This window comes from Rhyacophila brunnea, unplaced genomic scaffold (assembly GCF_057557595.1).
Source record: "Rhyacophila brunnea isolate RB1 unplaced genomic scaffold, BYU_Rbru_1.0 scaffold_8, whole genome shotgun sequence".
Taxonomy (NCBI): Eukaryota; Metazoa; Arthropoda; class Insecta; order Trichoptera; family Rhyacophilidae; genus Rhyacophila; species Rhyacophila brunnea.
In genome coordinates this window covers 604,490-657,259 of record NW_028233350.1, presented here as the reverse complement: position 1 = coordinate 657,259, position 52,770 = coordinate 604,490, and the positions used below count along the sequence as shown (strand labels likewise).

At 31.2% G+C, this 52,770-nt stretch overlaps 1 protein-coding gene across 1 annotated transcript; it reads right to left on the bottom strand.

The window, feature by feature from the left end:
• Positions 1-1,515: 1,515 nt before the first annotated feature.
• On the bottom strand, positions 1,516-38,467 carry LOC147063803 (uncharacterized). The gene is made up of 7 exons (XM_085959070.1): positions 38,307-38,467; positions 25,118-25,241; positions 18,772-18,951; positions 11,787-11,935; positions 9,644-9,813; positions 5,370-5,560; positions 1,516-1,761 (listed from the first exon to the last, which is right to left on the bottom strand). Exons 1-7 carry the CDS (start codon positions 38,465-38,467, stop codon positions 1,516-1,518), a joined length of 1,221 nt encoding a protein of 406 aa, XP_085815196.1.
• Between the last annotated feature and the right edge of the window lie 14,303 nt (positions 38,468-52,770).

The window sequence follows — 52,770 nt, the reverse complement described above, 5'->3', positions numbered from 1 at the left end:
TTCCAAAAACCGACTAGTTCACACAATTTCAATTTCACAAAACGTCAATTTGTTTTGTGATGGCGTCGGAGGAATATATTCTTAAATCGTGTAAAGATGACTAAAAAACGTACTTGAAAAAGATAACGCGTCAATGAATATAATATTATTATTAAGAATGTAATAATAAACATCACATTAAAAGGACGCATGTTGAATTTTTATGACAAATTATATTTCGTTCGGCTCGCGTCATTTGCACAATCCGCGCATAGCCTAGTCACCATCTTTTTAGACGATGCCTCAGCTGAAGTATAGCCTTAATGAATTACAAAAATCGATAAATTAAACTATACCTACAAATAATGTCTATATTATATCAAATTATGATTTTTTTGCAATTAGCGGTTAATTATACGGTCGGATTATTAATTCATTTTTAATTAACTAATTGGAAAATACAATATGAACTAACATTAAAAGCAATCATTAATTTACTCTTGAAATGTAAAAACTTTGTTTATCACAGAATGTAAAATTTTCCTCAGTTCCCTGGATACTTCAAGTAGGTATACCTAAGCCGTGACACGAAACTGTAATTTTCAATAGTAGTGCTAGTTATTGCTCTTCGAGCGCAATATGGTAAACTATTTGTAGATTGATGATTGTTTCATATTGAAATACATGGTCATACGCTAATTTTATTGATATGAACGAAATATAAAATCGAAAATCTTCATTTACTACGAGCTTTCGAAAATAATCAATAACTAGAACTACTACCGTAACTTGAAATTTAGTGCCCTGGCCTGTCTTAGTATACTTAAAATTCCGATTGCTATACCTCTTTTGATTTCTGTACTTATTCGATCTCTCAGATACATAAAAATATTTATATGAATTGTAGTCATTACATAATGGTTTGATTACGGTTTTTGCTACATAACTATATACATACTGATTGATTGCGATTGGATTATACTTCTAATATACTGTATAATTCAATAACAATTTCAAATAACACTTAAGGCTAACATCAGTTCAGACATGGTCTAAAAAGATCGTGGCTAGGCGATGTGCGGATTGTACAAATGACGCGTGCCGAACGAAATATAATTTGTCATAAAAATCCAACATGCGTCCATTTAATGTTACGTTTGTTGTTATATTACTAATAATAATAGTATATTCATTGACATGTTTTATTTTTAAGTACATACGTAAAGTTTTTAGTCATCTTTACATGATTTAAGAATATTTTCATCCGACGCCATGACAAAACAAATCGACGTGCGGACACCTCGACTATCCGTCTCCGATTGGCGAATAGTGAGGCATTTTCTCGCACCTACTGTTGAAAATTATTTGATGTTTCACTGAGGTATGCTCTTAAAATACAATGAAATACTGTAATAATGTGTTTACCTCAGTTTTACTTCCAACATTAAAATAATGATAATATTATATAATACAGAATGTCATACAGGTAGATAAATAACATACAACATTTAGCACATAATATGTAATGTAGTTAACTTATTTATGTTTTCTGTAGAGCTTAAAAGCTTTCCTCCATAATCTGGCAGCTTTCAAAGCGTCCTCTGAAATATCTTCCCTGTTTATCAATGTATCTTGCTGTAAAGAGTCAATCAATCCTGTGACTCCGAATTCCAATTCCACAAAAGGTGTCGACTCAGCCGGCTTCTCGGGGAGAGGCTCATTCATGATCCGCTTTGCGTTCTCGAAGCACGGACGATGGCACATGTTTGATTCATCGTGACCCTATAAAACCGTCATGAATACATAATTGGGTTATCGATAATAAATAAATCATTTTTATACTTCTTGTTAAGGATTGGAGACATTTTCTTTCTAAAATATTTAAGTTATTTATGTTCACAGTTGTTTCAGGCCACAGACTCGGAGATTCAGAATGATTGAAATATAACTATAACTAAATAATAACAATATAAAAAGAAATTTTTATATACCACGTTTTTAAATTTTCTGTGGAATCATATAAACTTGACAATTCTATGTAGGTATTAATAATTTAGGGAAAATAAGGCAATTGTCAACAAAACAGTTTTTTGCTATTTTGCAACAGACAAACAAATATAGAATACTGAAATGTCATTTTGATTTCCATAGTAACGTACGTATATATTAATAATTTAGTTGCTTGGACCACCCCCTTAGCAACCAATAATAGTGGATTGGATTACGGATTTCTTCCGAAATAACTTTTCATACAAAACAGAATTAACTGAAAATGAATTCAATTCTTCTTAAAGATGGCTAAAAGTATTAAAAGAATGCATTGGCATCGTGTTCTGATATATTCTAAAAGTTTCAAATGTCTAGCTAGTCGGGAAGTTAGTTAAAAATCGATTGCAAGATTTGTACTGGATAAACAACCACCGGACAAACAATAATGCGAGCTAATAAAAACGTTGTAAAAATAGTCACGTTCCGTATATTATATTGGTAGAAGAAAAGTCTATTAAACCTATCAGACTAGACCACTGCATACGACAGCAACGTAGTGAAATTTCATGTTTATGTTATTTGTATAATATTAGTACGATTACAGAAAAGAAAAGTGATGAGGGAATTGAATAGTTACTCAATTTTTAACTTGTGTAAATTAACCGATAATACCCGATATACCCGATACGGAATGGGTGCTTAAAACCTACCTTTTTTCATTTAATTACGATGACTTTCTAAAAAGAAAAACAAGACAAACGAGAAAAGTAGATATAGCTAGGTTCATCAAGCAGTGTATAGTAGTAATTAATATATTTATGATGGTAATGGTGATCATAAAAATGAAATGTAAAATATATATGCGGTTATTGTGTAGTTATGTCGAGATAAAAATAGGCTGACTGATAAACATATGCATGCTTTAATACAAATGTTCACCTCAAGTTTTAAAGTGATATAAATGAACCATTTCTTTTATTCAATGAACAATTCACAAGATTTTGACAATGGAACATTCATTTAACATTTACAAACACCTCAGGTTTGTTGTAGAAAAAATCATATTTGAAAAAAAACATGAAGCTCGACGGGATTTGAACCCGTATAACCGCTGGTATCGCGCCAACTGTTGCATTAACGAATTATGCTACGAGTGTCTTGTCTAATTGCGACAATTTAAACTAGTAGTCATTCATGAAATGCTTATCAAATTGCGTTATTATTGACTATCAGTTTTTATGTATTAAATCAAGGAATATTAATTACCTTAATTATTAACGGACGCCGACTTTAAAAGTAATATTATATTGCATAAGAAAAACATAATAATTAATTGTCGGAAGTATGCAATTCCACGTGCAAATATTCTTGCGGTAACTTCAGAGTAATAACTGGTTTTCATGGCTCTATATTACTGTAAGATAACTTGACTTTTAACCGGAGAAAGTTTTGAGTTGCAACACCAGTTCGCATAAGTCGTAATAATATTAAATCCTGTTTTGGTAACATCCACTTTTTATTCCTTTAATAAAAAACTTTATGCTTACTGCTTTGCATTTTGCGAGATGAAAAAATTACCGCCAAATAAGAATATTACCATTTAATGCAGTAATAATCATTTGAAATATAATAAAAATGTAGTTGAGTTACCATAATTAATTTTGTCTACTGATGATAGCCGTTGGGATGCCATCACCATGCTAATAATAAAATTTAAATGTTTGTGATTTTTAAATACTTTTCCTTTGATCAATGTTTCGATTATTTCCATGATACCTAAGCCCAAAATATAGTTATTATTTTATTTTTGTCTTTCTGTCTGTCTATTTCTACCGTTACCTATATCTAAAAAACTATTGGACCCGTTTGTACTTATTTATTCGAGTTTCAACACACAACATTCGAAAGTTAAGATAAAATTATCTAAGATACGCAAAAAATCATCACAAATTGGTAAAGTGGTCAGATAGCAACGGTGGAGTGGTCAGGTATTAACCATTATGTGTCTCATTGATTTAAGAAAATATTTCACGCCGTCGAAATCCTGGGCGATTGCCAGTTGATGATTTTAACATATAAATCACTGTTCTAAATGAACATACAATGCAATGTATAATCATAATAGTATAGTTTTGCTTAGTCTTCTGTGACGTAATATTTAAAATATATATTATTTTTAATTAAAGTGATATTTAAGAATAGTAAGTTTGAATATTATAAAAGTTATTTTGAGGTGGAAAGTTAACATATAGATTACTTTAATAAAGAATTTGCATAAAAATGATTTCACAGTAGTTACAAATTCAAATAGTGAGGTTATGTAGACATTGTCCAATTACTAGTATAATGAATACATACATAAATTAAATAAAATAAAATTTAATAATATATAGTATTATAACTGAATATATTATATTGTGTTTTCTTTGAATTAATGCGGCCCTAAACAGCTAGTCATGAGGACACAAAATCGATGACGATTATAAAATATATCAACGCTTTGCTTTAAGCCATAACAGCGCAAATATATTTAATGCATTTTGAAACATTGGATAAACACAGTTATATGCAATTTTTCTTTTCGTTTTAATATAGGAACTTGAGACTACCGATTTCCGAAGATTTTCGGACAAATCATCAATATTTTTGTATATTTTTGACTTCATTTTTAGTCGACATAGCTACATACTTTTAAATGGATTTCATAGTTGCGATCGGACGTTGAACTCAAAAAATCGATCATGTCTATTTACTGAACTTTTATAATACATATCTTCCCCGAGGAAAATATCTCTATCTTCACATCATCGCTTTTTGGTAGCATAGCATAATAATATGTTCATTGTTGAACAAATATTTTCAACGATTATTCACACAAGGATTATAATTTGAATCACAATTTCTTAATTTTAAAGAGAAAAGAGAACAAAACAGTTTATTGTATTATTACGTACATTATTTTATTACTTAAATAATCTAATATACTTATATGGGCTATATGTCATGGCTCAACCATTTATGAAGCACATAAAATGCATATCTGACACGCCGTTTGCTGGCCCTTGTTTTTACTAATTAAACACTATTTATCATATTGAATACTTGGTAAATAAGACGAAGTATTCATTACATCCGGCATTCACCAAATGCAATATATATTCATATTAACAATATTTTGACAAATTGAACGTTAATACGTAGTAATATTACCTTCAAAATCTCTGAAAGTCAATTGGTTTACAGAATAAATTAACATATTGTGTTTATAAAATGCATTCATTAGCATTAGAATATATCCAATAAGAGTATGAAGTTATTCATTAAGTTCATACCAATAGTTCAAAGCATCCAGATGCCATAATATCGATACAGCTATCAGAGCAGTGCGTTTTTTGCTGTACAGCGTCAGATGAAGGTGGTCCTATGAGCCAAGCGTCGGGACGCCTCGGCCGCGGCGTCCTCACGGTTCGCACCCTCTCGAGAGCGCGAGCGCTTGCCAAAGCTCTGCCAATGTTTCCGCAGACGACAGCGCCGGAAGTGAGCCGACTGGCGCCCGCGACACATGGCATTGATGCGTCGGAAATTGGCTCCACTGCAACTAAATTAGAAATATTACTATACGTACCTACGTATAGTAATATTTCTAGTGTTTTTGGAAATATAATATAGGTGGTGTTTTCCACGATTGCAAAAAATAACACAAAATTATTTGGAGTTAATGTTATCAATAAACATTTACGGAATGCACTAAACTGCATTAAAATAGTAAAACTATTGACAGAGATTCAAAAAAGACTATTACTAATCATTAGGTAGCTCAAATTAATTATTCACATACAACCGTTAAATGATTGGCACTGAAATAAATAATTATCTAAAGAGATTAAGCATTTATTTTAAGATAAATTATTATACTTATAAAATTTAACTAGCTGCCCGGAATAATTCAATATAGAAGTAAATGTGGTATGTTGTGAGATCTTATAGGTATTTGCTAATAAAAATGAAATTAAAATACCTAGTGTAAATTTCAAGTGTGGTTTTAATATTCCATAAAAGTGTAATAACATATAAAATAATTTGTAAATAAGTTAATAAAGTTTAACTTGTCCACTTTACATGCCTTTTTATCAGATGGAATTTAGATCTATAAATACTGGCCAAAAAAACTGAATATATAATCTAAAGGCAAAATTTCTGAGGGCAACAAACTTCTGAACTAGTCCATCACATCACATGCCTGCTGGTAAGTCCAATCATTTCGATATAATTGCATACTATGAGAAGTGTGTTTTTAATTTAGAATAATTAAGTACATATAAAGATATAAACATATCGGGAAATACCATTACGAATATAATATGCGAGTATTACATTATTTGGTTTTTATAGCTATTTCAGATCATCATCAGTCTGAATCTATCCACTGCTGGATGAAGGCCTCTTCAAGCTGCTTCTACTTCTCTTGATCCTATGCGTCGCGTTGCCACATACTTCCGCAGAACTTTATCATTTCATCGATCCATCGGCCTCTAGGTATACCTTGCGGACGTTTTGTACCTCTTGGATACCACTGGATGACTAAATTTGTCCAACGATTGTCTTTTCTTCGAGCTATGTGTCCAGCCCATCTTTATTTGAGGCTTTAAATGAACTCTATCACATCGCAAACTCTTGTTTGCTTCCTTATCCGCTCATTCCTCTTTTTGTCCTTTCGCGTTATGCCCAGCATGCACCTCTCCATACCACGTAGTGCTACTCTAAGTTTATGGATCTTTCTTTTACTTAGGGTCCATGTTTCCCACGCATATGTGATTACGGGAAGCACATACTGGTTGAACACTTTGCGCTTTAGGCACAGTGGGAGGTCACTTTTAAAGACATTATTCAGGCGGCCAAAAGCACTCCAGCCTAGCTTTACTCTGTGAACAATTTTATCAAATATACATCCATCTATAGACACTTATTGTCCCAGATAGATGTAGTTTTTCATCTATTCGAGCTGAGTGCCATTGATGAGGATCTCTTTTTGGCCCGCAAAGCAGTTGAACATAACTTTCGTCTTTGTTACATTTATTTTTAAGCCTACTTTATTGATACTACACTGTTAAAAAATATTATTTGATACTATGCAATGATAAACTTATTGCCACTTTAAAATAAAGTGCTTCTTTATATAATAAAAAATAACATTTAAACAAAAATTTCATGAATAGATAGTACATAAATACTACTATAATAATAAGTATTATCTGAACTGAGAGAACCCTTGTAGGCATATCTTTTTAATCCTACGATGTCGTTTGTACCCATAATAAGGTATTTATTGTCCTATTTTTATGAATCTTGAGTACGATAAATATACCTATAAAAATACCCAAAAATTAAATAAATCGTATTTTGATTAGTATAGCATTATTATTATCCTCTTACGCTTGACTGGTATAGCAGTGGAGGGGCGATTAGTCGGTACCGGCTTAGCCGATTGAGCGAATGATTGCAATCCGAGAGCTGTCGAAGGCCTCTGCGATACTACATCACGTTGCCAGCGGGATTGCGACGTGAAAGCAATATCGCTGCACGTTGTCTCCGAACAAATCCGATTGTTTTCCTAATAACACAAATCAATTTATATACACTATCTTGCTTCAATAATGTACGAAATAGAAAAAAAGGTGATATCGATTTTCAGTTTATTTATAAGACAGTCCCCTACGACCTACAGTATAAAACAGCCAGCATTTTAAAAATATATTTATTATCATGAAGAAAACCAGTCCTTACAAATTAAAAACTATAGCGAGATGACTTAATCATTAATATGTGCAGAAAATAGGCGGGGATAATTTATTTATTGTCTATGGTTATTGGTTACTATAATTTATTGTCTGTCTAAATCGTATATATTGTATCACCTTGTCAGCCTTATTTTGTGTCAATAGTATTCATGTAATATGAATTTATGCCAATAAATTCATATTACATACACTAGAACACATACCGTTGTATTGAAAGGTTCAACGAGACAATTTGATTTTATAATATGCTCGATGACAGTTCGATGATAGTAACCATAATACAGCAGCGAAATCACATTAGCCCTACATATTTACTGCACACAAGAAAAAAAAGTTGCATATTAATTCTTTAAGTATATAGTCTGCTTCATCTTAAAAAATAAATCATCTGCATATTATGAGCATAATCTTCATGATTAAATTGTTCCACTTTAGTAGATTGATATGTAAAACTTTCTGATTGTTATTAACAATTTAATAATCTCAATGTAATTGTGGGGTAACAAATTATATTTCTTTTATTTTAAATATAAACTTACCCTATTATTGCATTAAGTATGATGTTTTGTGATAAAATTTCTAATTTTAAAATCTCTAAAATGCTAAAATTAAAATCCCACTATCTCTGCTTTTTCAATTACAGATTTTATTCAAATTCAAAAAATCGATTTCAAACGCTCATTCTAAATTACATTTCATATCGAAAATAAAAAATATTGTAGCTAATAAAAAAATTATTATGTGTAACATTTGTAAAAAATCAATTTAATTATGTAAAATTAAACTGTTTAAAACACATGTATCATGACATACTTCAGTTAATTTCCATGTGTCATTGTAGAGTATATTCTGATCATCTTCGAAAATATTCGGAGTACAATAATCAAAGACTTCAACGGAATCAGTATAGTCGTTTTTGCAATCTCCAAGAAATGGTGACGGGGACGAAGCTTCCGTCATGCTGCTCACTTCGATGGAACAGGAAGCGCTCTCTGACTCCGAATGCGGATCCTCTTTACCAGACTTGCAATTCACTGACTCATCGCTCGGCTCTCCTTCTAATATATGCTCGAGGGATTCTAAAGACAGGAGAATTTTCACTTCACTTAACGATAAATCAAGTAGGTACTTAGGGAAAGAAAATCTGGAATACACTTTAAACATGGCTTAAATTAGCCAGTAATTTGTAGATATTAAATACGTGTCTAATATATTATTTAAAACCAAAAAAATTACAGTTAAATAAATTATTTTCTACTATCTAATCAATTTATCATAATATATAAATTGTTTATTTATTCTGATTTTATGTACTTTAATAATATTATGTCACATTAATATGTCATGTCATAATATAATACCTATTCCTATAATGAACCAAAATTGGACGTAACAACGCATCAAGTGACAAATAAAAATATTTAATAATATTGGCTGTAAACGGAGAGACAATTTAAAAATGAGTTATAATTAATTGTAGAGGTTCCGTTGGAATTTTTATGGAAAATTTGTGAATTATTATTAATGATAATAAATGCACTACATACATATTTTCATTTATTTAAAAACTTTCTGCCTACTATCAGCCTAATGAAGAATTAAGTTGTGGTTACACCGTTATACGAAATACGTGTTGTATTAAATGATTTTTGCACGTGGTGAATACTAAATGAAAGATAATTTTATAAACAAAAAAGGAAGATAAATATATAATATCTTTACATGAGACATACGGATTTATCTGTAATATAAGATGGAAATTTTGAAAGTTGACTTGTGACTTCGGTATTATCTTACTATATTTATAAAAGAATGTTCAGTTTCCCTAAGGTATCTTAAGTCTGACCATTTTCTAAAAATAAAGATTTTATAAATACCATTTCCATCAACCGTATTTCCGTCGAGCCTTTTAAGGTTGGGAAGCAGCCCCGTCAGGGTCTCGCGGTATCTCAGCTGGCGCCCAACCGGAGCTCCCCTGAGGCTCAGCCTCACCAAGTGAGGGCAAAGCGATAGCAGGCCCACGTTGTGCAGGGAGTTTATGGGGTTTCTGATAAAAAAGAAAACGGATGAATTTATGGCCAAGTAAAACAGTGCGGCCCGAAAGCAACCCCGTGGGAGCCACTCGGCGAAGCGAATTTGTTACTGGTATTTGCTTATTTGATAGCGTTGACTGAAATGTAAACGTTTGAATGGATTTGTTAATAGCACATTGTAGACTATTCGTTTTCGATTTAAAACAAATATAACTAACATTATTTTATTTCCGATGATTATCTGGATATATTCAGGATTTCACAGTCTGGAGGACAATAAGTCGCGATTGACCGGAATAGTCAAAATCAGGGATATATTATGAGGAAGTGGTGATACTCCGATGGTCCTGAAATTGCAAATATAGTGCTGATGAAAACATGGAATATATGAAAATCTGTCTACATGTACCACCAATGCCTAGAAGTAGAGCTACTATTTTCTCAACTTTTTTCGTATATCGAATTCAAGATTTTGTTGATTCTCGATTATTTGAGATTAATTTATTGATTTTTTTTACTGTTTTTGGGATTTAATTAGCAGGAAATTATTAGCGAATACATTTTAATAAATTTTGTTTTAAAAAAGTGTCAAAAATACTTAATTTAACGGCCTATTTTCCCCTATAGCTAAAAAAGAACTGCAAATTGAACGAATTCCGATCAGAATCAAAACTCAAAGATCTTCGGGCAAAACAAAAACAGGAATTCTGCATGCCGAACTGTGACTGTATTTTAAATATTTCGTTATTTAGGATTCATTTTTAAGTATGTTTTATGTAAAATTTAAAACTATTTGTGGTATGAAAAAACGTTAGATTTAACGCTATGCGCCTAATGCATGTTTTAAAAACTAATTGCATGCTTTCTCAAAAAAGTTAGATCTGGCAATAAAAATTTAATGTTAGCAAGGATACTTCCGATTTATATTTTTTTATATGTTCATTGCAATCATTTCTCTAATTCTCGAGATTTTCATTGATAATTTCTTGGGTAGTAAAAAACTAGAAGATTTAAAAAAAAAGAGTAACGAGAACCAACTGTTTTCATTATTTCTCGAGAATTCTCGATGACAACATATAGTTGAAAGCCAATGAGTCGTGGTCATAATGGTGGCCATTGGTTAAAGTGTGGTAGTGGAGTATATATTATGTATAGTTAAGAATTGCATCGACCAATATAATACACGGAATTATTGCCTACTGTGTACTTGTGAACTATATAGGTATGAAATAAATTTCTTGTAATTCCACAACAAAAATAGTAAAGGAAACTATTTATAAAATAAATTCTCAATAAAACTTGAAAGATGTAAAAAATAGGTTTAAATGGTGTTTATAATAATAAATGATTAGTAAGCTTACCTACCTCACTATGTCATACTACATTTAATTTAAGGCTATCGTAGTGCGAACTTAAAATCAGTAAAAGCAGATGTTTTCTAATAAAAAGCCTACAAAAACAAAATATTGAATTGTATTCGCATTAATCATCTAACTTGTATGAGCTATAGCTATAGCTGATTTTCGATAGAAACACATTAGGTATATTAATTTAAAAATACGTACAGAATATACATATGTATAGTGCATAAGGACATAAAATATCAAGTGAAAAATACGAAACTGAAATTAATAATTAGAATATTAAAAACATGTACTTATAATTTTTACAACTATACAAATAATATTCTTGTACAGATTTTTACGTGGGTATATTAATTATGTAGTAACTAGATTTAGTATGATTGATATTTTTATTCAAAATAATATGCAAAATCTTCTACACTACATAGTATATTATTATTTTTGTTATTCTCATTTCTTTTTATGTTGATATTATATATTTTTATGTATAATATTGCTTATAATGACCAATAGTTGATGTGCATTTTCCTAAGTATGTAAAAAACACACACGTTCAATAATATTAACACGATTTAATTAGTTAGTATCCTTCGGTTGGTGGTATGGATATTTTCATTGATTACCTGTCAAGATTGATGATTCGAATATTTTCCAGGGCTGCGCAAGGGCCGACATTCGCGATGTGGTTGTCAGCGGCGTACAATTCTCGCAGGGTTGTCAAACCGAAGGTCCCGTCCAGATTCGCGAGGCCGCACCTCGCCACCCGAAGCACCTGAGGGGGGGGGGGCAGATTTGCATTCACGTCACGCACGAGTGGTCATAGAACTCGCGGAGATCAGACTTAACAATCGGCAAGACAGAGCCTTTGGGGATTGTGATGCTGCGTCATGACGACGGATGAATACTCCCCAGAAACCTGACGTGACATCGTTGGGACGATCTTTTGAAGTGTCATTTCCAGAAACTCATATCGATGGCTCGGCGCACAAAATGTTTAAGTGAACTTTGGCTATATTGACTCTGTAGGTATATTTTTACATTTACATTATTCAAATCAACTTAAGACAAGACAAATATTCGATATAACTATTCACAAAATATATTATAATACTTGCACAAGCACTATCCATATGATTGTATATGCAATTTTCAACTACCTATTGAAATGAATAAAGGAAACATAAACTTTCGACTGCAATTATATCAAAGAATATGTACTATATAAATAATTTTAAGCTCTGTTAATTTAAATAATCATAATAAACTCTTCATAATATGTGATTATAATTATTTTGAATCAATCGACCTGGTTCTATAAGTAGGTACATTGGTAAATAAAGTTGTTACGACCAATGTATTTGTGAAATATTCAGTCTCAGTTCATGAAATGATTTACCTTCCTTTGACTATATATTGTCAATATTATTTTACCGACAATTAACGTGTAAATATTTATTTTATTTTTCAACTGTTAATGACCGCAATACATATTATATTATAATCACAATTTTAGCTAGAAAGCTTAGTTTAATGATTACTAAAACATTTACAATCACTTTTAACGGAGCTTAAAACGCTTGATTCTGATCTGATCAGTGGAAACTTAGTCAAATTTTCACGATCGTTTTCATTAAATATAAATGTGGAATTGGATTTTACTGGAATAAGTAATAACTATAAGTAATTCTCGTATACAATCTCTTCCTATATTGATGTCAGTGGCGAGTGTTTTTCAAGCACAAGAGGCAGATCCGAAATCTTAAACAGATGTCCATCTTTTATAATGTGATGACGTGAAAAAACTGTCAAACAGGGTAACTATTACAACGAAGCCTCCAAACGCATCATAAAAACATCAACAAATAATACATGAAAACGATCCGTACATCTGTCAATCTAAATACATGGATTATAATAAAATAAACTTTCTACGAAGTGATGAAATATTTTATAAATTATCATGTAGGTACCTACTTAAGTACTAAATCTCTTAAAAAGATAAATTAAGTTATGTGGAATTTATATATGTTTTTATTAATAGTAGTTAATTCGTATTATGCTTACAATAATAATAATATTATGACTTAAAATAATTAGTACCTTAAATCGGAAATAGGACAATTAGATAACCCGTGACAAAAACACCCCAGACATTAATCACCGAATACAAATAAAAACTCTAAATAAAAGTTTCTTTATCACAAAAAACAATGGATACAAATAATATATTTGAAAGACATAAATTTGACAAAATAATTTTTTTAAGAAAAAATATTTGGCATAACATATTATAATAACACCTAATATGGCTCGCACCGTGAGTGTAAAACCAAGGCATCTGAAAAATTTTCAATTTCGAGATTAAGTGGAAAACAACTGCAAAAGTCGTGAACTTGATAATGTAAAAGTGAAGTAAGTAACTGAAAGAACATGCAATATAATGTAGATATAAACCAAATATTATGGTTTTTTTTAGAAACTCTATTTCTCCTAACAAGACTTCAAACCCTAAGATATCCAAAATATGTCTTTTGCAGATGCCTTGGTTTTACACTCACGGTGCGGTATACACATTTTCGTGACAGAGAGAGGGATAAAACTTAATTAGGTACTTTCAAAATACCACCTCTGGTCGATACACTTCATTTTGAATGATTGCCGAGTTAAAATATATAATTTCATTGATAAATCATATTATCAAATATTTTCACCAAAAATTTTATATACTTCAGCTCCACAATCGAACAATGCCAAAAGCTTGATAATTATTGCTGACAGCAGCATAATACGAATTTATAGAATACAATTCATAATGGATAAGTACAGATGTCTTTTGTGCTCAAGTGTTTGACGTCACAAACAGCCGTGATAAAAGGGGAAAGTGGAGAGAACCGGAAACGAAGGATGCTTCATAAAATCCGTGCCTATGATAATATGTACCTCCGTCCTCCGGCTATCAAAATACCCTCTGGTAATAATAATTATTGTTGTTCTAACGGATTGGATGAGTGCCTGCTTACCACCGGAGCTTATCCAAACAGCAAATCTACTCAAATAAACTCAGGTAAGACTTAAGAAGGGTAGCGATCGTCACGTGCTTGTATATTTGCTACTATTATTTTATTAGGGTTTAGTTTTATAAAATGTTAAGGCTTGCAAAGAGCTTGTACTATGGCGAGAGAAGAGAATCTCAACCTTTTATATATCCCGTAGCCATAGAATATGTTTGATTAAGGCGAAGAGTAACTTTTTTTTTTTAACAAAATCTACAATTTAATAGAAAAATTACAATCTTGTAAAAGTATAAGTATTGCTTTTTATTAAGTAAATTTTTTAAAATAAAAATAAAAATATTTTTTTAAATGTCTTTAGATACGCATTGAATGTTTAAAATAAAAACCATCAATAAATAATGTACTTATTAAATTAAAGTTTTCTAATTTATTCACATATTAGCTTTGTACCCCCACAAAAGTTATATCACTGTATGAGTTTTAGTAATATAATAATTATTGTCGATTATGTGAGATGGAAGTAGGAAAAAACTATGTTATGTGAAAAAAGGACAGCTGATAAAATTACCATTTTTTTCTACATGCTTTTATGGATACCTCGCAGTCAAGTAGAGGAAGTAATAAAATACACCAATAGAGATCTTTAGTAGCTAGTTTGAAGTTTCGGTAAAATAATATGTATGAAATTTTTGTGGTTGATCATATAAATAATTATAATTAGGTATATTCAGGTGAAATTGTAAGTAGAATAATTAACAAGGTGCAATATGGGAAATGTAATAATGTCAGAGTTTGATAAATGTAATATTATATACTCAGATTACAGAATAAATAATTATATCATTGTATGCCGTGCCGCAAAAATGTTTGGGAAGCAATATTCTAGAGAAGGCTTTGTTCAATTTCTTTGGATTATAGAGCAGCGCTTTCTCCATTGGCCGTAAAGAAAAGTCTACAGAATAAATAAAAAAAAACTACTTAATTTTTGGATGTGTAAGAGAGCCAAACATTATTTAGAACTTTTTTAGGCTTTTAAAAAAGTATGTCAAACGGAATAACGCAAATGAATTTGAGACAGCCGCAAGATTTAAAAAATAGCCAGAGGAGGATTGGCGTGGAGGAATACCGAAAGAAATCCCGAAAGGGCAACAAAGCCAAAGTTCAAAAAGAAATTATATATATTACTAGCTGAAGTACCCGGCTTTGCACGGGGTCGCTTCGTGGTTATATTTATCTTAGATATTTGAAAAATAATAAGAGGTAATTATTTCTTTAATATTAAAATATCTGTGTAATACAATATGGCAATATGAAAATAATTATAATAGGAGTAAAGGTCAAACATAAGAACACTAAATTAATATCGAATCCAAAATATGAAAACGTTATTAATGTTATAAATATGTAGTAAAAAAAAATCAAAATTGGATGGAACAAACAAACAACAAACTTTGTATGTTATATAATAATAATTTAGAAACCGCACACAACTGACAAAAGTTTCATCGCAATCGGATGAATGATATAGGAACGCATACGAATAGTATAAGAAGATGATTTTATAATTCAGAAACCTTCGTGGGCATGCGCATGACAACTCACCAAAGTTTCATTGCAATCGGATTAATGGTATAGGAACGCATACGAATAGAAGAAGAAGAAGATGGTTGTACTAATTCAAAAACCTTTGCGGGCTTGCGCACAACAACTGGTCAAAATTTCATCACAATCGGATGAATGGCATAAGAACGCATACAAATAGAAGAAGAAAAAGATGATTGTAGTAATTCAGAAACCTTTGCGGGCAAGGGCACAACAACTCACCAAAGTTTCATTGCAATCGGATGAATGGTATAGGAACGCATACGAATAGAAGAAGAAGAAGATGGTTGTACTAATTCAGAACTCTTCGCGGGCGTGCTCACAACAACTGGTCAAAATTTCATCGCAATCGGATGAATGGTATAAGAACGCATACAAATAGAAGAAGATAGAATAGAAGAAAAAGAAAATAGTTGTAACAATTCAGAGACCTTTGCGGCGTGAGCACAACAGTCGATCAAAATTTCATTGCAATCGGATGAATGGTATAGGAACGCATACGAATAGAAGATAGAATAGAAGAAGAAGATGGTTGTACCAATTCAGAAACCTTCGTGGGTGTTGGCACAATTACTGACGAAACATTTGTTGCAATCGGATGAATGGAATAGAAACGCATACAAATAGAAGAATATAGAATAGAAGAAGAAGAAGAAGAAGATAGTTGTACTAATTCAAAAACCATTGCGGGTGTTACCACAACAACTGACGAAGGTTTCATCGCAATCGGATAAATGGTATAGGGACCATACGAATAAAAGAACATAGAATGAAGAAGAAGAAGAATAAGATGGTTGTACTAATTCAAAAACCTTTGCGGGTGTAGGCACAATTACTAACGAAAATTTTATTGCAATCGGATGAATAGAATAGGAACGCATACGAATAGAAGAATATAGAATAGAAGAAGAAGAAGAAGAAGATGGTTGTACTAATTAAAAAACCATTGCGGGTGTTACCACAATAACTGATGAAGGTTTCATTGCAATCGGATGAATGGTATAGGGACCATACGAATAAAAGAAGATAGAATGAAGAAGAAGAAGAAGATAGTTGCACTAATTCAGAAACCTTTGCGGGTGTTGGCACAATTACTGACGAAAATTTTATTGCAATCGGATGAATGGAATAGGAACGCATACGAATAGAAGAATATAGAATAGAAGAAGAAGAAGAAGAAGAAGAAGAAGAAGAAGAAGAAGATGGTTGTACTAATTCAAAAACCATTGCGGGTGTTACCACAACAACTGATGAAGGTTTCATCGCAATCGGATAAATGGTATAGGGACCATACGAATAAAAGATAGAATGAAGAAGAAGAAGAAGATGATGATTTTTCTAATTCAGAAACCTTTATGGGTGTGCATACAACCACTTACCAAAATTTCATTGCAATCGGATGAATCGTATAGGAACCATACGAATAAAAGAAAATATAATGAAGAAGAAGAAGAAGATGATGATTTTTCTAATTCAGAAACCTTCATGGGTATGCATACAACCACTTACCAAAATTTCATTGCAATCGGATGAATGGTATAGGAACGCATACGGGACAGACAGACAGACATTCATTTTTATATATTAGTATAGCCTATACTCTTCCCGCAAGTGCAAGCAATAAGTTTACAAAGTTTTATCGCAATCGGATGAACGGTATGGCTGCGCATTAAATACGAACAAACAAACACACAAATATTAATTTTTATATATTAGATATTCATAGAAATTTATAAAGAACGAATATAAATTCCAAAAAATATATTTACGACGTATCCACCTAAATTTAAAACTGATCATAATATAAAATCTAATAAGCCTTGGTGCTTTCTTGTATTGTGTACACATATTACATTTTTATCACCTTCCGATACATTCAATATAATATCACCAAAATACATATATTATGTATTACCATTTTAACCGATGAAATTTAAAAAAAATGATTTTCGTTATTATTGTATATAAAAATATATACTTATACTATCCTGTTCATCTACGAAAATAGAGAATGTATTTTCACCCATAACAAGACAGTTCATATACCTAATGCTTTCTTTTAATTATATGTATATCGTTATTTAAATTTGGTAATACTAAATGATGAACCTTTACAAATTAACTTTAAAAGTAAACTATGGCGTTGTTTAATATTTTTTATTACTATAGTATGTGCATAGGTACATAATTATAATACAGGTGATTATTTAATTTGGCACCGAAAATTTTCCTGCTCATTCTCAACCCACTACTCCGTTTCTGTAAATCGTCTACACTCGCAGTCAGACGGTTTATTTATTAGAGTTAAGAAAATAATGTTTATTATATCTCTACTTACATTATTATTTAATGCTTTCTTATTATTACATGGTATTAAGCAGTATTAAAAAACAGTATAAAAAAGAGATTCTTGTGTCTCCACCGCGTATATTCTTCCTTCTTTCCTTGACGTTTCGGGCTCGTAGTTCGTCAGTTGTTCGTTCTACCAACCAAGGTATAGAATTTACCTATTACTTTTTATGCTATCCCTGAGGGATTTGCCTACGATAGATCTAAGTGCTCTTATTTCTGGGCGTCGCAACGAGTAGCGAAGGGTGGAGGTAGACTGTTAAGATTAGCCATAAATAGTGTACATTACACTCTGTTAGTCATACGTATTTGTTTTTATTGAACTAAGAATTGATACAATTTAGAGATGGTGTTTTTTAAATTCAATTAAACCTTGCGAAAACCAAGCCACAATAGATAAAAAGCATAAAATACACGTATATCTATAAAATATCTGAAATTATGCATTTAAATCATACATAATTGTAGTCTTATTTCAACAAAAACAAATACGTATGACTGACAAAGTTTAGTATGCACCATTCATGGCGGATCTTAACAGCCTACCTCCACCCTTCGCCACGCTCAACATATATTTAATTTTAGCTATCTGGCCTCGATACTACATCTCATAATTGTGTTAAAAATTGAATTTAATAGTTACTGTGAGACACCGCAAATCTGTCCCGATCTCCCTCAGTGAAGTTAACCCACTTCCGTCCAGCGTGAGTGTGCGCAGTCGAGGTGTGCAAGAACCGAGTCTACTCAGAGAGACGTCTGCCGCGACCACTCGAAGACGGACCTCACGCAGTCGACTCACGCACTGCGCACCGCTTGCTGACCTCTGGAAAATAAATCAATTATCTATAAAATAAATGATCTGTGGTTCAGACCTCAACCCCACCTCGGTATACACGGATATTTATAGTATAGTACATAACAATATACGATATGCCGGACACTGTGCTGATTGCTGATAGCTTAAAGAGTTTACATCAACTAGTAGAAAGGGTTAACGAGGTCAGTAATTCTTATGGTTTAAAAATGAACCTCAAGAAAACAAAACTATTACTAATATCAAAAATAGCGACACCAGATACTAACACAAATTGTGTCATTAACAGCGAACCAATCGAGCGTGTGACATATTTATTATAAATATTTGGGTCAATGTGAAATGGGACCAGTCTCAGGAAATAAAAACTAGAATTGGAGTGCCTTTCTCAAAATGAGACGCCTCCTTAGCAATCGAGATCAACCTAGGTCTGAGACTGCGTATTGTACGTTGTTATGTTCTCTCAATTATTCTTTTCTATGGTATGGAAGTATGGATGCTAAACCAAGAGATGTCACGGAGACTTGAAGCTTTCGAGATGTGGCTGTAGACGCATCCTGAAAATTCCTTGGACTTACCGGGTGACAAATGCTGAAGTTCTCAATCGAATGGGGAAGGACCGAGAAGTTCTGCATAGTATCAAAACCAGGAAACTACAGTACCTCGGCCACATCATGGTAGGACAAAAGTACAGTATTCCCCAACTTTTCATTCAAGGAAAGATAAATGGTAAGCGTAGCTGAGGACGGCGCCGCATTTTGTGGCTTAAGAACCTCCGTGATTGGTACGAGTGCAGCTCCACTGAACTGTTCCGGGTAGCAGACGACAAATCTAAGATCGCCTTGATGGTGGCCGACCTCCATTAGGGGATGGCACAATAAGAAGAAGACCATTTCAAGCGTGGTCTAAAAATGATACGATTCATAAATTAACATTCAATTCATTATTATCGCTATCAATAAACTGTAGGTTCAGAGTCAAACAAAAGCGTTTGCTTCTACTCTCCAACAAGAAGATTTAGACAAAAGCCGGAAAGCGCTGTTGTCGACTAAATGGGAGGAGCTTGTTACTTTATAATGGAATTGCGGTTAAAAATGGGAGGAGCTTGTTAGTTCACAGTTAGTTAGAACACCTAGCCAAGAAGATGTTGTTCGAGTATAGTGATGATACGTGTAACGAATAGAAAATTAATCAATCGACAATACTAACAGTATTACTAAAGATAGCAATCAACTATAATGAACTATCTTTTAGTAAGTATTACGTACTTTGATTTAAAATACAAAAGCCGATCGCCAATGGTAGCTAAATTTAGAAACCGCTTCAGTCAGTATTAAAAGCCATTAGTTAAAATTTGTATGACTCCTTTAGCATAGTTGTCTATGTGCGTGAGCACGATACCCGAGAGATGAAGATTCGATTCCTGCGTGGTGTCATACTTTTTTCAAAAAAAGATTTTATTCTATTGCTTATAATATATTATTTTCCCAGAAGTGTTTTCAAAATACGTATGTTCAATAAGTATTGTTATTATATATTAAAATGCATTATAAGTATTACATAATATCTATAATATATTAAAATATTAAATTGTGAAAAATTATATTGGTATCACTTTTTTTTGTTATTTTTCCAAAGATAATCGACGATATTGATAATATTGTTAATTCATTCACTCGTAATGGCGACACGATGTACAATAACAGCAGTATTAGAGAGATACTGGCAGAGCTTCCATACATGCCAGCGCGCTTTCATCAGCTCGGTTAATGGCAGAGTCTCCCAAGGAAGGCATACAAGACTAGGTCTCAACTATCACATTGAGGAGAGGGATTTAATATAATATGCATGTTATACGTATATCGGGTATGTTAATAATAGTAAAATGAGCATTGTGAAACTATGGTAAAAGCATTATTTATGTTATAACAAATATTTAAATTAATATTTCTATATCGTCAAAATTCAACTCAGCTGTTTTTTGAAACTGAATAATATAAAAAATTATTATTTCACACGATTTTGAGTATTATTTTATCGAAATAATATCCCATAAAATTTAAATTTTGTCACAATATATTATTATTACCATTGTCTAAATTACGTGATATTCGTTACTTGAATCCCAATTCATTAAAAAATGTCATAAATGTTCGATTTTAGAAAATTGTTATCTCGGAATAGTTTATTATATGAAAAAAAGGGTTAATATTTGTTTTGTTATGACGTCATATTTCTGCAAGCCCCCTTACCCCCTCGTTATATAATATCGTCAGTTTATAATCTGACCCCTTCTACAATTACAATTTCATAAATGTTGATGATCCTGTATCTATATGATTTGTAATACGTTCAGCAGATAATTCAATGAGAACCGTTAAAGGACGCCATATAAGGCTTTGAAAAAGTCGATCTTTTTATAGCCTTTCATAATTTCATTTTAGCCCCTATGTTTTACAAGTAGATATCAATAGTCAACTACTACTAACAACAGTAATCATATTATGTTGAGATGTCATTTTGTTGCTTAGATTTTGAGATGTTATGCATGATGAAGTAATTCACTAAAGAATTACAAGATAAAAAGAACTTTTTATATACAACGTTTTTAAATTTTCTGTTGAATCATAATATAAACTTGACTTGACTTGACTAGCTTAAACGATCAAAAATTTTGAACTTGATAGAAATAATACTGAAATGTCATATTGATTTCCATAGTAAGGCACGTATATATTAATAATTTAGTTGCTAGGACCCCAGACCTCTAGCAACCAATAATGGTGTCGAAATAACTTTTCATACAAAACAGAATTAACTGAAGATGAATTAAATTCTACTTAAAGATGGCTAAAAGTATTAAAAAATGCATTGGCACCGTGTTCTGATATATTCTAAAAGTTTAAAATGTCTAGCTAGTCGGGAAATTGGTTAAAAATCGATTGCATGATTTGTACCGGACAAAGAGCCACCGGACAAATAAGAATACGAGCTAAGAAAAACTTTGTAAAATAAATCAATACTATGGACCGAGAGTAATCGGTGGAATTTGAATTTAAATTCTAAATGATTTAAGTTTTCAAGTTATTTAGATGGAATAGTACAAAACTTAAATCAATTAAAATTTAAGTTCACTAATAATTGTCATGAAGAAATTTATAAATGCAATCCTGTTATTTCCACTGTAAATAAATAATTATTCTTACTAAGTTACACAATACAATATCTCAACAATGTCATAATTAAATTTATCTATTAATTAAAGTGATAATAGTATTATTATGTTTATATTAGGTACGTATAATATTATAAATATTACATGTATTATTAAGATACCAACATTCATCATTTCATTATGTTGATCTCCGCTTTGGCACACAGAACAGTTAAGTGGAGCTGCATTTGTAAACGTGGATAGTTGTAAAATCAAGAAGCATGCTTCTTGGTCCCCGGGAGGCCTTAAATTACAAGGGTGCTAAGAATTTCATGGCCGGCTGAGGATTGCGACCAGGAATGTGCGATCAAAATAAATGAGGAAAAAAATATTGTATATTACATATTAAACGCATCATATCACTATTATACATAAGTTTATATGCGTGTTGTTTTTGATAAGTTGATGACTATCATTATAAACGCAAATGTTAAACTGATAGCATTGACAGGATGCGCTGCATTTGTCAAGTCATTCTGTCACCCCAATCATCGAGTTGTCAGGTGAAAATAAAAATTGTTCTATTCTGCCCTTAACACAACGAAATAATTCAAAACCATGTTTCTCAATGGAGACAGATGGTCAACATGAGTCTACAAGTTTACTTGTCTATGTTTATGCTTTATTAAATCATTCGGAAGATCGATTGAAACAATAATTTGTACTGAATTTGTGAGGTTATTAAGTGAGACTGATGATAAACTGATTTCTGGCCTAAGAAGAGAGAGGATCTTGAATGTTATAAAAACATGTATTCTACTTTTAACAAACACTAGTCATTCTATTAATCAATTGTAATTATTATTCAGACAGGTAATAATATAGTAATTTTTGTAAAAGTGCTAAGAATTTCCTGTCCGGCTGAGGATTGCGACCAGGAATGTGCGATCAAAATAAATGAGGGAACAAATATTGTATATTACATATTTATTTATTTCACTATTATTTTGTAATAATAAACAATTTCAGAAAATTTCATATAATCAAAGGCAATCATCTTAAAAATCTATTATTCATAATATACATACTTATAATAGTTTGCCTATATTTCTCATTTATAATGATTTGATGGAAACTAATGTTATTGAAAATTAATATTTCAAGACTGTATATTATACGGCGTTAGCTAATATGACGGCCTGAATAGAGTCAGTCAGTTTACTTACTAAGTGATCGCAATAATAATTTTCTTCCAGAATATACCATAATAATACGGTAGGTACTATAATATTCAAATGTAATATAAGCACCCACTAAACATCATACATACAATAGAATAAAGCTTACTATTACCTACATATAAGAACAATTTGAAATGATTCATTCATATCCTTTTAATTAATTCTATATAAACACGAATTGAATTGTTGAAAATTTGTATTAATTATTATGATGATCAACAATACAATTTTCCAGAGAACTTATTTCATTTTGTCAAACATGACATCTTAAATAAGTCATTAAATTAGTATTTTACTTATTTTAATCGTGTTTACAAACAATTGTAAGTGAAAATACTCTGAAAAACCTTAGAAACATATTATTATTGTAATGTTACGAAATGAGACTCGAACCCGCACCCATTGGATTCCGGCCTAATCGTGACGAAATTACCAGTTGTGCGACCAAAGTGTCATCAATTTCATTAATTTTGCCGATCATCTTTTGTGATTTTTAATCAAAGTATGTATTAACAATATAGGTAATAATTCTTGATGCTTCAAGGAGCAAGATGCATCCTTGAATTTGTCAATAATTTTTAATTCAATTTTTTTATACAATAATTATTAATAATGTGGTATTCGCAAAAACACCACAAAATTTACGATCAGTTATCGGTGACCTTCTCTTGTGATTTTCTAAATATCATTTTCTTAAATCTTGTGAATAAAAAAAGTTTAAATTTAACGCACTTGAGTAAAAAAAATAAGTGAAAACCATAACACATTGGGTTTTTCCAGGTTAAAACACTTTTGAAATTTGCACTCTTCTTCTACACTGAGATAAAACCGATTTTATCCGTTTAAAGTTATATTGTCAAATAGTTAAGAAGGTGCCATATATTTTTTTTAAATTTTAATTAAGTATATATTTTCACCAACAATCTTCCTATACAATAAAATGAATCAATCGTCGGTATTGTGACCATACCGAAACTGCATTCGATATAAATAAAGGAGATTTCAAGTTGTACACATTTAAAAAAATTAATATTTTTTTTTTATTCAAATACATTACAACTACTTATTATAATAATATATTAACCCGTTTTTATTTACGAAACTATATTATTTTAATGATAATAACAATCATAAAATAAGAATAGAAAAATACCGTTGAATGAACGCACATTTCATAACGATTTTTATTACTTGTAAGTTTACATTTGAATTCAATTATTTTTTTAAATTTTTAATGATTTAAAATAAGTTTTGATTTAATCACGGTGGAAATTGTGTAATTTATATTAAATCGCATGCTTCCTTTTATATCGCTAGATAATAGCATAATACTTCTCTTTAAATCTCCGAATTAATATACCAAATTATAATTAAAAAGGTTTTTTTAAAATATAGGTAGGTACTTCACATGGAGACGGATAAATTAGAAAGTTACGGTTTCTATGTTAAGATATATATTTGCTAATTAATTTAGGAATATGTTAAATTAAGATAAATAAATATGCATTTTAATACAAAATATCATAATTAAGTCATCGTCTAGAAGAAGAATTGAAAAATGTGTTAATTTTATCAGTATCGTCAATTAATGATGATATTAAGTTGTGCCATTTATATTTAATTTATGGGAAGTATTTGTAGTCCGCCACTGATCTGTAGGAATACATTTATAACATAAAGAATAAACTTCTTACCGTGCCTTTGCATAGAAGTTTAAATTGAATTATCAATGGGAACGAATGCGATTTGTCAGGTGAGTCGGAAAATGGTGAAAGCTTACCAGTAAATCGAGCAAATTTTGTTCCCGTGGAAAAACGATTCGCTGATACCCCGGCAGCCTCTCGGATAGATTTTCTTCACTTCCGTTTCCCTCTAATTCACCGCCGCCATTCGTCGTCAATATTCTATAAAAAGTTCATAAAATTTACACTCCGAACTTTTCTCATTTGTTGTCTGGGAGCTTTCATACTTTATTCATTTTAAAAGAAGATAATAAGCTCAAGAAAAAAATATTTTTATAAATGATTTATATATTTTGTGGAAAGAATAGGTATATTAAAATAAATAATAACACGAATTCTAAAGAGCATACATATACCTACAGACTATTTTATTTGCTAACTATTCTTCTTTTTCTTCACAGAGATCTCATGACTCAGGATCGTGACCTGGACGATTTGACCATTTGGAAGCCTTCTCCACATGTTGCATCCACAATTCTTGGTATTCGGCATTTTTGTAGATCATGTACAAGTGAAAAACATAAAGATTTTCTTGATTCTGTCTGTCCACATAGAGAGAGCTCTTATGGAGCTCTGATAGAGGTTATTCTACCTACAGAATATAATAATATGTTTAAGACTATCTAGTGCTCGTCTCGCAAACTGAGGAGAGTCTGACTTGGAAATGGAGTAAAAACTTATTAATTATAATAAATTATCATATAAAAGTATTATAAGTAATCTATGATATGTTGTACATAGTAATTAAATAATATTTTGTAAGCTAAAATAACCGTATATAAATGCAGTTATATATTGTTTCTATTTTTTCTTGTTGTATATTCGGTATTGAAAAAATTGATTAGCATATTATGTAGGGATGTCATTAAAATACCGTTCGTCGCCTGTAATCATGTTAGTAATATTATTAGAAACCTTGGTCCACCCGTAAATAACCTCGGCTAACGTAGTTACGAGTATTATAATCAACTCACATGCATCATAGACTTATCATTTACCACCTATTAACATAATATGGAACAACCTAAAAAACACACTTATGTATTAGAAAAATAATTTAAACATATTTTTTGTACAGATTGAAACTTTTTTGTGCTTTATCAATTATTGAGGTATCGATGAAAATAAATGATAATGTATGGTTGCACCAAATTATGGTGGCCGTAATTCTTACTTCCCACCTCCCTCAAATCCCAGTATTATTGTCACAAAACCAAGTGACCGGCAGTCACGGGGCATGATAGACCGCGAGGCAAATCATATATGTTCGACCTTCGTTGCACTAAGCCTATTACGGTTTGAGTGAACGTAGCATCCATCAATCATACAACCTATCATCATCATTCATCAACCTCACATATCATCTATAAATAGTGTACCGTCAAGTGCCGCACACCGGGTAACCCACCGAACAATAACGCGCGAGTTATAGTGCAACCAGACCACGGAGCAAACATCAACATCATAAAAGGTCAGTTTCTCGCATCCTGTTAAATCACCCCCACCCCTAGATCCACCATTCACCATCACATTCAAATTATACAGTCCACTACAAAAAGCGCCATCAATGTATATTTATTTTTTCTTTTCATTTATAATATAATATGAATATCTTATATTCACATTTACCACATTAAAACTACAACTATTAAGCAATGTATATTTTACGTAAGATTTAATGGTTTTTATGAAATTAAATGTTAATATCTCAGCGTTGTTACAGCATCACCTTTAATTAATTCTATAAGCGCTTTAATTTTCAAACAGTAATGGCTTCTAGGGCACTTGTAAATAAAATAAATTTGGTCTACGCCAGTACGTAAGCACACACAAACGTATAAACATGGAACCGTAGAGGCACATCCCTTAGAATTATTGCTTTTATAAGCTGCTATAAACTGGTATTAGCTTTCCTTTACAATAATTAAGTGTGTTATATATGACGTCATAAAGATCTTTAGGTCTTTAATTATTAACATAATAACAGCTATTAATATAATATGTTATCAAAGTATTTATTTCATTAGTTGAAATAAAACTAAATGTACCTATATAACTTTTAATACAATATCACATACTTACTTAGTTTAATGTGAATCAATTATTAGTGCAGTGGTTAAAAATATTATTTCATTTCATTATGTATTTATACTGATTTCCTATGTTGAGCAATATTATGCAATAAAATTATTACTTTAAAATGTCAACGCTTGACGACTTCCAATGTCTAGGTCCATTACTGAATAATTTATTTATTTATTTAAAAAAGACACGTTGAGCACATAACACATTATTAATTCAAGACATTCACAACATGATAGTTAGAATAAAAGTACAAGTAAATCAACTAGAGAAAAAACAAGGTAGAGAAAAAAAAACAAAAAAAAATATTCAATGGAAAAAAAAAAAACAACAATAATTAAAAAAAATACAAATTAAACAATAACATAGAATTTAAAAAACAGAATACATAATGCATCGCTAAAAATGTCTACATCTGTAGGGAGTGCATTGACCAGCCGCACAGGCCTCGTTATTGGTGCCTGGTGAGCATGACATGAGGAAACAGCTTTCACCCAAAATAGGTCATGGCTGCGACCACGTATGTAATTGAATGGTGCATAAAAATTCAAAATTTCCAGAATATCGGGATTGGAAACTATACCACGTGAGAGCAGGGAAAATTCTTTATGACCAGAAGTGACCTACGAGCTTCAAGAGGCGAGCATGCCTTGAAGAAAGTTAGTCGGTTAGAAACTGTCAAGAGGAAAATAATTATATACACTAAAATAAAGATGTCGAAGATTTTTTTTGAACGCGCTCTAAAACAAATAACAATACTTAATATATATTTTGTAATTGTTTAGTTCGTATCGACGGCCCCAGGAAAAACCATGATAAGTCTAAAATCATAAATGTTCAGGAGAGCGAAAAAACTAAAATATTTACGCTATTAAATTCATCATATAAAATGAGTAAGTTTTTTCTTATCTTATTTAAGTAAATCAGATAGACCATTTTATGGTCTATATTCCTATCAAAATTTAATGGTGATTAATTAATTAACAGCTGAGATAATGTCCAAAAATCGTTTTTATTTGGAATAATATTACGCACTTTATATTTCGACTCGATTCAACATGCTTTTGCGCGGACGAAATAGATTACTGACTCCGCATAACACATTCATATTCTGAGATAGAAACCTTATTTTACGTCGCATTTTTCTTACTCTATACGATTTTATTAATTACAACTATAGTTATAACGCTCTTTTACGGAAAAATTGACATTGCGCAATATTTAACTCGAAATAGTACAGCGTGTCTATAAAATCTTAACAAGGGATATAGGGACATATTGATATATATATATATTTTTATACGGAGTTTTTATAATTTAAATGTATTTAAGTATGACTTTTTATGTTTTTTTGCAAAATATTATTGATATTTTTATAAATAATCAGAATATGTACATTACGAAATAATAAACATTCAGGAAAAATGTTTATAATGGAATAATAAAGAAGTTATGAAGAAATTAGTACATAACACTACATACTACACCATCAATAAAATATCTATTTTTTATACCTACTTCGTAATAAATTTTTCATTAAAAATATAGAATAGATAGAAAAAAACAATATAATGTTAATGGTCATGTATATCGCTAGAACAATTTTAATTTAATTAATATTCAGTACAATTATCGAAACCAGAGAGATAATATATTTCATTAAATAAATCATTGTAAGTTCGTTAATAGTTTACATAAAGGATATACTGAGTGAATTAAATTAGTAAATATCACTTTAGAACACACATAATTATTATTGTTCAATACAAAACTACAAAAATATTAAATAACTAGTGGAATATAATATTATACATAACAATTTGGCACAAATGTACCTACCAAAGCATCGAAATGTTGGAAAAAATATATTTAAGTAGGTTTATTAGTTTCAAAAATTTTAATACTAATAAACCTAAGGAAAGTGTTATTTATAACCTAATAATTATTATTTAAAGACAGCTGAATTCACTTTCGTTATCAAATGAGATCGCATTATTAAAATGTTCAGCAGAAGTTAAATTCATATAAAATTTATACTAGGCTTGTATTACATACACATTCTATAATCACGATTAGGTAATTACCTATCTAAAATAACATTGATACAACATTATGTAGTTCTTATGTAACACGAGTGATAAGTGATAACCTTTTCAGTACCTACCTTCTATTCTCTTTTTTCAATTCAATTTTTGCAACATAATATCTTTCTGTAGGTAATTGATCTTGTAAAATTGTAATTATAAGCTTATAAATATTTATCCAGTGATCATATTAACTATCGTTGTGTTTTTCTAATGTTTATTGTTTAATTACCGATTAGTAAACATAGATGGATGACATTTAATTGTCAACATAAATCATGAAACATCAGTATAAGTACGTCTTAATTAAGGTCAGTTATGTTAATTAATACGAGGTGTCATGATTGCATTAATATAATTGAAAAGTTAAAATAAGTATGTACCTCCCCAACATTGTAATATTTAGTTTAAAATTTAAATAATCGTGGTACGAATCTGCATTTTTCTAAACGGTTGGCTTTCAAGTAGTATTTTCTTTAAATGATACATTATGTTATCTAATCCAATCGATTACGTAGAGTTTTTTTATTTATCAACAAAACATCGTTTAATATTCGTTGTCATTCATATCACTTTATTTAACTTATTTTGATCGATCTAAAAATTGTATAACTCCGACCGATTTAACTTAGATAAAATAATAATTACTATTTTTGCTAGTTTTCATATTTTAAAACAATCATATTCAATAAATTAATACGAGGTATGTATATATGACAGTTGGTACTAGATTTTTCAAAACCAATTGATATTTTGTTATATATTTTACCTACCGGGGATACCACATGTTAATCCCATCTCATACATATTATTTACCTAGATTCTAGACAACAATAAATGATTCATAAACTGACTATTATATTACACGTTTTTCGGTAAAATTCTATTGAAAATAATAGATAAAATAAGTTTTCAAAAACCCGGCTAATCTTTTCTTTTAGGTGACCGACATGTAATAATAATTTATAATCCACAGAGCTCGTTTTCGAGAAATATTCAATGTACAAAGTAAAAATAATATATACCCTTTTATATTATTGCAAACATAAAATTAACACGTCGGACGTATTTAAGTTTTACAATGAGCTTAAGTTGGTCCCAATGTGTACAAATCAATTAGTAAGCCTTTCGGAAATTCTCACCATTTGTAATAATAAAAATGATTTTTTTCACTTTCTTAAGTCATAAATATTATTTCGTAATTAGTAAGAATTTTACTAAAAGAATAATAAAATAAACTCTCTTGTATTTGCTAGCTAGATAAGTCCTTTCTTTTAAATAATAAAATATTTTGTAATTTAAACATGAAAATACTGCATGGTTGTTATTATCTATCTACAAGACTAATTTAATAAAAATGTGTCATGCTGTACCGAAAACAAAATAATGTTTTGAAGTTAAAACATAAGATTTTAGGTATAAACATCGGCCTATAGCATCGTGGGTTCCGAGTTCGAATCATGGGTCTTAAAAATAGATACATATTGTTTTTCAATTTGTGCTTGGAGTATGTACCTCAGTGGCGAAGGGTGGAGTGGGTGGGTAACATATTATTAAAATATGTCGTTTTCTGCTGGGTATTTATTTAAATTAAATTTATTTATAATTTACATACTTTTTTTACTCATCTAAATAATTTAAACAGTGAATTATTATAATGATATATCCATATCGTTTTCTATTGGATATTTGTTTAATATCAAATAATATAACAATTTCAAACTTAAACATTACCTACAACATTGTTTTTTGGGTATCTAAGTAGAAGAGTTATTAACCGAAAATAGTCGAAGAAAGCTTGTGGAGGTCTTTATTTTGCGGTGGATTGAAATTGGCTGATGAATCAAAATTAATATTTAAACATTATTACTGTGTCCTAGTATAGTAAAAGTACCTACCTATATTAGTACAAAATAATTCTTTTCTATTTTGTTTGTTTTATATTCAATAATATAATATTTTGATAATAAAACACTAGTACTAGTGACTAGTGAGTAGCTTTTTAACTAAAACTGCATTTACCTACTGCAAATTCCAATATTTTCCGAAGATAAACCAATATATTTTTCGAAACTAATGTGATACGTCAATATAAACCATGCCGTATATTAGGATCTCCGTTAAAGACTGTTATAGCAAGTATAACAACCTTCTTACTCGTAAAATAAAACGCAGTACACTTTTTTTATTGATATATGACTATACTCCTCGGATATTTATGTGAACACAAATTTGGTCGATGCGATATGTAGATATAGAGCACCATTGTCGAAAACCTAACTTTGTCAATTTTTATGCTAGAGACCTGAAATTTTTACAGGACATGCACAAAAAATATGATATTATAAAAAGCTAATAAAACTTAAAACGCTATTTTCAGACTTATCATGGTTTTTCTAGGGCACGTCGGTATATTAAATTTATACGAAAATTATTTTTTTGCATATTGTGTAAAATATACACAACCTGAAGATCCAGTAAAGAGAAACCCAAGTTGTTACAACCAATTTCTATTAAATAGTACAAACTATCTGCAATTAGGTACCCTTAAAATTTAATTTTCCTTAAGTTCCTTAAGTTCGTTCAGTTGAGAGTATTAACGTATTATATTTGAAGAACTAAGGGTTGAGGGAAGATAAATGAATAAGTGGAGTAAATCAATTTATAGTCAAATATGCGATTTTAACATAACTATCTTCAATATTTCTGCTTTAACGTATTGTTTTAATAATAATATAGGTAATAGTTTATTATTATTATTATTATTATATATTAGATATACAATTAAATCGGTATATTAGATAATGGTTATAAATCCAAGTTTTCGTTGTCAATTCTATAAAACTTGAGTTATTTGTGTTGACAACGGTTTTAGGCTATAATCCCATCCTTAGAACGGTCTACGATACCTAAATAAAATTCTAAAATAACTGACTATTGTAGTATATTAACGATTCTTTAAAATATTTGTATTTTTATTAATCATTTTAGTGTTTGAAGGATGACAAGAAGAGCAAACACATATTTAGATAGGTACATTGCTACAATTACATTGGACTTTTGTAAAAGTCCATGTAGTGTAATCGGTTATAACTTTTAATACTCAGCAGTTTATTTCTTAATAAAATCAAGATATGAGAATATAATCTTCTTTATTGAACATACGTAATTTGAAAACACCTCAGATATATTATACCCACTAGAAAATCTTTGAAAAAAATACACCCCCTGATAGAACTCAAGCCCGTATTTACTGGATTCGCGACAATGTGATTTACCAACTGAGCTACGTGCGTGCTATCTAATTACGACTAAATTAACTAGTAGTTTTATTTTTATCTTGAAATGCTTAATAAAATGCGTTATTTTTTCCAATTAGATTTTGTGTTTTAAATTAAGGTATCTATTACCTATCTCAATCGCTAATCGGCGTCAAGATATCTCCATACTCTACTTTTAACGTGGTAACTGATATTAAATACAAGGTGTGCGAGACTGGTCAATGCGCTCACAAAATACATTTTCTGTGATGCACTGTGTATTTTTTATATATATTATTATATCAGCTTATTGTATAACATTGTTTACGTTTTATTTTTTCTCTTGTGAGGTTATTTACGATATATTAGAAAGGTATGTAGTTTACTTGTTTGAAAAGAATCAGTTTTTTTTAATTTAAATCTCATGTCATGAACTGTAATGTCAAAAATATATATTTTTTTAATAAATAAATCATGATTTACTTATGTGTGGCTTGTACTTATTTAACCATTAATACAGCAATTATATAATTTCCTATTTTTTCAAATTAAAGCTACGGCAAATAAATTCCTAATTTAACAATGTAGTTAACTACGTGATATAATCTACTTCAATGCGAAGAGATTGTTTTGTTTCGCAGCGCTTAATTATCAGACTGATGCTAGACAGGTAACTCTTAATTGAATACAAGCTAAGCATGATCGGCCTGATATAACCGGAACAGCTCATATATGCGAGCTTAAATCCTCTGAATGCCTATCGAAGTTTGAAGTGGATGGAAATCGATATTACTCTCAACCCTCATCTCATCGAATTTACCACTGAAGCATTGCAGCTTCAAACAAACCGAAGATGAGGGCGTTTGTAAATACTCATCAGATGGTGGTTACTTACTTTCAAGATCACACAGATCCAATCAACTTAACTAAATATCGCATAGGCGAGTGCTTCAACTAAATGTAAGTTATTTCTCATTCGTTTTACTAAAATTACTGACTGCATTTTTAATGAAGATTGATATTTTATACATATTATAATATCTAATACCTAGAATAAAGAGCAGAATTGCAGATCAGAAGGGACGGATGATAGAAAATATTCAGACGACGTTATAAAATCTCGAAATAAAAACAATCATTTTTGGTATCATCATCATCAGCCTGAATCTATCCACTGCTGGGTGAAGGCCTCTTCAAGCTGATTCCACTTCTCTCGGTCCTGTGCGTTGCGTTGCCACGTACTTCTACAGAACTTTATCATTTCATCGATCTAGCGGCCTCTAGGTCTACCTTGCGGAGGTTTTGTACCTCTTGGGTAACACTGGATGACTAGATTTGTCCAACGATTGTCCCTTCTTCGAGCTATGTGTCCAGCCCATTTCCATTTGTGACCTTTAACGAACTCTATTACATCGCATACCCTTGTCTGTTTCCTTGCTTTTGGCCGCATGAATAGAATAAAGTAAATGTAAAATTAGCACGGGGTTTTTAAGGAGCTATAGCGGCCATTTTTTCTAATTTCCACTAAAATTTACATTTCTGTGTTCCTTAGTGCTTGGAAAATCATCATGGAAAGATACACAGTTGTACAGCGTACCAATACAAATTGTTAAAGTTTACTATAATAATAATGAATCGATTCGAGCTACATTTCGGGCATCACGTGAAATTTATGGTCAAAATAATCGACCTACAGAGCTTACTAGTCGTGATTAAATCGAAGTCAAAAGATTTTCAGAATCCACCTCGCCATAAACGTAAATGTACCTATTGCTGAAAATATCGATGTTGTGAATCAAAATGTGGGTAAAAATTCAGAACAATCAATAAAATTACACATCGTTCTCAAGAACTTGGACTTTATTATGACACTACATGGAATATTCTTTATAAAGATTTGTGTTTAAAGGCGTATACAACATAATTAAAACAAAACTTAACCCGAATGATCATTTGGTGCGTCGAAATTTTGCTGATTAGGCTTTGGAGCAACTTGAAACAGACCCATTATTTTCATGAAAAATTCATTTTCAACGATGAAGCCCATTTTTGGTTAAATGGCTTCGTAAATAAGCACAATTGTCGTATTTGGAGTACCGTAATGAAAACCAGTGATGTACCGTAGGGGTAGGCAGATTGAGCATCGCTTGGGGACGGCAGTTACCCAAAGGGCGACTAATCAAGGAGAATCATTAGGTATATACCTATAGAAATATCTACCTAAACTTAGTAATAATGGAAACATCTTTACATTAAAAAAATCAGCTCACTGGTTGGAAACAAAATGTATTAATTACTATAAAAGTTTTAACAAGACTTTATTTTTTTTGTTGGGTTCGCGATGTCTACTTTACTTCCGTTGTCCTTGGACGTCAAGTTCTTGGTGAACAGCAATGACACGTGCAGATTTGCGAATTATATTTGAATTATAGGTTGGTACATACTAGGTACTTACCTAATTTAAATTTTATCGAAATATGTTTGCCGTCACTCGCGAGTTTTGGAAGTTGTCAGGTGTATTTTAAAATGTGCCTATCTGAAACAGTAGACTCGTAATATTGAAATCGTCTATTGAAGCAGATATGGGATTTAATTTAAATTTAGTGGTATATATCTTGTTAGTAATGTATCCATACAACACATTTCTTAGATATTGGATTCATGAAAGGATGATAAAAGGTACTGTACAAAAAAAATTTGGCGGCATTTTGGCACTGCCTAGGCGCGGCATTTTGTGTAGGGACGTCACTGATGAAAACCCACATGCTATTCTTCAAAAATCTTTACATCCATAAGAAAGAGTTTCGTGTAGTTTATAGGAACCATATATCTGGACGATATATGGTTCCAACAACGATAGTTAAATTAAATATATATATATATCTCTATATATATAAAAATCTCGTGTCACGATGTTTGTGGTCGAACTCCTCCGAAATGGCTCGACCGATTTTTATGAATTTTTTTATGTATATTCTGTAGGTATGAGAATAGGTCAACAAGTATATTTCATACCGCTAGGTGACTAGGGTATCTCTATCCAGAAAAATTTTCTTTTATTTTTTTTGTATTTTTTTTATTATTTGGCATAAAAAAATACTTATAACCTCAAATTTTCACCTTCCTACCTCCACTCTCCCATTTTTTAATCGCGATTTTATTATTTTTGTATGAACAAATTTAACCGTCGTTCGTATTTCAAACAGAACGAAATTATTTATGTTGTTGAATGACAGATGGCGCTATGTCCGAGAAAAATTCAAGAGAAGCGTCGCGTCATTTTGACATTTCATTCGGCATATCACAACGCAGGCCGTCGAACGAATAAAGCAACAAACATGCTAAGACGGTCAAATTATCTATTACACGAAACGGAGCGAAAATTTTACCGATTTCACGAATAGGAACGGCGCTCTGGTGCGTTCCGGTTCATTTCGAGCCCTGACTAGAAATAATTTATGTGGCAGAACAACGTTTGCCGGGTCAGCTAGTATATATATATTATTTGATGACCCTATATAATGATGTGTTATATCATAACTGTATTGGAAATGCCTGAATTAGATGCTCTATTTGATTGATCGAATAGAAACCGTAGAAATGTATACAGGTCGCATTCTTGATATGTTGATCCCTAATATAAATTAACACGATCCTTGCTATAATTCGGAAGCAATAGTCAAGAGTAATTATTAATATCTACAGTCGCTTTTCTTGAATAGACGAAACGTCCATGTATATAATAAATATTATAATATATATCTCTACAAAATGTGTAGGTACATAAAGAACTAACTTTAGTTAGTGTAGATCAGTGGTATACAAACTCAAAAAGGATGTGAGCTACTTTCAGAAATTGAAATTCATTGTCTGGTGAGCTTCTTATGCATATTCTTTCTTTATAATTTTTTATCATCGTCCTTTATCGTACCATACATAATATTATTATATAACTTAAAATAAATTAGGACATCGGACTTCCAATAAAACATAAAATGCGCACTTTACTTATTTATTTGTGAACAAAATAATAATTGAAAAATATCTTGAAATAAAGGTGAGTAAAAGTAAAAATAATTAGTGAAAAGAATGGCATTCACTTCTCGGTGAGTACCTTGTCACTCCCATCCGAATGCAATTATCAAGATGTACATATTATGTGAGTCTGTTTCTACTTTTAACCACCTTCATAGTGGAAAACGTTGATTCACATGAGTAGGTATAACAAAACAAATGCCTTTATTTCATTTCGGACTCCAATAATAAAATTTGAGAGGAAAATTTATAAATATGATAAAATATCTTACGCGAGCTACCTGTAGCTTGCGAGCGATCGTTTGGCGATCACTGGTGTAGATCAATGAATGTATATATTACTGCTATAAAACTAACACTTACTGTTTACATTGATGTACCTTCATATCGATTTTAATAAATGGTTAAAGGAATTATTCTAAGCACCTATATAATTATAAGCCATGGGAAAACGACGCTGCGTCATGTACTTTTATACGGCCTGTATGATGTTTATTACATTATTATGTTTATTACATTATTATGTTTATTAATGTGCAAAAAAAAATGTTAGTAATACCAGAATAATTATAAAATGTATTATAAGTGCCTTTTAAATATTAATCCACCATAAAACATGTATTTAAATATATAAAATTATTGGACAATCACTTACCTGTGTGAGTTTTTTATGATATCTGTACATTTTTTGTGACATACCTATCATATTTACGAGTATGTTACTCTCATGATATTTAAAATATTCTTAACATATTACGGCTAAACAAATCGACCAGGGTATAATATTAACCTAATATTAAAATTATTCCCGTGTCATTAATGGCATTGGTTCTACTTTTAAAGAAAATATGAAATATTTCAGATTTCTAAAAACTTTATCTTGGCCACAACCATTATTAAAAGCACGAAAAACTGTGGTAGGTCATGGTTCTTTCTAGCAACTCTCTCCACCTTCCCGTTTTCCAGTTCGGTACCCAACGTATGCGCCAATTATTATTGTAGCTCCATCTAGTTAGAAAAAATTGGACCTGCCATTTCTTCTGTGGTTTTAATAATTCGTCCATAATACTTTCTTCACATTATCTTCCACACGCTACAAATGACATGACCAGCGCAGTCTCGTAATCTTAATTAATTAAAAAATGCTTCAAAAATGTATGACGTCAGTTCATATTGCTAATAATTTGAAACAAACTGAAACTTGCGTAATTACAATATTAATACTATCGACCGTTGATGGAATTTGAATTTAAATTCTAATTGATTAAAGTTTTGTACTATTCCATTTAAGTCGTTTTTTGCGACCCGGGTTTCGCCTTTCGGCATCTTCAGGCGCTGTGTATGTATGTAGGCGTTGGGTTTTGACGATTTATTATAACATGCTTATCGGGTCTATTATTATGAATAAGATAGGGATTTTTTTACTAACATTTCAACTATTCATAATTTGTTTGTTATATTTTTTATTGTGACCCTTGACTTGATAGGTAGGTAATGGAGTTTTCATCTACTTTATTGTATTGATTTATTATATAAGTAATTAGAGTTAAGAGTGTTCGTTGTCAGTGTGTGTTTGCCTTTGGTGAGTATAGACAGCGCCTAAAGATGCCAAAAGGCGAAACCCTGATCGCAAAAACGACTCAAATATACAAAACACAAATCCATTCGAATTTACATAATTACATTTTACGCTTGTCCTTATTAATGTATTCATTGTACTATACGTCAGAAAGTTTGGTCATATAATAATATGTGAAAGTTTTTACCTAAACACTTCCGAAGCCTCGGGTGAGAGGGAGCTCGGCGAGTCGTAGGATGCGGGGGTGGCGGAAGCGGAATCCGAGAGGGGGGTGGCGTAGGAGACCGGCGACGGGGACGCCGACGCCGATGCGGGGACGTCGCTGGTCGCCCCTCCGCGGGGGGGCATCGCTCAGCCGTCACTGGAAAAGTAAAGCAACGTCTCTTTTGATGTGTCTGTTAACTGAAAACTTCCAAAAATAATTGTTTGATCAAAACGCTATGTAAAAGCTGCTGCTTGTCATTTTGAATCACGAGTCACACATCAAAATTAAACGCATATCTTTTGAGTGACTAACAAGCATTCCTTGTAAAACAACCTACACCCCGTGAAACACTATATACTCCGCAAATGGTAGTATATTTTATTAAAAGATGATCAAGTTCAATTATTTTTATTTGCAATAATTTATGTTATAAAGTAGGTACATACAAGTTTAACTATTTTTTATTCAAGTCTGGATATATTCTCAAATCCAATAATTTAATTTTTTATATTGAAAATACTCCAAAATATACTTATAATAAAAGTCCTAGAAAAGTATTGTACCAAATAGAATTCGAACACGCGGATATCGTTTTGAATGACGGATTCAAATTCTAGGTCTGGCAACAATATATTATATCCAATATGACGTGTTTAATCTGGAGCAAGGACCCATTATATTGGACAAAATCATCAAACCATTCCTCGTAAAAAAATAACACATACTATAATATAACACCTTCTCTACCGTTGTGACAGGTTATTTTGAGAGAAAGAACAGACTATTATTTCGACACCTCCTACGTAGAGTATTGTAACTTCAAAATCGCAACTTTACAGGAGAGCGGTTTAAAGATACAAAAGCTTGGTGTAAGTCGACCTTTTGAATGTTTTGCACCAAATTTGGGATGTCAATTGTAAATTATAAATAGATTTGTTTTGCATTAAAGGATATCTAATATTTTCTGTGGTTAATCAGAAAATGCAGTTACAACATTATAGTGCGGAAAAGAATTTGTTTGAAATATTGTATAAACCACATACAATAGTTTACGGCGGAACCTCTTACATGCATTTAGTTGTATGTGATACTTATCATAATTTACGTCGTCATGGTTTTGGTGAAATATATTGTATATGTTAGATACAATCCTTCACCTAGGATTTTTTGCGTATTTAAAATCATAATTCGGTAATAACAATAATTAAAAGTTATGGTATGGGTCGTCAGATAGGTAGGTTGGAAAAAATACTCTATATAAAATTGCTTTTATTGTCATTTAATAAAACATTACATAAATTTAAGACTCTCATGACATGATAAAAATTAAACATACAGAAAAAAACAGAGAAGAAATAATTTCAATCAAAAATCCAATTCAAGAAAGTATGTAAATATTGAAATAAAATTAAAAGCAAAAAAGAAAAATTACAATCACTTTAAACCAACGTTTTTGGTTAAATAATATATCAAATATCAAAGGAAAATCAAACAAGAGAATAACAATGGGTGATTAAGTGGAAGGGTGCACTTCAGGTTAAAATATAAGTGAAACTGAAAAAGAAATCATTTTGCAACTATATTTTTAGTTTGGAATTAATTTTCAATTATATGATGCGAAAAAAGAAGCATGCACAATTTAAAACATATAACTGAAAAGAGATTTTTTAAACTGACATATTAATTATTAAGCTGATTCCTCAGAAACTGCTGGTGGAATTTCAGTGGTAGGTATTAACAGGTATAAAATTACTGAAAAACTCAACATAACGCTCAGGAATGATTCCATTGTTGCACATATGCAGTAAATCATCTGTCTTAGCTTTTGGAATTGGCAATATTTGTGAATAAAGAACCTTTACCGAAAATGAAGTTTCTCGTTGCGTGTGCTATGTGTTACTTTTCATGACCATGGTCGAGTAGACAGTGCTGGACAAGTCGCACTTGTAATTAATCTTAAACGGATCATTGTGATTTATATTAATTTGTATTAGTCCATATATGATAATTTAATAGAGCTCTGAAATCAAACATGCTATGTGATTGATCTCTACCACAACCTCAGGTTTTCCTTCTTGTTTTGTCCATCCAACTAAACAGTACCATTCTGGAGGTGCAAAAATTTGTTTGTTTGTCGAATATCTTTCAATCAGGGCTTGAACGCAGTCCTCTTCATTTTGCGTACGTCCCCTTTCCAAAAATGTGTGCTTTACATTAACATTGTATTTATGGACCAAATACAGTCATGTTAAAGTCATAAACAATGCGATTTCTGTTCTGGCCTATATTGTTAGAGCAAAACCTGAATTCTTTTGCTTATAGAACACAATAAGTAAGCAACTTGAGTCCTCATTTGCACCTCGTTTGCCTTCAGCTTCCTGCTATATGTATCATGTAGCTACCTTTTGTGTAAATTGAAAAACTGTGAAATTTTAAACTGATAATTTACGTTTATAATAAAATGTACTTACTCAAATTTCCGTGAAGGGCATTCAAAATTTTTTGGAAGTCAAAATTCGCAGATACAATTTTGCCGTGTAATGATTGAACATCATGTTTATCAAATAATCTTAACTGACGACCAAGGTTCTTGCCATAAACTGGTAGTTGCTCCGTGGATGCTACTCGGACTTGTAAGTTTTTGAAAATGTGACATTGGACACACTGGTCCTTTTTAGGGACATAGTGACACAACACAATTTAAAATAAAATTGATATTGCCTTTCTGTTTGAGCTTTATGTGTGTATATTATGGGTTCATATCATTCATTATATAGTTTAAATAAATGGGTAAAATCCAGGTCACCATCTAAGTAAACTTTGCTTGATCGCTGTCGAACATAATCTGATTCGACCGGTTGGATGGACTTAACATGGTCGGAAACACTGGTATTCATATCATCAGTTAATACAACATTGCAATTTTTGTGTCGACTTCGTTGATCAGGTGTTAAAACGGCAGTTTCATTATCCACCTTGTCCAAAGCTGTGAATACGAATTGGTCACAAATAGAGAATGTAGCTAGAAACTTTTTTTACAGACCTTCCATGTTATTTTCATTTTGATATTTCGTCAGATGATATTTAATGGTAAAATTTCGCCACGACTGAGTTTCAGTAAAAACTCTGCGTTGCTTTTCATTTATCGCTAATTTAGCAACATATTACCACTTTTATTTCGATCACCCGAAACCTTAGCCATTATAATTGAGGTTTTTAAAAAAAAATGATTATAAAGCATTATAAATCTCATAGTTTCTGATAACAGTACCTCTTGAGGTGATTTTTCACAAAACTAGCTCTATATTTTATAATATATCCAATTAATTTTACTGTTAATCTTTTCGAGAGAATGTAGTCTGTTTGTATCAGCAACGCAGTCACTAGTCTCATCATCGTCACAAATAATGTCTAAAAGTTCCATTATCATATTTTAATCAGCACCTGAAGGCAGTGATGACTCTGTAAAAAGCAAAACAACTAAATAAACATGAATTTATAAAAGTTATCACGCGTATAATATTGCAACTAAAATTGTATGTCGCCGTATAATATGATAAGTACTACATACAATATATTTTACTAAAATAAGCACGACGTAAATTATTATAAGTGATAGATACAATATTTTTTTTCAGTTTTTTCCGACGTAAAATATGGTAAATATTACATACAATAATAGTTACACGCAAAGAAACGACGTAAACAATGGTAAGTATAACTTACGATACTTTTTGTTGTCGTACGAGAAAAAGATTAAAAATATTAACTTACCTTGAATCCTAAAGTCACAGTTTCCCTGGGTAGAATTTATTTCGTCCATTGTTGTTTTACTATTATTATCCGTTTCTATAATATTATACGCTGTACTATTAATTGTCCCATCTGGCCTAATCACACATTTTTGTGCACGCATAGATTTTCTATCAATTTTTGTATTCTTGACACTAAAGTCCTGTAGGGGCGAATATATTGCGCAATATTTGTTGACATTGTCTAGATCTCTTCATTATGGTATTTAATATTTACCAAACCATACAAAAATACAATATAACCGAAAGTTCACAGTGGTAGCGGTGTGTCACCTCCCGTCCGAAGTGAAGTATCGTAATTAGCAGTAACAATACACCCGCGCGGCAAGATCTCCGCGCGTTTCCCGCGTATAGTATTGCCAAATACGTTACCATACTTCACGTCGGAAAAATTTCAAGAAATTTGAGATACAATAATATGCAATGCTTGAAAATCGCACTTATAATACGAATTTTGAAATTCTGTAAATGGCATCATATGTAATACATACTATGGATACGAAAAATGAAAAAAAGTGAAAAACGTCATTTTGTTAGTTACAATATTATACGTAGGAGGTGTCGATTTGTTTGTAATTATAAAAGAATTAATTGTACGCAAATCTTTGAACAAAACATTAATTTAACACTACTTCACGTGTTGGTAATTGAAATAAAATTAAAAATTATCGTTGATTATGTTCATTATTTTAGTGCTGATATAAATATTTACAAGAATGCTTTCTTTTTCGAAGCATAGTTCAATAATGTGATTGTAATTCTACAATTGAAATTAAACGTGTGAAAAAAAATATCACAGATTTGCGTCTGGCGTTTATGCTTCACTAGTAAAAATGAGAGAAAATTTGATTCTATACTCAAAGGTGAATAATAACATAAGTAATATTGCATTCATGTAGGTATGTAATATCGATCTAATATTTCTATTTAGTGGATCAGAAAACGAAATAGCTAAAGCAATAGAAAAATATTATTAATATTACAGACGATTTTGCTTTTATTTCATCGATATTTTAAAGTAAGCTTTAAATATTTTGTTTTCGATGGCCTTAAAAAAACATCTGAATGAGGGATAAATAAAAAATATATATAAAAAAGATACTTATTTCAGTGACATAATGTCATATAAATATATTAGCGCCCGAATACGTGCATGGAATTACTGGCAGCAATAGTGTGTGTTTTAAACTGTCGTGACAATAACTGTTTACACGTCAAAGTGCTGACTGCCTCTCCAATCTCATTCGAGTAAGCGAGATGCGATGTTATCATTTTATGGTACTATTTGACAGGTCGTAAAAATCGGTTAACCTCAAAATGAGTCTCTCCGTGGTGTAGTTCGTTTTTTCGCCTGTAGGTTCATCACTATCGTTATACTGCGCAGGCAGACTGTCGCATAAAAATTCAGAAGCTTCCGAACTTTTTGGATTTATGCATGCAATCTGGCAACTGCAGGATATTACATGTTTGCACGTATATTTTCTTGTTGGAGCCGCGATAATACGTACTGTCAGCGGTAAATCAATGCACGTGTAAACGGGGTATATTTTGAAAGAATCATATTTTATTTACCAGAGTTAGACATATAGAGTTAAGAAAAATGGTGTCTCGAAATCTTGCGACTTTTTGTGTTGTAGTCATGTTTCCACTTGAAGAAATAAGTGTTTTGTAAAGATATTTTTGAAGAGATTGATTTAATTGATATATATATATAGAAGAAACATATATGTTTTAGAGCCGTTAAAAGAAACCACAGTGGCAACTTATTTCAATGATGGATTTTTTATAATATATAAAATCCAAATTACCATCTATCATAAGCGCCAATTTTATTCATTGTATTTGTAGCAGGTAGTTAATGTCCATGGTTTATCATTACGCAGCAGTAGATGGTGTTTACCCTTAAAGAATGAGTGGGTAGTTAGGGTGACCTTAGAACACCAAAACCAATAAACAATTTGGAAAATGAGACTCGATTTTTCCGAGCACGCGAGGCTTTGTTTTTATATGTCAAAATGCTGACGAGCATCGTGATTATGGATACAAAACATGACGATGTTTACATTGTAATTACTATACGTCAAAATCAATCATAAAAAACGTTCAACTCGTATACAGATTTACATGAAATTTACGGAATATTGACTGATTTTCTAGGAACAATTATTTATACCTACTTAACGTTTTATAGGTGGAACGCAAGAGGGACAGGGCTGCCATAACGGATGCTGAATTATTAATTAACTGATTAAGTTTGGCGGATGTAGGTACCTACGTGGTAGCGAACTTTACAAATTAAAATAATTACAAGATAAAAAGAACTTTTTATATACTACGTTTTTAAATTTTCTATTGAATCATATAAACTTGACAATTCTATGTATTAATAATTAAGGACAAATAAGGCAATTGTAAACAAATCATTTTTTTGCTATTTTGCAACAAATAATTATAGAATACTGAAATGTCATTTTGATTTCCATATTAACGCACGTATATATTAATAATTTAGTTGCTAGGACCCCAGACCCCTAGCAACCGATAATGGTGTCGAAATAACTTTTCATACAAAACAGAATTAACTGAAAATGAATTCAATTCTACTTCAAGATGGCTAAAAGTATTAAAAGAATGTATTGGCATCGTGTTCTGATATATTATAAAAGTTCAAAATGTCTAGCTAGCCGGGAAGTTAGTTAAAAATCGATTGCAAGATTTGTACTGGATAAACAACCACTGGACAAACAAGAATACGAGCTAAGAAAAACGTGGTAAAATCAAGACGTTTGCAACATGACGATAATGAAAAATGGAGAAATAGTTTTAAATATTAGAAAAACAATATAAAAAAGTACAAAGAATAGATTCAAATCTACTTCGTACTAAGTAGACACTATTTTAAGAATTTATAAAACAACGTTCACACGAAAAAATCCTCACGTAAGTGGAATACATCAATATCCGAAGATTCGATTTAATTGAGCAAAGTTATTGCCCACCCAATTGGCATTACCAATAGCAGATTATTGTAGTAGAGAATACGTTTTATAACTTTGCACCTTTTTGCACTCTTTGCTATACTGGTAGGCCTCTTTGCCTGATTACCTCGCATAAAATTAGATCAAATGATATGCACTTGTATTAACATATGCAGTAGTAAATAAATATGTAGATAATATATGTAAATAAATATTTTTAGAATATATTACATTATATTCATCTTAGAGCCGGAGTGCAAAGTTATGAAGCATATACTCTACTGCACCTTGAGAAAACAAACAACTGATGTTTCCAATTTCTAAGATAGGTGGATTAAGGACTACCAATAATGGCAGAATTTACATTGTACGTATTTATTATTACATTTTGTATAAGTCGAAAAAAGTATGTAGTCAAATATAGAGATCTCTTGTGAGTTTGTCAGCATGCGGAAGAGAAAGTCAGTCGCATAAAGCCACAGATAGTATGCACACAGCCTCAAATAAAGAAGTCTCAAGATTATTTCCTGAATCTTTTCTACCATGATGCCATACTTCAACTGATACGGTTCCCAAACAATAGACCCACTCTCAAGCCTGCTTCTACCTAAGAAATTATAAGTGAAGTAGACGGCGAGGACTTTCAGTTGTACATCGTTTTCGACTAATAATTAATAATTGTTGTAAGTGTTGTGACACCGTCACATATATCTATGAAATATATTAAAATTAACTGTTTTATGGTATTATAGGTGCCTAAATAAATAAAATCCATATTATGAGAATTAGTGAGTAAAATTGAGAATTTCTTCAGAATTAGTGTAATAAATGATAATATATAATTATTCAAATATCAACTGTAATTTCTTTAAATATTTATAAAACTAATGCAGAGACCAGCCTAGCTCTAGCACCACATTTGACATGTGGTGCTAGAGGCGAATTATGAGATTGTCGTGATTGGACAAATGAATAACGGATTCCCAGTGAACTAGATTTCAAACAGACTCTTGAGAGCATGGCCCCCACAAGAGGGGGGCTGGCAGAGCTCTAGCCTGGGGGCCCGGGCTCAGGTGGGGCCCGGCATGGCGAGTTTATCAGATAAGTGAGATAAACACATATCACAAATTTTCTCTAATAGTAAAAAAAGTCGCCTACGGTGCTATTCTCATTCAATAATATGTTTACACAATTTCTGTACAATGTTTAGTTGTGTATGGATACTCGACAATTCCATAATAATTCAAATGGATGGAAGTATTAAAATATACAAAAAAACACTAAATATACACATTAATTTTACTGCGCACACCATTTGGAAAATGTAGGGGGGCCCGCCAAAGATCCTAGCCTAGGGGCCCGCTTCAGGATGTGGGGATCATGCTTGAGAGTATACCTATAAATTATTGCCAACAAGAAGGATGACATCTTTAAAAATCATGTATTCGATAAGGCGATAGAAGGAGACGAGAAAGAACTCCATAGAGACTTCAACTCCTCCAACTTAATGAGACCACATATGTTTTACAAACATATAGTGAATGCTTATAAAAGTGAGACCATGCCAAGCCGTGGAGAAGGCAAAATCATCTGGGTCACGACCATTGGTGGTTTGATCCCAACTAGAGATTGTGATCGAGAAATAATCAGAAAAAGCCGATCTCGAATCTCAATAAACTAATTTTCAGAAATTTCGAAATTTTTCATTTCTCTAGAAATCATCAATGAAATCCTCGATAAATAAAATTGTAAGTGAGATAAACTGTCCAAGAAAATTTGATATCTCGCTTATATTGTGAATTTTCCAAATTACTGGGCTATTTTTTATGAAAGTACTAAAAATTGCACATGACTTTCATTGTAAACGGATTTTATTAAATATCTTAAGAATCCCGAGAATTCATGAGAAATCAAAAAACCAATAACGAATTCTCGAGAAAACAATTATTCGTGAGTACGATCATTCTAGAATCTCGAGTTATAATCCCGGCGAAGACGTATTATACCCACCAACTAAATAATATAGTGTAACAGTGTTTTAATAATAGTAGGTAATGAACACAATATGATGAAAATTCCATATTTTTATTGTAAAAATTAACGATATTTGTTTATTTTTTTACGTGAATGTTTTCCGTGACGATGTTTTTGTTTTTCGGCTGAGCGTATACATATTTTCGTATTTTTGTGTTCAAAATAAAAATAATAACATATGAGCTAACATAGACCCGTCACGTGGGATCTATCCGTATCAACTTGCCACTCTCACTGATTTATAAGTAATCGAATAAACAAAAGAATATCGTGGTGTAGATATATTTCTGTGGAACAGTCAGTTTTATCAAAACTATTATATGGATGAAATAATAAAAAAAATAAAGTCTTAGACAGTCAATAAGACAAGCTACTTCTACAAGTTAAAGGAAAAACAATCAATCAAGATTCCATCTAACTTTCACAAAGTTGCTAGCTTTGATGTGAATTTATATTACTACAATAATAAAACTATTTTTTATGTTGATAATGGATACCTAGTGCGTATGCTTGGTTGATAGTTTATATACATAATATACATTTAACGTAAGTTAATAATTATTACTATCGTATGATATTTGTGGGTTGCAACCGTGTCTCAAACAATATTATAACTATAACAGGATTAGCGAACCTTTTTACGTATGCGTGCCAAAATTTCCAAAATATTAATCTTCGACTGCCTGACGTTCCTAGCTGTTTTTCACGGGGGAAAAATAGTTATTAAAAACCGTATTAAAAAAATGAGGATGTTCTAGATACCACTCACAGAACATACAGCCTTATCACTTTTTTTCAATTATGCCATACATTTCGGTCCACCAATTTTGAAACTGTCTGCCAGAAATAATACTACTAGCTTCGCCAAGTTTTTGTTTCTTATTTTGTGCAGTCATTTTTGTGGTAGAAATGAGATTGTTTGCAGACACCAGAATTGCTCCGATCAGATGAGGCATTATTTCGCTACAGTAGCCTCAAGCATTGTAAATTGATCAAAATTAGCGGTTCGCGGCGCGGTATCCCCAGTCGCCTGATGAGGATAATGCTATAATATTATATGTATAGGTAAAGCATAACGCCTAAGGACCGACCTATGTAATTATATATTTACATTAAACGTAATGCTTATTCTTGAACAGTATTTGCCTGCTATTTTTTATACAATGCCATCTGTCATTTATTATTATTGTTAATATAGGTATTTTTTCTCTTCAAACGCGTGCCACGCAAAATTATCTCACATGCCACTGGTGGCACGCGTGCCATATGTTCGCCACCACTGAACTATAATAATTAATATTTGATACGCAATCCTGTAAGCCAACAATGAACAGTAGTGACGAGTACCGTTTATCCAGTCATGTGTCTCGGATTCAAATCCCTAGTCTATGATATATGCACATGTTGTTTTAACTTTATTGAGTGGCTAATATCAATTTATCGTTAAAACCTGAAATTTCTTTGTAATCTGGCCAATACCTACATCTACAACGACGTTTAGAGCCAATTAAAGAAAAATATGCCCAGTTTTTTCAGAAAAAAATACAATAGTACACGCAGAGAATTATTGTATGCTCGACTGTTGTTCCGTGGGCCACGAAACAAATCTTGGAGCTGCGTCAAATTCACACGATCTCTCAATCGATTTGCGTCGCATGACTAATAATCAATCCTCGAGAAAAGGGTTTGCCAGACTGATCCATACGAAACATTCGGTACAGAATGGAGATTCGCCCTTTACCCTTTACAAATATTAAAGGTTATTTAGATAGCTATTCAATATCCTGTAAATTCAACAAGAACTTTGCACACTTGGGCAATAAATTTCTACTTATAATATTATCCTATTAATAAGGCATACGAAATTTACGAAAATGTTCAAAGTTCACAGATAATTAATCTAACACTATGCAGTATGTTATAAAAAATAAATCTAAACCCGAAATCAAGTCGTCAGCCATATGAATAACCACATAATATTATATTGCGTGACCGCGCGACAATCTCTTTGGAATCTTTAGCGGATTCAATAGGAATAAGGAATTTTAGATAAAACATACCACTGGATGGCGCATATTTTCTGTTTTATTTTAAAGTGATGATTATAGTTGTATAGCTCATATTATAATAGAGGTGACACAATTGAAACTTATTTATGGAGTTGCTAATTTTCTCACACTGTGTCTAATTTTAATACAGACAAAAATACTCTATTGTGCTTTATTTGTTTCACTAATTGTAGTTTTCTAGTGGCGGTTTTCTTAGTGGTGAATTATGAATTATGAATAATTAATGATTGAATATCACGTTCTAATCAGCGGTCTACATAGTAATATATGGTTATAAATTAATGGCCACGATGGCCGCGCGGCTTAAGCGTCGGCCTACAGCGTCGAGGGTCCCAAGTTCGAATTCTGGGTCTGGCAAGTACACATATTGTTTTTCAATTCGTGTATGAGTCAGAGTATGGACCTAATAACCTAACCTAACACATTTTTTTAAATATATCACTGGTGCTCATTTTTTAATCTTCAGCATTGAGCAAAGTGGCTGACATCCATTTCTCGTAAAAACAAAATCTGTTAATACATATCTCCACTCAGTGGAGGCCCATATAATCCTATTAGGATCGTACATGGTCGAAAGAAAAATATATTAATGATTAGCAATTAATGGTCCGTGACTTCTACTTTACCTACCTAGTATGATGAATATTGTTACAAGCGCATTATTTTCGAGAAGTTTTATCTAAATTGCGGAATTATTTGAGATATCCACACAAAAATTATCTTTCTAAATAAAAATACAATGCTAATTTAGTAATAATGTAGTCTATACATTATGTAAGTTTTATTAATGTTTATCAAGTGGTTTTTGAGTTCAAATTGAACATACAAATAAACAGACAGACAGACACATTATTATATAATATACATTTTATTTTAATATATACACCGTATGGTGTTGGATTAATCAATATAAATTATTTCATGTTACTAGCACCCCAGATCGTTGTGGATGCCGTTTGTTAAATAAAACCATATTCAGTTACATGATTTAGGAGACAGATGGTCAAAATTAATGTTTTTCAAACAAAATTATGCAGCGTGATACATTCAAAAGATGTATGCATATAATTATATTAAAAATTATAGTTCAAAAAAATATATACCATCGTATTGTACCGTAAATACATACTATTATCGCAAACATTGCTACCGAATATTTCTGAGCATGATCCGCATCCACAGATTCTATGGACCGCACGCCACTGATTTACTTGTGGGTAGTTCACAATAATTATGGATCAAGTCCATCAAAATGGATCCTGAGATATTTGGATCTAAAGTTAAAATCCTTTTGTAAAATTCAGTAATGTTTTCACTGTAGGTATATACTTACCATATTTTGATAGTACATGGATCAATTTAAATAAATACTCGAAACATTTAGTGTATTCAGGCTTTATTAATATTAGAAAAATAGTGGTACCAATACCTCTTTATACTGCTGAAGGAACTGGGAAAAAGGACATGATTCACACTCAATTTGATGTTTTATCCATAATAGTATTGTCATTTATACGGAAAATTGTAGAGCAAGATTGTGATATCAACACACAATATATAAATCGGTTTTATCTAGCCACTGAAATAAAAAAATCGAATTTTATGAAAATTGGACTTCATCCATAATTATTGTGAGTCAACCATATATGAACAGACTTTTTACGATGAATGATTAATAGAAACTCGCCCACCGCATTGAAAACAGGCGTAGTTTTTATTTTTGGATTAGAATTCGTACTCGTTTCATAGACGATCTACAACACGTAATAGATTTTTGGATTATCACCGTGTCTTCTTCCTCGACATTTCGGACTCATTGCAGAGGCCATTCTCAAGAGAAAAATAGGAGGAAGGACACGCGGTGGTAACCCATACATATATTACGATAACAAACAACCGTGCAAGTCTCTTAACATTAGATATACAAATCATCCACCGTCAAGTATATTTTTATAGACAACACTTTACAATACACGTTTTAGTAGTTTCATATTATATTAGATGCTTTATGATCAATTATGTAATCTCTACCATATATTATTAGAGCACACTTCTCAGTAAACTCAATGTTTATGGCTTTACATAAACGCACTAGCGAACAAATTAGTCTACAATATGTAGGTCAGTAGGGAATACAGGCATAAAGCTACCTCACAACAAGAACAATAACTCAATACCAAAAGCTATCACATAAAGACATATCACATAATATATTATGTATCTATACATATTGATATATCCATTAAAGTATATAATCTATATGGCTTTATAAGGCATAAGGTTGAGAGAAATGTTAAGTTGTATGAATGCGACGCAAAAACGTCGTATTCCACATTTTTTAATGTGTATCTCACTTCATACCTAAAACTGTGTATTTTTTTTAGTAAATAAATAATTATATTTAACTACCATTCGTTATAAATTATGATAAACGCCATTGCATGTACAGCTAATCGATGTGTTAACAAGTATGGCGCATTGTAGATGACTATTATATTAATTAATAAATCATGCATTATAGTTTGTACTTACATACAATGTATTTCTTTGTGTGATATTATGTTAATCAGGATATTATAACGTAATTAGTTAGTTTTGCAAACATGTTTATGTTTTATCCTTCTTGGATTAAAAGAAATATTATGACGGACGTGATAACAGTGTAAAACTGCCATGGCAACCAACGACGTATTTACTATTCACAATGGCAACCGATAAACAATATTATTTATTCAAAGGGCATGCGCAATTTGTTGTTTAGTTTATATTCTATCATCGACAGCCTCCTACAACTAATTTTATATATGGAGAACAATAATATTATTTACAATGTACCTTATTAATTTGTCTGCAAATCAGATGTCAGAGAGATTGAATTATATACATGTTATATGGTACAGTTAGGGATTGTAATACCGAATGAAAATATCAATACCGGTTTTTCGGTATTTATAATTGAATACCGGTACTTCTTAAACATTAAAAAAATAGAAGTAAGTGCTTATCAATAAATTTAATATAGCTATTAAGATCTTTTAAAATATTATTTTATAGCAAAAACCTACTACATTTATTATGTTGACATTTAAAAATAATATGTAAGTATTGATCATAATTGTAGAACTAGTGATTTTTTACAAATAATTTAAATATATTTATAATTTTAACTTTAGCCCCCAAAAGTTCATCAAGTGTAAATACGTCTGGCTGCAGGAAAAGCTTCTTAAATTCAACGCTTGTACAGTCATCAATAGTTATAGAATAATTGAACATTTTTGTCACGGATGTTTTCTATTTCGAAATAATATTATGATAATAATTCATCGCGACAATTACTTACCTATATAAATATATTAGATGAAATTTGTTTTATTATTTTTTCACCTCTGTTGGATTTACTCAATATATTATTTGCATTTTAGCAGCACATAACTTTACTTATAATTCATTTTCAAAAACGTAAACGAGTCTGATTTCTTCATATCAAAAATTTCGGTATTTTGGATTTTTAAAACCGGTATTTCGGTATTGATAAATACTGGAATATCGGTTT

What these genes read in the sequence shown, in the direction of transcription:
- LOC147063803 (XM_085959070.1), bottom strand. Translation starts at nt 38,467, where the DNA reads ATGCCCCCCCGCGGAGGGGCGACCAGCGACGTCCCCGCATCGGCGTCG. An exon ending in GAGGCTTCGGAAGTGTTTAG is followed by an intron (nt 25,242 to 38,306) that starts GTAAAAACTTTC and finishes AACTTTTTATAG; the next exon opens with AATATTGACGACGAATGGCG. An exon ending in AAATACGGTTGATGGAAATG is followed by an intron (nt 5,561 to 9,643) that starts GTATTTATAAAA and finishes ATTTAGTTGCAG; the next exon opens with TGGAGCCAATTTCCGACGCA.